Consider the following 72,089-nt stretch of genomic DNA (forward strand, 5'->3'; position numbering starts at 1 on the left):
TTGATAACATGTGTAGCACTGTTGTACCATGGTGCTTTAGTTTTCTCTCTAACCTTTTTTAATCTAATTGGTGCAACAATTTCTAATGTGCTAGATAAAATCGTGCTCATACTGCTAGCCATTTCCTCTAGTTCATCTGTTTATTTGGGTTCACTGAGCAGCTGAGCCAGATCAGGTAAGCTATTTGAGAATCTATCTATAGTGGTTGGAAGGATTGTTCTGCCTGGTCGATAACGTGGCGCAACATGACAGATTTCAGCAGTACGCAGTATGCAAGTTACCATGTAATGGTCAGTGACATCATCACTTTGCGGTATAATATCTATGTCGGTTGGGTTGGTTCCATGTGATATAATTAAATCTAGTGTGTGATTAAGACGATGAGTGGGACCAGTGACGTTTTGCTTAACCCCAAAGGAGTTTAATAGATCTGTAAATGCAGCCCCTAATGCATAATTTGTGTTATCTACGTGTATGTTAAAATCTCCAACAATTAATGCTTTATCGACGTTGACCAATAGATCTGAGAGAAAGTCTGCAAACTCTTTTAAGAAATCAGCATAGGGCCCTGGAGGTCTATACACAGTAGCCAAGGCTAGAGATAATACGGATTTCTTTCTTACATTTAAGAGCGTAACATTTAGCACTAGTACTTCAAACGAATTAAACCTGTGACCTGTTTTCTGGGTAACATTAAGAATATCTCTATAGATTGTTGCAACACCCCCACCACGACCAATCAGACGGGGCTCATGCTTATAACAGTATCCTGGCGGAGTAGACTCATTTAGACCGAAATAATCATTTGGCTTAAGCCAGGTTTCAGTAAGGCAAAGTACATCGAAACTATTATCTGTGACCATTTCATTTACAATAACCGCCTTAGGTGTGAGCGATCTAATGTTTAGAAGACCTAGTTTTAGAAATTGTTTTTGTTCACTAATATTGAGATTTTCTGGTTTAATCACAATTAGATTTTTCCTAGATCCTACAGTAGATTTAATGTTTGATCTCACTAAACGAGGAATAGACACAGTTTCTATATAATGTTCTACACAGTTATGTTCAGACACAGTTTCTATATAATGTTCTACACAGTTATGTTCAGACACAGTTTCTATATAATGTTCTACATTGGTACTTATGTCAATTAAGTTTGGACAGCATTGTTTTTGTTCACTAATATTGAGATTTTCTGGTTTAATCACAATTAGATTTTTCCTAGATCTTACAGTAGATTTAATGTTTGACCTCACTAAACGAGGAATAGACACAGTTTCTATATAATGTTCTACACAGTTATGTTCAGACACAGTTTCTATATAATGTTCTACACAGTTATGTTCAGACATAGTTTCTATATAATGATCTACACAGTTATGTTCAGACACAGTTTCTATATAATGTTCTACATTGGTACTTATGTCAGTTAAGTTAGGACAGCAAATACTGTTATTTGGACTTTGACTTACTAGTCATATGGTGGTGTGCAGCGCTCTGGAGATGTTGTCCGACAGAAGAGCCGCTCCGATTCTGCTGGGGTGAAGACCATCAGGACGGAAGAGCCTAGGTCGCTCCCAAAACAGATTCCAATTATTTACAAAGAGCAGCTTCTGTTCATTACACCATGACATTAACCATTCATTTAGAGCAAATAATCTACTGAACTTTTCATGTCCTAGTCGGTACGTGGGAAGAGGTCCAGACACGATGATCGTTGCTTCAGGCGATGTTCTGCGCACCGTCTCGATCAGGCTCCTGTAGTCCCTCTTCAGAACCTCCGTCTGCCGCAGCCTGGTGTCGTTCGTCCCCGCGTGCAGCACGACAGCTCCGATGCGCTCGTCACCGTTCAGGATCTCGGGAACCTGCGCAGCGACATCGAGAACACGAGCACCAGGAAAGCAGTGAGTGATTACCTTGCCTTTACCTGAGGTAGCGTGGACATGTCGGACGATGGAAGTACCGATGACCTACTCTGTTTGCCCGGACAAGTTGAATCTTCTTAAAAAATTGGAGCAAACTGGTTGCCCTAAAAAAAATTTTTAGTAATGTGAACTAAAACGAGTACATTTAACAGAAAAATGTTTTAGTTTAAAAAATTCAGAACCTAGATAAAACTCCCCCTGCTGCTACTCTGATTTGCATTTGTGTAGCTCACAGCATGTTCATTTACATGATAAAGCCTCCCCTAGAATTAAGGGGAGGGGGGGTCATGGGGGGACAACTGCCAAGCAAGGCCCACGTCAATTTACGACAATTTACGACAGTTTTCGGTGTTGCCTGCAAATTGCCGTGCACAGTCGTAAACCTGAAGTTTCACAGCAATCTACAGTGCCACATACTGACGAAAATCCCACTTTTCATGCAGTGCAACCCGCAGTTGTTTTTCACCGAACTCAGTGGCTCAGACTGCAGTGATGGTACAGCAACTGTGGCGACGGGACGTACGTCTCCGTTCCCTCCTTCAGGGAATGAGGGTTACCATATGTAACCGAGACGTTCCCTTTCAGTCGGTCACGTTCGACGTACGTCGGACAAGCGCACTCTCTTGGCACCCAGAGATATTGGAAACTGCTCTTTCATTGAAAATTTGGGGCCAGTGGCGGAACAGAAAAAACAGAAACAAAGATTCTCCCCCGGCCCTCTTCCGGGGGAAGGAGTGGTGCTGCAGCCATCTCCTGAAGAGCAGTTTCCTCCATCTCTGGGTGGCCCGTCTCAGGGTCGCTTACGACGGCGCTTGCCACCTGGCTTGGCAGCGGCCAGAGCGGGCTGGACGGCCTTCCCGCGGCCGGCTCCACGCCCACGACGAGGAATACTTCAGCTCTCCAGACTGCCATCACTTCCTGTCAGTGAGGTCAAATAGCAGCCGGGTCATAGATATGTATACGTAGATCCTCATTCGAGCGATCCACGCAGGCACTAATGAGGATCTATGTATATATCTATGACACAGCTGCTATTTGACCTCACTGACAGGAAGTGATGGCAGTCTGGAGAGCATTCGTCTGATATGAGGTGAAATTAATTGCATAAATACCGTTGGGTTTCTCTCAGAAACCGATCGCTTCGTGTCTTAAGACATCAATGTGTCGTCACGAGCCACAGGGTTTAATTTGAAGTTGTCTGTCCATGTTTTTTTTACTCTAATAGAATTCGACCCCATTGACAAGCATTATATGAGTGACACACAGCAACAGTTGGAGTTAAAAATCTTAATTTGTGTTCTACTGAAGAAACGAAGACACCTACATCTTGGATGCCTTAGGGGTAAGCAGAAAAACATAAAATTTTCGTTTTTGGGTGAACTATCCCTTTAACAGATATAAAATTCAGAGACAAAAGATGCTGAAAGACCTAAGGTAAAGAATTCACAACAATACTTGTATGTCTCTAATGCCTTAATGCTTTCACATTGACCAGTTTTAGGTCAGGAAAATATGACAATATACATTGATATAAATGATCCAACATTTGAGGTTAAGCAATCTTGTATTTATTCATTTGTCCAGTAGATAGATTTTATGTGAGCAGGACTGAATGAAATTACTCATATGTGACAGAGAGAAATTTCTATGGTATGGCAGAAAGCATGTTGAAAGTTATTAAAGCAACAAGCTGCATGATTACTATAAGCGTTATTATACTTACAAAACTTTGAGCGGTCCAATGTTCTTAAGATATTTAAATATTAGTCAGTTTTGTTCTAAGTGAATAAAAGCAGTTCTCAAACGTATTTATGTAAACGTGGTCCATTTTGAATTTAACCTGTTGTAGAAAGGTCTGATGTATTCAGTGTTGGGCATGTTACTTTAAAAAAGTAATTAGTTATAGTTACTAGTTACTTCTAACAAATAGTAACTGAGTTAGTAACTGAGTTCATCATTATAAAAGTAAATAATTACAAGGGAAAGTAACTAATGTGTTTTTTTTTTTTTCTTCAAATGTTCAAATATGTCAAATAACTTGGATGCCCCCAATATTAAATATGTTAAATGAATGAATTGGACACTAAATAGAATAAATTATTATTATAAAACATTGTACATTAATGTACACTATTGTAATGTTGCTGTGGGACAATGTGAGAGACACCTATCAAATTCAATATATTATTGTAAATATTATCAGTAGACCTACTATAGTGTACATATTGTGTAAATATTATCAGTAGACCTACTATAGTGTAAATATTGTGTAAATAGTATCAGTACTTCTTTACTATACCTCTGGTAGTGGAGCTCACGTTATCACATGGGTTTTTAGCCACTAATGTTGTGGCTGTGATGACGTGAGGCTTCATTAGATTAGAAATAGAATTACTTGCCACCGGCGTGGAGAGACTCTTTCTTCCTGGGCATAAGCTGCACGTTACATAAACATTCTTACCTTTCACCTCAACGAGGGAAAAGTAGCGCTTATATTTCCAGTTTGCGAAAGCTACATTTGAAGTCGTTGGACTGCCATCGCTGACTGTGCATATGCGTGTGCGTCATAGGTGTGTGTGTGTGAACTCAACCTATCAACCTCAACCTTGTCTCCCACCCACCAATCATCATCAGTTATGTGTACCACCCAACCCAACCCCCAACATGCATGGCTGGCGTGCACACGCGCGCGTTGCAGGTCCGACTGACAGAGAGCCTGTTCGGATGAAAACCGCTCCAGTGAGCTCAATTACAGTAACGGCGCATTTTTTTTCCTTAGTAACGCTAACGGTGTTGTAACGGAAGAAACAGTAATTTGTTTGATTACTCGTTACCAGTGTTGAGGGTAACGCATTACAAGTAACTTGAGTTACGTAATAATATTACTTTTTCAAGTAACTAGTAAAGTAACGCAAGTTACTTTTTCACATTTATTTGACTGACAGTTCTCCTGCCCCCATGTTGTGAAAAATAAGTGGAAAGGCGTTGTGTGTAAACATGATGGTTATTGTAGTTCTAGACTAACTCGCACAATAAAGATTCTGTACTCCTCAAAATGAATAAAATCAGTCAAATGCAAAATCAGAGTACTCAAACCTCAAATATATACATGTTAAATAGAACAAATATTTTTATGCATTTAATCTACCTTTATTGACCAATGTCGTGCTGCTGACCTTTGATGATTCAGTTAAGCCATGAGCAAAAATTACTAGATTTTTTGTTTTTATTGGTAAAACGTTTTTTCTCCTGCGTCCTATTCTTCCATTATCCAGAATGGCAGCACATTTATACCTCAGCCTGAGGCCTATTATTTCAATTTTGGTATGAAGAGGTCTTTACATTAGCACAAAAAATGACTTTTTTTGCTATTAAAAAACAAAACTAAAAAGCAAGCCCAGCCCAGGTGAGAAAAAGTAACGCAAAAGTAACGTAACGCATTACTTTTCTTAAAAAGTAACTAAGTAACTCAATTAGTTACTTTTTAAGGGAGTAACGCAATATTGTAATGCATTACTTTTCAAAGTAACTTTCCCCAACACTGCTCGTTACTGAAAAAAGTAATTCCGTTAGTAACGCCGTTTATCTATAACGTCGTTATTCCCATCACTGGATGTAATATGCTATTTTAAAGTTTCCTAATTTTCTTTTGGAGTCTCCAACAACAGGTTTACATGCATCCAAGGTAAAAAAAAAAAACTACTTTCATTTTTTTCTTAATATACATTGCACATCTTCAAATTTGTCAATGATTCTCAAACAACACTTGCCAATGTCACTCTCTTACTCTCAATGTATTCATGTGGTGCTAGGCCAATACTGAACCGCCGTTCTGACGTAGAACCCAGAAGCACTGCACTGTCAAGTCAAGTCAACTTTATTTATAGCTGCTTTTCAAAGCAGCTTCACAGTGTTAAACAGGAAAATAATGCAACAGGAAAATAATGCGACCGTACAGCAGCTCTGGAGAAAACAGTAATGTCATCAGCTCATTTCAATTATCATACAGTGACAATGTGGGCAGATCAGTAATTTAGTTTTTATGGTTAATTTAGTTTACTAATTAGTTTTATTTCGATATTTAGTAAAAAAATTTAGTGTCCCCAGCTGAGCAAGCCAAGCCAAAGGAAACCAAAACCTCATCAGGTGACCTAATGGAGAAAAATAAACCTTGGGAGAAACCAGGCTCACTGTGTATAGCGTGTTTACACTGTATACAACGTGAATGACGTAAGAGAGTGACACGGAAGAGAAGAAATTGTGTATTCTCGTCTCTTTATAACATTATGATCACATAGACAATTTTAATTATGTCTTTACTGCCTTTCTGGGCCTTGAAAGTGGTAATTAAATTGCTGTCTATGGAGGGGTCAGGAAGCTCTCAAATTTCATCAGAAATATCTTAATTTGTGTTCTGAAGATGAACGAAGGTCTTACGGGTTCGGAACGACATGAGGGTGAGTAAATAATTAAAGAAATTAAATTTTTGGGTGAACTAACCCTTTAGAAGATATTAAAATGTGAATGTCTGCCAACATTTCAAAACTAAATTAATATAACTGTTAGTGTTTGAATAATCTGCCGCCTTCTTACCTCTCTAATTCATTAGTCTTATACAATCCATCAAGAGCTCTCAGATCTGGTGCAAAAAAAAACTGTTCCTGGATACAGATTATAGCAAAGGGGACATTGTGCATTTGCTCTTGCTCTTGCATGACCCTAAACTTTGAAACAATTACTTAATCACCCCCTTTTTTATTAGGTTTTGTTTAATGATGTAGTGTGAAGTACGCAATACGCTGTATTAATGGTGCTATACAAACTTTGATAAGATTTATTGTTACATCTGGACAATCTGTAGCAGATGTCAAATTGATTAATGACTGCACCTTAAAACTCGTGTTTTATGGAGTTATAAAAGAAAACCCTGTTCTTCTTTTATGTCTTTATTTTAACATTTTGTATCTTAACTGGAAACATATAAAATTGAGTTATGTTGAACTTTGAGTCTTTACTTACTGTAACATACATGGCTGCAGACAGCAGTTGTGTAGCATTTTGTTGTCACAGATGATCAGTTACCTGCCATCAATGGTTTAAGTTTCAAATGATGAAATGGAGAGTGTACCTTTATCTTCCCAAAAACAAAACTGTATTCCTTAATGTCCTCTGTTGAAGTTGGCAACACTAATAGCTACAAATGATAGTTATTAATTATAAAAAATAATATAAAAAAAAAATTAACCAAACCATATGAAATTGTAAATTATTTTAATGATTTTTTTCATAGATAAAGTTGATAAATTAAGAGAAGAAATGTACTGTATATTTCATTAAATGAAAGTTTATTTGGAAAAAAAATGTAAGTGATAAGACATCCTTGTGTTTTGAATTGAACAAGGTAAATGTAAAACAAGTGGAACAAAAATTGTCAACTATATATATATATCCAGCGGGATGGATAACTTGGATGGTTGCCTTGTGATATTAGCAGCTGTTTGGTGGAACCAGTTTGCCACATCTTTAATATCAATATTGAAAAGGGGATTTTTTCTTTAGCTTGGAAAGAAGCAAAGGTTATTACTCTACAGAATGCAAGCACTGGGTTTTAGTGGTGCTAATAGTCAACCAATAAGTGTGCTACCAGCTTTTAGCAAAGTATTGGAAATTATATTTTCTGAGCAAATTCAATGCTTCTTTAAAGATAATTATTTACTCTCTAATTTTCAGTATGCATATCAACAGGAACAGCATTAACACAGATGACAGATGATTGCTTAGCACAGATTGATGACTATAACTTAGTGGGAGCAGTTTTGTTAGATTTTACCTCAGCTTTTGATGTACTGGTTCATAAATTATTGCAATCTAATATATTTAATCTAATCTAATTGGGGACAATGTGTGCCTCAAGGAAGTTGTTTAGGACCTTTATTTTATATTTTTATCAATGATCTTTCCTCTTTTTTAAAGTGTGCACGGACAGTCATGTATGCTGATGATACAACATTATATTTACCTGCAACATCAATTAAGCAGTTATCTACAGCTTTGGAAGAGGGATTGGTCATAAAGTGGATACGGAATAATCGTATCCTAAACTTTGGTTCTAAACTTGACAAAAAACAAAAGTATTGTGTTTGCATCAAATTTCGATTTAAATTCAAGCCACTGTTAAATCTTTCTGTACAGCGTGTGCCTATTGAACAGGTAGAGGAAATAAGACTAGAGGAAATAAGACTATAACTTGGAGTTATATTAGACAGTAGGCTGAAGTGGTCAAAACATAGAAAATAGGGTAACAGTTATGGGAAGAGGTTTGTCAGTTATTAAGAGATGTGTAAACATTTTAGATTTTACACAACACTGTTTTTCTAAAATTGTGCAAACAATGATTCTTACTTAGATTATTGCCCAGTGGTGTGGTTGAGTGCATCAAGTAAAGACTTAAACAAAAATTACAATCAGTCCAGAAAAGAGCCGCACGACGAGTCGGCGGTCGCACTGGCGCGATCAACTCGCTTTTTTTCTTATCAGTGCCTCGGGTAACTCCACTGCTTAAGAAACCCACATTAAACTCTTCACTCACAGATAACTACAGACCTGTCTCTCTCCTACCATTCATAGCGAAAACACTTGAACGAGTTGTTTTCAATCAGGTTTCATCTTTCCCTTTCACAGAATAATCAGCTGGACATCAACCAATCAGGTTTCAAAAGGGGCCAATCCACAGAGACTGCACTACTGTCGGTCACTGAAGCCCTGCGGAGCCTTGTTCTCCTTGATCTATCTGCTGCCTTTGACACGGTCAATCATCAGATTCTTCTGTCCACCCTCTCATCACTGGGCTTCACAGAGACTCCGCTCCATTGGTTTGAATCTTATCTCACAGGTAGGTCCTTCAAGGTTGCCTGGAGAGGAGAGGAATCCCAAGCGCATCAACTGACCACGGGGGTTCCTCAGGGCTCAGTGCTTGGACCTCTCCTCTTCTCCAGCTACACTACTTCATTGGGACCCATCATACAGGCACATGGCTTCTCATATCACTGCTATGCTGATGACACTCAGCTCTACCTTTTATTCCAACCAGACGACCCCACAGTAGCTGCACGAATCTCCAGCTGTCTGGCTGACATCTCGGCATGGATGAAAAAACATCACCTGCAGCTCAACCTGGCAAAGACTCAACTGCTCATCTTCCCCGCCAGTCCCACTTTACAACATGACTTCACCATCCAGCTAGGTTCTTCTCGGATCACCCCTTCAGGGGTATTTGACGACCAGCTGTCCTTCAAAGAACACATTTCAAAGACAGCTCGCTCATGCAGGTTTGCGCTCCACAACATCAGGAAGATCAGACCATTCCTAACAGAGCACACAACACAGCTTCTCGTCCAGGCCCTGGTTATTTCCAGACTTGACTATTGCAATACTCCAAATGATCAAGAATGCAGTGGCACATCTGGTCTTCAACGAGCCCAAAAGGGCCCACGTCACACCACTCTTCATCTCTCTGCACTGGCTACCACTCGCTGCTTGCATCAAGTTCAAGGCGCTGACGCTCGCTTACAGATCCACCACGAGCTCAACTCCTGCATACTTTGACTTGCTCCTACAAGTCTACACCCCCAACAGAAGCCTTCGTTCAGCGAAGGAGCAACGGCTTGTGGTACCATCACAGAGAGGCAAAAAATCCCTCTCCAGAACATTTTCATTCACCGTTCCCTGCTGGTGGAACGATCTTCCCACCTCCATCTGAATTGCAGAATCACTGACAACATTCAAACGACAGCTGAAAACTCACCTCTTCCGCGAGCACTTAACCTTATCTTAAAATAAATGTATAAAATAATTTTCCTTATTTTCCTTCTATTTTCCTCTACTCCTTCCCTGTCCTGGCGTATGATGCTCTGAGTAATGTCCAAAACTTAGTACTTCAGGCCCTTTTTGTGTTTTGTTGCCTCTTCATGACGGATCGCTTCTTGTACTGCTCAGTTGTAAGTCGCTTTGGATAAAAGCGTCTGCTAAATGCATAAATGTAAATGTAAATTTAATTAGTTGTACAGCTTGAAGTGTAAAGCTCGTTCTCATACGCAGATATGGCCTATTTATGAATGAAATTCATTTGTCATTTAAACTGATGCAAACAGGGAAAGTGAGTAGAAAAGACTTATTATCCTGACACCTAGTGGACAGTATTAAGCATTACGGCCTTCTTTGCTCAGATAATGCAAGTCAATGGATTTTTTGGGAAAGTAAGTCTGACCAGTTAGAAAAGATATAAGCGAGTCAGACCAGTCTGAAGGTCTGAGCTCAGTTTGGTGAAGCATTAAAGTTCTAGGCGGAGTCCATTTTTTCATAATAATAATAATAATAGTAAATAATAATAATAATGTTTAAATAGGCCTATATGCTGGCTTTCCCAAGCCAACATAATAAAGAAAACTCAGAGAAACATTGCCCAATTCAGTATGTAATAAAATGTTATTATTTTTATAATAAAACTAATAACATTTTAAAGGTATGCCGTGCTCTGCAAACAACATGATTTTAATTAATCCTAAACCCTGCTGTTAATTTAGTCAGTATTAATGTATGTTTACTCTAACATTGATTCTAGTTTCTCTCTTTCTGTCTCTTTCTTCTCAACCCAGTAGGCTACACATGCTTACATTCATAAATATAAGCTTTATTTCTATTCAATTTTTTTAAATTATTTATAAATGTGTCACACACGCCTACCTTCCTTTTGATGTAAATAAAAGACGAGTGGTAACTGTTACATACATATTATTATGGTACAGTTCAGCCTATTATTGATTTTTATTTCCACTTCCCTTTTATCCAACGAGACGGAACTATTTGCACTGTATTTATCAATGGTAAATAGGCTACATCATGTTAAAATAATCTGTTATACTGTGGCTCACATAAATGGGGTTGCTTGCAAGTCGCAACAGCACGAATTACATGACTAGCAACATATTTCTGCTTCAAATATTGTGCATAGTTAACAGTGTGTGGTTTCAGAATTTTTTTTTATTAAAGTTCATTTGTCAGTATGAAAAATACAGCCAAAATAAAAAAAATCTTTTTTTAAACTAAACAAAAAAAATATATATATATTTTTGAATATTTTTGGAATATAAATGAATAATTTTAATTTCTCGTTATTCCATTCCAAACAGGAAATGAAATGACCAAAAAGTACTTTTCGTTTTTCCTTTTTTAAACCAGGAATGAAATATGGAAAATATGAAAATATGATAAATAAATAAATATGAAATCTTCCTTATTTATTTTAATACTGATGAATATAATTAGCAGATACAAGATCATTTTTAAAATTATTTCATTGAAAATAATATAAATTATATACAACTTGTTTTTTAATATGTAAAAATGCTAAATTTAATTTCTAGTGTTTTGCGTCTTGCTGAAACACCCTCTAGTGCCTTTTTCCTCTGGCGTCAATAGAATGACTCGCATCAAGAGCCTAAAAGATGACAGATTAATTTTTATTCATTAAATTATTTTTATTATTATTATTATTACATTTATATTTTAACCTAAACATGACCATTTCTAAACCTTATAGCCTCTTGTTTAGGGCTCTAGCACATTATCGAGTTCCCGCTTGTGGTTATAAAAAAAGGCCCAAAGGACATATACATTTCTGTGACTATTTTGTCTGGCTGTTAGGTGTTTTATATTGTTTTATATCGAGCAATTGTTAAGGATTAGGAGTCACTTTATATGCTATAGCCTATGCTATGTCTTGCTGTTCAAATTGAAAATATACCAATAATGACAAAATTATACCCCATATGTAATTTTCATGAAGACAAAATTTCCCATACCCTTTGCCTCGGTGGAGGAGGCAATCACCAGCATATTGGTAAGACGACGGCAACGTAAACAAATTGTAAGGACAATATTTTTAAGTTAAGTGTGGAAAACGCTGAACGTTTAAGAGCTTTGTCTTCATATTCGGCCTGACCTGCTTGTCTGTATAGCTTTATTGGGCTTTTAATATCACTGTCTTAATGCATTAGCGTTTTCTTCATAACTGTAGTTTATTGTCTAGGAAAACGCTTACCGTGTTATTAATTGTGTTCATGGGCTCATCTGCTTATCTGTACATATGCTTTAGTGTACTAAATTTGCTCCTCCAATATCACTATAGTACATTAAGCCACATTAAGGGTCCAGCATCCTCTTGGACATGCGCCAGTATCGGACCCCTCGTGAGTGAGAATGGGTTGACTTTTTTTTTTACGGGAACAAAAGGGACCCGTTTCGGCTTTAAATTTCAAGTCATGTAGGCTATTATCATGGTTTCAGGTTATCGAAAGTGAGGGAGAAACAGTAGGCTTAATTTACAAAAGGAAACTCTTTTAAATTGACATTTTTTTCGACTTTAATCTGTCCTTTTTAAATTTGGGTAATAAACAAAAATCTGAAAATAAGTCAATATTTTATTTCATGCGCATGAAATTTGTGTATAACGTTTTAATCTAAATTTTGATATTCAACATAGCATTTAAAAATACAACCGTTCGTTTCTTCTTTTTCTCGCCGTGGTTAAAAAAGAAAAAAGGAATGGACACTGATAATTCAGTGAGAAATGAATAGAAATTGTTTTCTGTATGACGAAATATTTCGCAAACATTTGATAATAAATCAATATTTCTCCAAATATGTGTACTTTTGAACTAAGAGGTGAACTGAAATCTGTTATTTGTGAGCTGTGTGGACACAATGTAACCGCAGCAGACGAGAGAGAATTCATTTGTATGTGATATCCCATTCAAAATATTGTTCATTACAGATCGATTATGTTGCACTCCTGGCAAAAAGTAAGAAATGAATGTCACTACAACCCAGTTTTATCATAAACAGTGTTCAAATATGAAAGCTGGAGTCTTTAATCTGTCTAATGATACTGAGTTTGTCCAGATAAAGTAAGACTGTGATGTTTTAACCAGCAGTGAATGTTAAACAACAGTAATCTGGGGCCGTCGGCGATCCTTCACACTATGGGTTAACACAAAACAGCAACCTGATGTCATGAATGTATGTATACGTTTTTTATTATCAGAGACAGACAGCATGTGTCAAGTCAAGTCACCATTATTTCTATAACGCTTTATACGCCACAGATCGTTTCAAATCAGCTTCACGGTAATGAACAGGAAAATGATAATCAATGATGAAAATTCATATTCAGTACAACAGTATTGAGTACAATACATACAATAGTGTCATTATTCCGCTCAAATCAGCATTGATTCAGTTCAATCACAGTGTCAATGTTGCAAAATTCGTCAATTATGAAACAAAGTTGGTTCAGCGATTAGCATTTCTACAGAAGAAATTAGTGTCATTATTCAACTCAATTCAGTTTTTTTTTTTTTCTCAATAGTGTCAGTGAAGTCAAATCAATAAATGTGGTGTGAGGTCTTTAAACCTCAACTGATCAAGTCAAAGGCAAGAAAGCCAAACTCCATCAGGAGACAGAATGGAGGAAAAAAAACAGGCTCAGTCAGCTCAGTTCTCCTCTGGCCCAAAATATGTCTTAGCTCAACATTTCTCAGGTGGAAAAAAGCTGTTCTGCAAACATTGAAAATGTGATTGTCAAAGTACAGATTGGTATCAAACAAAACACCCAGTTTCTTAAACCCTAGAAGATGAAAGATGGCCTAACAGTAAATACATTAAAACAAAGTTATATTCACTGTCTAATGTTTTTGATCCAATAAATAATATCTCTGTTTTGCCAGAATTATGAAGGAAAATACTAACCATTCAGTCTTTGATATCACTAGTACATTCTGCTGTATTGGCCAATTGAGAAGTTTTATAATGTCTGGAGAAATTACAAAGCTGAATTCAGTTCGGTTTTATCTAAATATCAAACATGCGATAAAGAGTTGAGTCAACTTTATCTATTCCAGTGTAAATTACACTATTTCACATAAGAGACTGATTACAGTAAGATGGGTTTTAAGAAATTGTTTTATGAGCTAATAGCTAATGAAACAGGTAATGATTTCCAGCTACATGAAATGTTGTACTAGTCAATCATTACCTTTAACTAAATAAATATTGGGTAGACTCAGCCTCATTTAAGCATTTTCAGCAAGATTCAACGTGAGCGTCCAGGTAAGTCAATATTTCAATTGCTTTATTTTTTTTCTCATTCTCTGAGCCAAAATTGGAGAAAGAAAAAATAAAACAAAAGAAAAACTATTTAACAAAATAAAATTATAGGCAGCTTCAGCTTATCAGTATAAGTTATACATATTCTTAAAAATGTACAGTGAAATCTATATCTACTTTTAACATGTTTATTTACCTTAGCTATAATTCAAATTAGATTCCATATTTGATCAGATTTTCAGATTGTCTCTAAATTAGGGTATAAGATGTCCCTTATCTATTTTTTCCTGCTTAAATAAATGCATAAATGAAGAAGAAATCGAAAATATGAAATGCCATGAATGAATATTTATTGAACTGCCTCAATGTTTGTTTTTGCTGTCTATAGATTATAAACTCAAATGTATCTGGACACACAGCATATGAAACATGATGGATGAGGATGTAGAAATCGCTGTTGTTGGCATCGGATGCCATTTTCCTGGAGGTAATTATCAATTTACAGTGTTTTGTATGTCATGATTTTGGCCTTTACATTGTATGTTTTCTTCTGTTTCAGGTGAGGGACTTGAAAACTTCTGGCGAGTCCTCCTTCATGGAGAGAACTGTGCAGTTCAGATCCCAAACGACAGGTTTAATCTCTCTCAATGGTACGATCCGGATGAGAGTAAGGCAGGAAAAACACACACAGCAAAGGCATCTCTGATTGATGGGTAAGTCTTAAATTAATTTGGCCTCATAAAAAGATCTGGTAACACTTTACAATATGGGTTCACTAGTATGCATTAATTCATGCCTAACTAATGCACAGATAATCATGAGTTAATGTATTACTAATGGTGAACTAACCCATTTATTAATGATTACTACATCAGCAACTAATGAAGATTCTATATGATTAATAGATTAATTAATCATTAAATTGTTATTAGTTAAATGTGTCATAATGTATTAATTCCTTAATAACATATTATCTTAACTAATAATGTAAATGAATGCGTTAATTACCACAACGGGTCAAAGCCATGCATTTCAACTTCCAGTTGTCTGCTTTAATTAATCATTAGCTAATGATTTACAAATGTATCATTATGTTATGACTTTACTTGTTGTGACACATGACTATTAACTAACTGATTAAGTACTATGTAATTGTGGTTATGGGTTTTGAATTAATTTTGAATTAGTTAATATAGTATAGTCAATATTAGTTAATATATTGTAAATATCAGAACAGAAAAATGCACAACAAAAAATGACCAATATTACATATAAAAGAAAATAGGAGTCAGCAGATTGATGATATCTTCCTTAAATGGTGCGGCTCGGAGAGTGAACTACTTGAGTTTAAACAATTTCTTAATCGTAGTAGTGAACATCTTCAATTTACCATTGATTATGATGAGTGTCAAGTCAGTTTTCTTGACTTACTCATAATAAAAGATAGTATCCCAGCCACCGCACGCCATTATTTTAATGGAAAGAGACGTGTGTGTTATAGCACTGATGGCAAGGAAAGCACCTTATACTTGAGCGGCACATATGAGGTGTTAGATAAATTGTGGCATTTTATATTCTGTTGTTTTTTATGAGTTTAATAAAGAACTCGTCTTCTGTCCAAACATATCATCATCTGTAAAGAATGATCGACTTTTACGTACGCAGGTTATTGTGACGCATTGCCCACGGGCTTTGCTTGTGAGTGTACACAAATAAAAGTAGACAGTTTACTGTTTATAATTATGTCTTGCACGTAGCCTATCTGTATGGCTAAAAATGACGGAGTATTGTGAGTTTCCGCTGGAAATGGAATAAGGAAAAAATCCATCAAAAGGCACCGACGACTTCGTTGGACAGAGGGTTAAAGAAAACGTAGCCTATTTAGTTTCATATAGTTAGGCTTTGTCTAAATATTATAATCTTTTAATTTCATATGTTGATTATGAAAAGTGAGCAGCATGAGTAAGGCACATAATCAGATGTCTGGAGACATTTTGTGAATTGTGTTTTCTAGAAAGTTCTTTCTTTAAAATTAATTTCGTTTTGTATAAATTGTATTTTAATTTTGATCAATGTTTAATGAAATATTTGGCTGTATATTTAATAAATAAGAAGCAAACCAAGATCGTCGGGAATGATTGACGTGCGTAACTGGCCTCTTTCCTCAGTCTTTGAGCAAGGCTGAAACTATATTTCTGTTTTAATACATTTCTTGAATATATGTCTTAATTACAGTAGACCTATAGATAGTTATGATATTTGTGGTTGCACCGGGGTCCGTCATTATAAAGTTACGGCACTTTCCTTATTAGGAGAAAATATAACGACATAAAATCTCGTTATTAGACATACTTGAGTGGAAATAAATGATATGTAGGCCCTATGTGAGAGCAATGCGTGACCATACCAGGTGACCTGTAAATGCGAAAAAACTGTTTCCATTGCAGTTTTGCGACAATTTCCTTTTTCGTATTGCCTGAAAAACCACCTCATGCGAGCGTAAAAACTTTTTTGCGATATATGGGAGTTTTTGCGAAATTGACGCGGCTAATGATAAATTAGTGACAGATCTATATAGAAAGCCTACTGATAGAATCACTACATTACATGGTCATTAGTCAGTTCAAAAGAATTCGCCGGATTTGGACATATAAAGAAATGTATGAAATACAACGTAAAGAGTTATGTCAGAGGTTTCACGAAAGGGGTTATGCTGATCCTCGGATTCGAGAGGCTGCAGCAGGGGCGGACTGGCCACCGGGAGCATAAGGCATTTTCCCGGTGGGCCGCTGGACAAAGTGGGCCGGCCCGTTGCTATGTAAATATATATGAAGAATGAATAATAGTAAGTACATTTATGTAGCCTAGTCTATATCCTTCTGTCAGCCCAGACGACACAACAAGTGCAGCCCACTTGAGGGGAAAAACTCGACTCTATTGTGCCTGATCGGTCTCAGTGGTGTAAAAGCGCTCATCAATGTCAAAATGTTTGAGATATCTAATCAAACCGAAGGAGGCGGGATTTCTTGTCCACAGAAACCGAGCAGCTTGAATGTGAGCCGAGGTAAAATAAACAGCTAAACTTGAGGAGTCAATACAGCAATGTTTCCCGACTGTTTACTGTTTAAAAAATGTTAAACAATACACATTCATTTCCAGGGATGCAAACTACTGCTGACTTTTTAGAATTTCTCAAATTGTAAGAAAGAAACATTAACGTAGCAGTTTTCAGCATATCAGAGTGCATGTTTGTGTGTCTGTTTCCAGACTTCAGTAATATAACAGTCATTTGAAAATGATTCATAAAACTCAAAATATTATTTCCACTAAAACATGGTAAAATTGTCAACTTTCATAGTCATACGTGTCATAGCCTACTAAAATAAATATAGGCTATAATTTGCTAGTTAGTTCACATGCATTATTTTACACACTAGCAATAACAGTTTGAAATAATTAAGACTTTTAATAAATAAGACTAATGTTTGTGAAAGGAGAGGGCTGAATTTATTTGATTAAAAATACAGTAAAAACACAATATTAAGAAATATTAATACAATTTCTAATAGCTGTTGTGAATATATAGTAAAATGTTTTTTTATTCCTGTGATCAAATCTGAATGTATCATCATTACTCCAGTCACATGACTCTGCAGAAATCATTCTAATATGCTGTATTTTTCATTAAAAAAACCTTCAGGACCAATATGATTTTTAAACAATTGGAGCTCTATTCCATAAAATGACAGATGTCAAGCTCCTGAAAGGACAAATACTATAACCACTAGAAAGGCACCATAAAATAGTCCACATTCTGCACTACATACTAATGGTCTTAGACCATAGCATTGCTTTATATGGACTGATGTTATGGTAGGTATTGAACTTTAGTGATATTAAACTTCACTGTATGGAAAAGATTTCAAAATGATTAAATTATTTATTCTAAATGATTTATTAATTGCCATGTGCACCAGGAAAGACCAAGTATAACCTAAAGAAGTATGCCTGTCATTCATTAATGCATTAAGCATTTCAATAAAAAACTGCATTTATATTTCTGTATAAATAGCATTATGTACTATATTTTTATGTTAGTAAGTGGTGTTTAAAATTGCTTTAATGAGCATAATGAGCTGGTAAGTTCATGGTGAGATGAAAAAATTTATTTCTTATTATCACTGTAAAGCTGCTTTGAAGCAATCTGTGTTGTAAAAGTGATATGTAAATGAAGGTGACTTGACTTGACATGTGTTGCAGACCGGTTGTTATGGGCCGCTTTGTGCCAGAAAGTCAATTTTTTTGCCCCAGTCCACCCCTGGGCTGCAGCACGATTTGTAAATATTGATCAGAAAGAATTTCTAGAACACACTCGAAGTCTACCGATAACAAGTTGTCTTGTATTATTCAGTATTCTGCGTTAAAGGTCCTGTTCTTCGTGATCCCATTTTTCAAACTTTAGTTAGTGTGTAATGTTGCTGTTAGAGCATAAATAATACCTGTAAAATTATAAAGCTCAAAGTTCAATGCCAAGCGAGATATTTTATTTGACAGAAGTTCCCTTTCAAAGCCTACAGCGAACGGCCGGTTTGGACTACATCCTGGTATTTCCTGCTTTAATTACGTCAGTAGAGCAGTTTGTCGACTAACCTCCGCCCAGAAGAATACGCGAAATAGGGGGCGTGGTCTTGTTGCTCCCTCGTGGAGAAGAGGAAGCGTTGCGTTCGGTTCGGTTGCGTTTGTCGCCATGTCGTTCAGACGCTGTTATTTTCATCCCGGAGTCAAATCACCTTAGTTTGGCCTTCAGGGGCTGTAGTTTGAGCGCGTTCATCTCCCCGTTATGGTAAGAGGCGTGACCTTTCCGGGCAACGTGAGCTAAGCTGCTGTCGAATCACAACACGGAACCGCTGGCACAATCAGAACTCGTTACGTATTTCTGAAGGAGGGACTTCATAGAACGAGGAAATTCTCAGGCCGTTTTGAGGACAGTGAAAACAGCGGTATACAGATAAGTAAATTGTGTGAAAAATACTGTTTTTTTACACATGAAACATGAACACATGTTATATTGCACACTGTAAACACAATCAAAGCTTCAAAAAAACACGAAAAACGGGACCTTTAAGTAAGGAATTTGCACATATAGTTCGAAAACGTTGGCCATTTTAAGTTCAGATCCTGCAATGAGTCATTTTTGTAAAGAGCCTGATGGACAATGTGCACAATGTAACTTCACAAATAAATGTCACACATTTAGCCATCCTCATTCTGGGAAGCAGTTAAAAATTAAGGGAATAATTTTGTATAACACCAAAAATACAATTTATATGATTAAATGCCCATGTGGTTTAGCATATATAGGTAAAACTTGAAAACAGGCATTGCAGAACATAGAAGTAATATACGTTTGAATGACCAAAAGAACGTTTTTAAATAAGTCTTTGGGAGCAGCAGTGGCAGTGTGCAGATTTTTGCGTACTCGAGCACGGTACGCATGCAGTGTGATCACTAACCGTGCCGGAACGCGGAACAACCACTACTTGTGCGCTACTGTTATACTACTTGGATAGTACACTTTTCAATTAATCCATTTAATTCAAGTATATTTAGGGTTATAATGGGTCTGGTTCTCACCTTATTTGATGAAGAGGGACAATTGTGCCAGGGCACGGTAAAAGCAAACCGTGCCTAGTGTGAGTAAACCCTTACAGAGCAGGCAAAGGCAAAGTTTGTTTCAGGATAAATGTCTCAATGTGTCCAAATGTATAAATAATGTTATGTAGCTATTTAAAGGTTTTACATAAAAATGTTTAATCCATTGTTCAATCCAAGTGTTTGAATGGGTTTTGTAGGGTTTAGAATGTTTGAGCAGTGTGTTATGATTACCTTAACATGAACTTTTAAGGAACGCGTCCCTGTCAACTTTATAGAAACAAATGCAAGTGGAGCAGGAGATACAGAGCTCTTTTATTCACAATCAACTTAGTTTTTATTGTAAGGTGAATTCAAGGCATTCAGTTCCTTTTAAGGAACAAATGCTTAATAATTAGCTACAGTTGGTTTTTGTAATTGGTGTCACATGCAGTGCCATATACAGTATTATTATTTAGTAGGGATGCAGGGGCGCAACTACCCAGTGCCAGAGGGGTATGCAGCAACAATTTTGGCGCCCCCCAAATAAATAAATAAGTGAGCCGGACATCATTATGTATGGGCTGTAAATAATAAAGGTTTATTTTAAAGCATATCAGCCACTGTAGGCCTACCATAATTATACATGTAGTATATTATACAGGAATGTACATATATATATATATATATATATATATATATATATATATATATATATATATATATATATATATATATATATATATATATATATATATTAACAATGTAAATAAATAAAAAAACAGTCACAAATTGACAAACATTAAAATTATGATCGGATTCCAATAATGAAACGAAAAGAAAGAAAAGAACCTGAATTTTTTTAACGATTCCAAGTAGGCTAGGAACCGGTTCTCGATGCCCAATAATGTTGCTACCAAACATTCTAGAGCGCTCTTTAGTTCCTACTAAATTGTGTCATGGCGTGCCTTTTCACTTGCCCATTTATCTAGCATTGATTAAATACTAATTGCAAAAACTGTCATGCAGTCTGGCGGCTGAGGATGGGAACCGATGATGGTGAATTTAAATTTTCCTGTAACTGTAATCATAGGCGCAAGCTAGATAATTGACAGGACGATAGCAGAGGCACAAGCGCAAGATCACTTTTGTTAATAAAAAAAAAACACAAACCACAAGATGAGGGTTCCTTGTTTTAAATGGGAATTTCCAAATATCTTTTATTTATTTGTTATAATTCGGGTATAGCAATTTTATGTAATCTGTCTTATTAGTTTTTTTTAACAAAAGTTTAATATAGGCCTACGCAAGTTTTTTTTAAATGTTTTATTGTACTATATTATTGTTGTTGTATTTTCATTAAAAATAGGCTAATAACGAACAAAAAACATTCGTTTGAAAGTAATTAAAGAGGAAATTATGAGTTAAGCAATATCATACAAGCAAGAGTGCTATTTTCCAGAGTAGCCTATATCAGCACGATTGCAAAATGCGATATTCATTTTATACAACAGTTCAATAAACAACAAGTTGTCATTTTTTTACAGTTTTGCTCTATTTTTCCAACAAAAATAGATTCAAACAAAGTAGGTTTCGTTCTCGAATAATTCACCGTTTTTGAACAGTTGGTTAGAACGATTCCAGATTCCACTCACACTGCCAACTATAGGCGCCTTTTTTATAGTTTCATAGGCCTGGAATAATTGAAATTTTCCCAACATTTCATATTTCTATCATTAAAATATTATGTTTAGAACATAAATCTAAAAATCTCATAACATTATTTAGGCATTTGTAATTACAGTGTAAGTGGATTTTTATAAATGGTAAGATGGATTTTGTTGATACTGATTTCATTTAATTCTATAACTGCCATAGTGTATCGTGGTAAATAGTGTAATTACTTAAAAAGATGGTCAACAATATATAACGTTACCTTATAAGAGGTGTAAAAAGTGAGCATGCAATTTTGATAGCACCAAGAAAAGAGCACGTTCTTTCATCTGTTTGGATACTTCAAACACAAGTTTACACTGCCTGTTTGGTTTACCTGTTTAGCCTACACGTTAATAACGTGTGTTTTGTCCTAATCATAGCGCACGTCCTCGACGAGTGATTTACCATACGCGCGTGCGCTCTGGGGTCACGGTAAACGGAAACGCACCTTTTTTAAATAGCAAATTGTTGGCAAGTACTTTTGGCACTAAACGCTCATATTTCAATATCTTCAGTGGTGCAGTCAGTAAAGCATGAGGCTTAAGGATCTTGGTTTTGATACGATCGACCCGGGTTCGAATCCGCCTTTTGCAGAGCTTGCTCTTCTCCCTTTTCTCATCACACATCACACCAGAAATGCATTTACTTTCAATAAAAATTAAGAAAATGTTCTAAATGTGTTCCTGTGCGACGCTGATGATAAAATGTGCGTCCCATTTGAAGTCTATTGAAAATGTAGTAAAACACTATGGAGAAGGTCCAACATGATCAAAAACAGCCACTAAAAAGACGGATGAAAAGGGGGTAGCATCATCCTGCAAGCTTTTTAAACTCATGATGACCACATTTACTAGAATTTATCACGTTCTATTGTATTTATTGTGGTAAATTTAGACTAGTTGTAGAATTCATAATAGATAATCAGTTAAGGGAATAGATTTTTCACTAAAGATGTATATTACACCTGTGTCATGTTGTAGCTATAGTTTCTAACTGTGTTGCTACTTTTCATAACAAATGCTATAGATTAAAAAAAAGAAAGAAAAAAGTTAACATTGGCCTGCATGATAATGAGGATCCGTCAGTGGTCTTGTAAAAATGTGTACCTTGAATGCAATGTAAGTCGCTTTGGATAAAAGCGTCTGCCAAATGCATAAATGTAAATGTAAAATGTAAATGTCTTGCTTTGTAAATAAACCCTTATTATAACAAATGCTATAGTTAAACAATTACAAGAACTATATGTTATTTAAGGATGAGTACAAGTTAGAAAGAGCTTTAAAATATGGACCTTCTTAATGTATTGACTAAACATTCCCCCCATAACCACACTCCCCCAACAACCCTCCCCTTTGGTGAGTACCAGCACTTTATTTTTTCCACTTCAAGCACTGGATATACCGTTAATCAATACATCACGATATAAAAATGCAACAATATGATTCGTGATTTATCCAAGGCTCAACTTTCTGTATTTATTAGGGATAATTCACCCAAAAATTGTAATTCTGTCATCATCTACTCACCCTCATGTTGTTTTGTTTAACTTCTAAACACTAATTAAGATATTCTTTATAAAACCTTAGAGATTTCTGATCCTCCATTTAAAATCCATTCCTCTCAAACTTAAAAGATCCAATAAATGTCATAAAGGCATCGTAAAATTACTAATTGAGTGTCTAATCCAAATCCAAGTCTTCTGAAGAGACATGGTGGATTTATATAATGAACAGATTTACCACAACGGGCATACTGTAGTAAACACGGATGTTCAAATGCTTGCGTGACGCACGAAAACAACATGAGAGTGAGTAAATGCAGAATAAATGTTTTTGGATGAGCTAAACATTTACAGTTTGGGAATAGTCATTTTGACACGCTTTCTTGTGATGATAACTGCATTGAAAGTGCGAGTAATGACAGAGTTTCAGTGACATTACTACATTAAACGACTATATATAATGTTGAATATAATGTATAATAATGCAATGGGGGAATATTTGTGGGTCCTGATAATAATAATAATAATAATAATAATATTTAATAATATAAAAAGTAAAAAAACTCTTTATTTTGGCTTCAAATTAGAGGTCTTCACGGGTCCAAAAATTCATACCCGAACCCGAAGAGACCCGTAATGTGCTTAACGGAACCGACCCGGACCCGTCTATTATTTCAAAAGCTGGACCCGGACCCGTGAAGATCCGAGAAATGCCAAAAACGTAGTACCCGGAACCGACCTGGACCCGTCTATTATTTAAAAGCTGGAACCGAACCCGGCGTGAAGACACAGACCCGACTGGACCCGTTTGTCACATATTCCACAATAACTGATATTAACAAGTCAATAAACAAGTTATGAAAAATATAACTTTTTGTCTTACCTAGCCGTCGTCTCCCTTCCTTGTAACGTTACTTGTGATTCATTACATCCTTGCCAAAAAGTTAAATCCATGTTATTCCTCTCTTGTTATTCCAAGCGTGCTTAATTCACTCATCATTTCAGCTTTAAAAGTCCACTTTATGTCACGGTGACGGATGACAAATGCGTCTTTGCAGATTTGCATTTCGACTCGAGTTAACTCGCATAATAACTTTGACTGTTTGCCTTTTTGAACTATAATAACGATTGCTCGTTCGGTGGCCGCTGACGTCCGCATTATTTATTTGCTATAATCTCTGTGAGCGAGCCTGACCACCAAAACTTTAAGAAATAAGACGGTTCATTCATATTATTATTAAAGTCAATCACAGCGGAAGCTCGGGTTGCCATAGAAATGACACGCGCTTGATACTGCACATGCGCGGTGGCTGGAGCAACCTGAAATATGAGCTTTTTTACGCAATTTGAGCATCATAGAAAACATTTGTGACAGTTCAACTGAGATTTTGTTGCTGATTTTAAATATATTATTTAAATATAATTTCAAATCAAACTTCAACAGTGCGTCACACGTAGACAGCACTTACTTTTTTCTCATGTTTGTCCACAATATGCATGAAGGATGCCCGGACAGAAGAGGTGCCCGTGGGTTTAACTTCTTTATATTCGTTGTTTTTTAGCTTTTTTCACACATCACTCATGAAGGTAACCATTATTATTACCGTGCGCTTGCAGAGAGAGCGAGCGAGCGAGAGAGAGAGAGAGAGAGAGAGAGAGAGAGAGAGAGAGAGAGAGAGAGAGAGAGAGAGAGAGAGAGAGAGAGAGAGAGAGAGAGCGAGCGAGCGTGTGAGGCGAGCGAGCAAGAGAGAGAGAGATCGCTCGTGTTTTTCTTCTTTCTTTTTTTTAAACCTTATTTCCCGGCTCACACTTTTCTTATCCTAATTTTACAGTTGCAAGTTACAAAAAACACACAAGCAGTGCTGACTGACTCTGATCACGGGCAGGTGTTCTCCGAGTCCGGATCGACTCGGGTATTGCACACAATGTTAAACAGACCCGGGACCCGTAGTAATAGATTGGGACCCGACCCGGACCCGGCTGATCATTTAAAATATAGACCCGAACCCGTACGGGTCCCGGGTCGGGTCCCGGGTCCACGGGTCTCGGGGGCTCCGTGAAGACCTCTACTTCAAATATCGCAAAATGTATCATATCGTGAGTTCAGTATCGCAATTTATATTGAATCGTGACATGAGTGTATCATTACACCCCTATTATATAGCCTACAATATAAAAGCGTTTCTTCCCCGAAAATTTTTATTTCGTGAGAGACCTGGTGCGCGTCAGTGAGGGAGACCTAAGAAACTTCCTGAAAGAGATTCTTAATTTATATTGCTTGTATGTTAATTTTGCACTGTTTTAATTGTACATAGCATCGCTGCAATTTATTTGGCAATACAAAATTTTTCATTTCTCAAGAATAAGAATACGATTCTGTATTCCTCATTTTTCATAAAATCGCACAGGGAATAAACACTAAACTATATGTACAAAATAAATAAATAAAACTGTCCGGAGTTTTTAACAGAATTTTTTTAATGTAGTGTTTTATAATTTTATTAGGCTAGTTTTTTATATTTAAAACAATGCTATTTAGTTAGTAGCCAATTTTTTTGTCTTGCCTTTGAATAGAACGCATAAGCAGATAAGGCAGCTCATGAACGACAGACAACTCTCTCTGTTTTCGAACAGATTACATAAACAGAGAATATTTGTTTTCGATTTGATTTACATTATTTAAAACCTGACATTTCAACGTTTCTTTAGACATATGTCTCATGTTTGTGTGACAAGCATTCACAAAGTTACAGTTAATTTTCTCAATTTTCTTTTCATTGAGAGAGAGGCGGTAGATCGCATTTTTTTCTTTATTTTGCAAAAAGCACAACATGTTGTTTTTATTGTGTATACACAAATAAAAGTAGAAACAGATTCGAATGATGTATAACACTGAAATATATGACAAAAATCAACAGTTATTTGAGTCTCTTTCACACTGATAAGAAAAAAAGCAAGGTGAAGTCGCTGGCTACTTTGCTGACCCCTGGGAGTTAATGTACGGATCTGACGGATCAAACATTTTTATTTGTGACAAATATATAGTAAATATAGCCTATGCACGATAAACCCCTGTGCCAGGTTGAGATGGTGTATATTAAGAGATAGCCTATGGTCAAACACATCAGCTATCGATATCAGGAGGATTTTAGCATTTCCAATTTATGTATTAAATTATTAGTATATTTATTATTATTAGGGTAGGCCTATAACATAACTCTCATGCACATTGCGTGATATTCACTGACTCGGTTTCTTGATTTCAAATAAAAATAAAAATAAATAAAAATTGTGGTTCACATTTCCCCTGATAATAAAATGAAGTAAATATTAAATAATAGTAAATAAAAGTTAATAAATAGTAAATAAAAGTGAAACAAGTAAATTATTATCAAGTACCTAAATGAATAAAAGATGCCGTGGATAGGCTACGGTGGTTTGGAAGACTTGGGTTATCCATTTTACAACACGAACTGGAGGCACACAACAGTTTGCTACATTGCTTCTATTTGATAGCTGCCTACAGAACTTAAAGATCTTCCTCTTTTTATTTTCTTTCTTGCTGCATTAAAGATGAAATGGTTGAACTTCTGCTTTCGCGCAGGCGCAGTGATGAGAAATAGGGCGATCAGTTCGTAGCTCTGCTTCAGCTGTGCGATAACCTCACGAGGGGGACCAGAATATCTGACATGCCAGAAATTCGTCCGACCATCCGATTGCAGATCAGGAGAGGTTTAGCTTTAGTGGTCAAGAGTAGAAATGCATTTCCCGCAGCAGCAAAATTCAGGTTGAGGATCATCTGTAGTTTATCTTTAGTACAAATAATATATTATTTCTATTTACACTTTATATTAACAGCATCAATCAATATTTGCACTCAGGAGAAACAAGATGCTATTTGTTGCTATTTATACTTGAAAACAGTATCTACCACTATTTACACTCCGTATGAACAGAATGACCCTTTCTTTACAAATAACGTAAATAGTCGCTTGCTTATTGAAATTAGCTGGCATATGCTTGTGAAGCATTATAACTGTGATGCCTGAGTTGTGTTTAACCCTCTGGTGGGGGTTTTGGGACATTAGAGAAGTTTTGACCAATGATATTCGCCCTGATATTTTTTTAGGTTTTTTTAGTTGCTTATAAACATATTAATGGCTAACATCTCATTACACTGTTTTCAGCACTGGGCTACAATAATGTGTGAGCAACATTTATGTACAAAAAGATGGCGTCAGCAGCAGCGACGGTAGCTGTCGCAGAGGGCTATGACCTGCTACAGCAAACAAACATGAAATACGCGACAGCTCGGGCGTCTGCAGGTCTGAAATTTGTCAAGAATGCTGCAATATGTATATCTTACTGGCTCCAGTTATGTCTTGTGGCTGTCCGCCATAGCCGTTTTATATGGACAACAAATAAACAAAGGATTAGTCCAAGATCCTCATGATCTTCACACACGTCAATGCAAACTCGCAAACGCAACTACCAAACTCAACCAAAGTCTGGATCATATCCTTCCATCTCGGTTGGTTTCTTCTGTGCGTTTCTTGCTTTCATGATGGGCCTGCATGCTGTCGAAATCCCTGCTGGGTCCTTCGGAGCGGCTGCTCTGCACAAGTACATTCGACTTCCACCTTTGAAAACATTTTCACCCAAGAAAAAGCCCAATTCATTTAAGTCAACTTGGTAGCACCCGAGGCTTTAAAATCTGCCACTTATCATCAAAATCTTTGAAAGCCATTGCAATGAAATTCGGACTTTATCAATTAATCAAGGAACAAAAAAGAATTGGCAAAACACGTAGCTCGATTGTAGATCTCATCTTTACAAATCAGTCTTCAAAATATGCAATGTCTGGTGTTATAGATTCGGCTATTTCAGATCATTTGCTCATTTATGAGGTTAGGGCAGTCTTAAAAAACGCATGCTCCTCACTCTGTACCAAAAACACCAACTTCAAAATTACCACAATTTAATGTGGAATTTAATGTTACTGATTGGAGCGATGAGATGTCAATGGAAAATCCGGATCAAATTCTAACGCAATTTCACACTAAACTTCAGAAAATACAGAATAAATATACCACTGCCAGCAAGGTTCGACCTAGGCAGAGTAAACTACCATGGATAAATTCTGACATATTGCAACTCCTTAAACAGAAAGCCTCTATCCTTAAAATATACAGGTTAAGTCGAACACCGGAGAGTAAAAATAATTTAATACAAATTAGAAATAAATGTACTGCTAAACTGCGTAAGGCTAAGGCGATCTATTTCCAACAACAGATTAGTATATCTGCAACTAACCCAAAGACGTTATGGCAGACCCTTAAGGTCATCACCGGCGAGAATGAGAAGAAAAAGAATGTGAATATTCAAATTTCCCAACAGAGTACACTTATCTCAGATTCAGAAAAAAAATCAAGTGTTTTTAATGATTATTTTGTATCATCTTTTAAAGAATTGGCAACCAATTTTGCAACTTCTTCCTTCTCACCTGTTCTCTCTCTAACACCTGATCAGTTCTCATTTTCTGAGATCTCACAGAACGAGGTGATAAGAATATTGCGCTCATTAAAATATCTCATGCCTATGATATTTATGGTTTAAATACTTTCTTTTTGAAGACTCACGCTGATAGCCTTATACCTCTTTTTCAGCATTTAATCAATCTTTGCATCAGGCTTTCGAACTTTCCTACTGACTGGAAAAGAGCACAAATCACTCCAATTTTTAAATCTGATGACCCTACCCTTGTTTTAAATTATAAACCTATAGCAATACTCACAGCAATGTTGAAGTTGCTTGAAAAAACCTTGCATAACCAGTTAATTTCTTATCTTGAAATTAATAACTGTCTCAGCGATTGTCAACACGGTTTCCGCGCTAAGCGATCTACCATGTCGGCATTACTACTCTTCAATGAACAAAAACGTAACGCTCTTAACAAAGGTCACATCACTGGAGCTGTTTTTATTGATTTTCGTAAAGCTTTCGACACAGTGAACGATCAGAACTTTATTCATTTAATCTGTCTTCATCTGTGATAGAAATGCTTTCTTTTTTTTTGACAAACAGGTCACAAGCTGTTAAAATTAATCATGTAACATCTCAATCTTAAGTCTGTGATATAGGGGCGTTCCTCAAGGCAGTATTCTTGGACCTTTACTTTTTCTTTTATACATTAATGATCTCCATCAAGTGTGTAAATACTCAGAATGCTGATGATACTGTGATTCCCCCCCCCCCCCCCCCCGACTCAAATCCTGACGTCATAAATTCAAAATTAACATTTGATCTTCAGTGCTTACATGACTGGTTGAAAAAGAACCACTTGACCATCAATGTAAAAAAAAAGAATGTATGTACTTTCATCCACCTAGAAAAAGTATTTCTTATGTTGATTCTATTATGTTTGCAAATCAAGATCTTGCCACTACAAAGACTTATAAATATCTTGGTGTATTACTTGATACACACCTTACCTACCGGGATCACATTTCTAATTTAACAAAAAAACTGAATCAGAATAGCATGATTACCGTATTTTTCGGACTATAAGTCACTCCCGAGTATAAGTCGCATCAGTCAAAAAATGCGTCATGAAGAGGAAAAAAACATAAGTCGCACTGGACTATAAGTCGCATAAAGAGGTGGTTGTGTTGCATGAAGCGGTAACACCAAGAAGGCCGCTTGCAATCTCCTTGGCAACTACCAGGAGCAGCATTTAGAGCGCCCTCTCGTGGCTGTAGACGTAAATGTTTTCTCTTGTCAGTCAGCATGAATTAATTTTGATATATAAGTTGCACCTGACTATAAGACGCTGGACCAGCCAAACTATGAAAAAAAAAGTGACTTATAGTCCGGAAAATACGGTATACAATCGAGCTCTCAAGATCCACAGTAATCTTCCGTAATGGTTGAATAATAACAATAATATAATAAGATAACATTGTTTGAAATGGGTTTGGCTAAAAGAAGATTTTGGTTTTGTCTATAATACGTACTTATACTATATTGACTGGGTTAAAAAGAATTGCATTACTAAAAAGAGACTAAAATACAATTTTCATTGACTAAAACTTGACTAAAATGTCATCAGTTATCATCGACTAAAACTAGACGAAAATAGTCATAGATAATTCTGACTAAAATAAGACTAAAATGCTCAGACTTTTAGTCAACTAAAACTTGACTAGACTAAAAAGAGTATGACTATGACTAAAACTAATAAAAACTAAAATGACAGCTTGACACAAAGACTAGACTAAAACTAAAATTAAAACAGGCCGCCAAAAACAACACTACTTTCCTGTATAATAAATGAAATGAACATGTTTGTATTTTTGAGAAAATAACATTCAACTTAAAAAAATTAAGTCACTGAAATAAGGCCATATAACACATACTAAACATTAGTTCACAAGACTTTTGAGAACTGGATCTTGTTGCCTAGATATTTGTTCTTCAAAACCATCCTGCCCACTCATTCATATAAAACAGTATATTGATTTAAATTTTGTAAGACACTTTTTGTTGACATGAATAATGCTGTGATTCACACCTGAGGAGAGTAAGGCTGTCCCCTAATGAGCATTTCAGTGAGGAATGTGACTGAGAAGGAGCTACAAGAAAGAATGTCTGGACAAAATACATTTTATATATATATATAGTAGTTTTTTTTTTTTTGTGAAAATATATTTAACAATATAATCCAAATATGTCAATGAGGTTTTATGTTGATTGGAGCCCACTGACTAGTATCATCTTTCATGTTCCGCTGAAGAAAATAAATCATACAGATTTGGAATTACATTACATGAGGATGAGTGGTGATGGAATTGTCCTTTTTGGGTGAACTATCCCTGTAGTGTCTGAACTAACAATAACCCCATCATTTGCCTTTTATTCTGTCTAGCTTCAATGAGTTTGACCACAAGTTCTTCGGCATCACTAAGACTGAAATAATCAACATGGACCCTCAGCACAAACTTTTGTTGCAGTGCACCTACAGGGCCCTAGAGGATGCTGGGATGCCAATGGAAAAGGCCAGTGGAACGCGAACAGGAGTATATTTGGGTAACATACAAGCTAAATATATATATATATATATATATATATATATATATATATATATATATATATATATATATATATATATATATATATATATATATATATATATATATATTGTTTTTTTTTTTGTTTTTTTTAAAGTAACGTTTGGAGTCTTTAAATCCAATTAAAAAATATATGGGTTAACTGCATGGGAAGTGCCTTCGGAGCAACTTATGGTTAAGTTTCACATCAATTTTCTCAGTAATTCCCCAGTTCACAAGAGGGATCTAACTTCTCCTGACCTAAATATGTGCACTTATGCTTTAATTAATTTAAAGGTCCCGTTTTTCGTGTTTTTTTGAAGCTTTGATTGTGTTTACAGTGTGCAATATAACATGTGTTCATGTTTCGCGTGTAAAAAAACACAGTATTTTTCACACAATTTACTTATCTGTATACCGCTGTTTTCACTGTCCTCAAAACGGCCTGAGAATTTCCTCGTTCTATGAAGTCCCTCCTTCAGAAATACGTAACAAGTTCTGATTGTGCCAGCGGTTCCCGTGTTGTGATTCGACAGCAGCTTAGCGCACGTTGCCCGGAAAGGTCACGCCTCTTACCATAACGCTCAATGATCTCTAAGTACAGCGTACCTGGGAAAGCCAAACAAATGTGATTTGACTCCGGGATGAAAATAACAGCGTCTCGACGACATGGCGACAAACACACTATACAAACGCAACACTTCCTCTTCTCCACGCGGGAGCAACAAGACCACGCCCCCTTTTTCACGTATTCTTGTGGGAGGAGGTTATTCAACAAACTGTTCTACTGACGTCATTAAAGCAGGAAGTACAGGGATGTAGTCCCAACCAGCCGTTCACTGTAGGCTTTGAAAGGGAACGTCTCGGTTACGTATGTAACCCTCAGGGAACGGAGACGTACGTCAGTGACTGACGAATGGGGGTTTCGCCTAGAAGCCAATTACCTTCGAGGTGTTTAACAGCGCCCAATGGCGTGCCAATGCCAAGGGCATGCGGAATTTGCATGTGTAACTCCGCCCCACCTCATGGGTATATAAGGAAGTACGCTAGCAACATCGCATTATGTATCTGCTGCGGAGCCAAGATCTGAACTCCGCGTTCCAGCAGCACAGCTGACGTGGCAAAGGAACGTACGTCTCCGTTCCCTCCTCAGGGAACGAGGCTTACGGTGGAAATACTCGTGTGGGGGTCGCCGGAGGGAACCATGCACACGGGGCACCTGGCCGGACATGAGGGTCTGGGCTCGAAAGGGCAGACTGAACTGATGTCGGCGTCGACAGTGCTGGAGGAGCTCAGGGCTCTCGGGGAGCTCACCTGAGGAGAATATCGCACGTATCCAGTCCGTGGAGTGGAGTGGCGAGCAAGCGAAGACACCAGAGCCTGGTCCATTACCGGCCCCTCTGGGGGGCGAGTACATAGTCGGACACTGGCTCCACTCGGAGATTGTAGAATCTGGCGAATGTGTTGGGTGTCGCCCAGCCTATAGCTCTGCAGATGTCTGTTAGCGAGGCACCATGCGCTAGAGCCCAAGAGGAGGCCACACTCCGGGTGGAGTGTGCCCTCACACCAAGGGGACATGGTCGACCTTGCTGCTGGTAAGCCAAAACAATGGTGTCCACTATCCAGTGAGACAACCTCTGCTTTGAGAGAGCTCTTCCCTTCCGCTCTCCACCATAACAGACAAAGAGCTGGTCTGCGGTCCTGAAACACTGCGTCATGTCTACGTAAGTGCGGAGAGCGCGTACTGGACAGAGCAATGCCAAGGCTGGGTCTGCCTCCTCCAAAGGCAGTGCTTGCAGTTTCACTACCTGATCTCTGAAGGGAGTGGTAGGAACCTTGGGCACATATCCAGGCCGGGGTCTCAGGATCACGTGAGAGTTAGCCGGCCCGAATTCTAGGCACGCTTCGTCAACCAAAAATGCCTGCAGGTCCCCGACCCTCTTAAGAGAGGCCAATGCGGTCAGCAGAGCCGTCTTCATCGACAGAAACTTAATATCGACCGACCGCAGAGGCTCAAAGGGAGGCCTCTGCAGAGCACTTAAGACTACTGAGAGGTCCCAAGAGGGAACGAGAGGAGAGCGAGGAGGATTCAGTCTCCTCGCCCCCCTCAGGAACCTGATGATCAGGTCGTGCTGACTTACCTTTTTGTCTCCCAAGAGGTCGTGATGGGCAGATATTGCAGCCACATACACTTTCAGGGTGGAGGGAGACAGCCTTCGCTTCAACCCCTCTTGGAGAAACTCAAGCACGGACCCGATTGGGCATTTCCAGGGGTCTTCTTGGCGGGAAGAGCACCAGGTGACGAAGAGGTTCCACTTCAACGCATAGAGGTGTCGTGTAGACTCTGCCCTAGCGGAAGTGATGGTGGCGGCCACCGTAGGTGGCAGGCCACTCAAACCTGCCGCGTCCCATCCAGAAGCCACACGTGGAGCTTCCAGAGCGCTGGACGCGGGTGCCATAGGGTGCCCCGTCTCTGAGAGAGGAGGTCCGGTCTCAGAGGGATAGGCCAGGGAGGGGCTGTCGCAAGGAGTAGCAGTTCTGAGAACCAGGTCTGGCCGTGCCAATACGGGGCGACCAACATGACCTGCTCCTTGTCCTCCCTGATCTTGCACAGTACTCGTGCGAGAAGGCTCACTGGGGGAAACGCATATAAGCGTAGGCCCTGGGGCCAGCTGTGCGCCAGTGCATCCGTGCCGAGCGTGCCCTCGGTCAGGGAATAGGACAGGCTGCAGTGGGAAGAGTCGTGGGAGGCAAACAGATCTACCTGTGCGTCGCCGAACTGTTCCCAAATCAGCTGGACCGTCTGGGGATGGAGTCTCCATTCTCCAGGAAGTGGCTGAATCCGTGAGAGCTCGTCGGCTGCACGGTTCAGTTCTCCCGGGATGTGGATAGCACGAAGGGACCTCAGGTGCTTCTGACTCCATAAAACGAGATGGCGGGCGAGTTGAGACATACGGCGGGAGCGTAGACCGCCCTGGTGGTTGATGTACATTTACATTTACATTTACATTTAGTCATTTAGCAGATGCTTTTATCCAAAGCGACTTACAAATGAGAGCAATAGAAGCAACTACAATAGTCAGAGGCTACAGTATGCAAGTGCTGTAACAAGTCGCAGTTAATCTAACACAGAACACACAGGATTTTTTTTTTTTTTTTTTTTTTTTTTTTTAAATAAATTAGACAGACAGAAAAATGAATAGAATGTTAAGTGCTATTCTTGATTGGTCAGGTGCTGCTGGAAGAGATGCGTCTTTAGATGTTTTTTGAAAATGGCTACAGACTCGGCTGCTCGAATTGAGATAGGCAGGTCATTCCACCAGGTGGGGGCAGTCCAGGAAAAGGTCTGTGACAGTGATTTCATGCCTCTCTGGTATGGCACCACAAGGCGTCGTTCACTGGTAGAACGCAAACTCCTGGAGGGTGTGTATGTCTGAACAAGCGAGTTAAGGTAAATTGGTGCAGAGCCAGTGGTTGCTTTGAAGGCGAGTACCAGTGCCTTGAATTTGATGCGAGCGGCTATTGGTAGCCAGTGGAGTCTGATGAAGAGAGGCCTGACGTGCGCTCTCTTCGGCTCGTTAAAGATCACCCTCGCCGCTGCATTCTGGATCAGTTGCAAGGGTTTGATAGTGCATGCCGGAAGGCCTGCTAGAAGAGCATTACAGTAGTCCAGTCTGGAGAGAACAAGAGCTTGGACCAAGAGTTGTGTGGTCTGCTCTGATAGGAAGGCTCTAATCTTCCTAATGTTGTATAACGCAAATCTGCAGGACCGGGTTGTTGCAGTGATGTGGTCAGTGAATTTTAGCTGATCATCGATCACAACTCCAAGATTCCTGGCTGTCCTGGACGGAGTTATGGTTGATGATCCTAGCTGAATGGAGAGATTGTGATGAAGTGCTGGGTTGGCTGAGACCACAAGCAGTTCAGTCTTTGCAAGGTTGAGTTGCAGGTGATGCTCCTTCATCCAGGCAGAAATGTCTGTTAGGCAGGCAGCAATACGAACACCAACCGTGGGATCATCTGGTTGAAATGAGAAGTAGAGTTGAGTGTCGTCTGCATAGCAGTGATAGGAAAATGTACGCTACAGTGGCCGTGTTGTCTGTCCGGACAAGTACGTGTTGACCCCTCAGCAACGCTCGGAAGCGGTGCAGGGCGAACCGTACTGCCAGCAACTCGAGGCAATTGACATGCAGAAGGCGCTGGGGTCCTGTCCAGGAGCCCGCGGCTGCTTGTCCATTGCACATGGCACCCCAGCCCGCGGTGGAGGCATCCGTTGATACAACAACATGCCTGAAAACTCGTTCTAAGGACACGCCGGTCCGTAGAAAACTGAGGTTTGACCACGGAGTGAGTGTCTGTAAGCAGGCCCGGGTTACTTGGACCCGGAGCGTGCCAGACCGCCATGCCCATCTCGGGACTCGATCGCGAAGCCAGTGCTGAAGCGGTCTCATATGTAGCAATCCGAGCGGCGTCACCGCGGCTGCAGATGCCATATGCCCCAGGAGCCTCTGAAAGTGTTTCAGTGGAACCGCACTCTTGCTCTCGATTTGACGGAGGCAAGTCAGCAGCTCATCTCATAAGCGCATATGCGCTTCTCATATGCACTCATAAGCGCACATGGCGACCGAGTCGATCTCCATACCGAGAAAAGAGATCCTCTGCACGGGGCAGAGTTTGCTCTTCTCCCAGTTGACCCAAAGGCCCAGACAGGCTAAGTGGTGGAGAACCAGATCTCTGTGTTCGCAAACCTGCTCTCGAGAGTGACTCAGTATGAGCCAGTCGTCGAGGTAGTTCAGGATGCGAACCCCGTGCTGCCATAGGGGCGCAAGGGCTGCCTCGGCAATCTTCGTAAAGACGCGAGGGGACAGAGATAGCCCGAATGGGAGGACCGCGTACTGGTATGCCCGCCCCTCGAAAGCAAACCGTAGGAACGGTCTGTGTCGAGGTAGGATGGAGACATGAAAGTAGGCGTCCTTCAGGTCGATCGCTGCAAACCAATCGCCGGGACGAACGCATTCGAAAAGGCGTTTCGCTGTCAACATCTTGAACGGAAGCCTGGGTAGGTAACGGTTCAAGATGCGCAGGTCCAGGATTGGTCTTAACCCACCGGTCTTTTTGGGTACAATGAAGTAGGGGCTGTAAAACCCGGACTTCATCTCGGCTGGAGGGACAGGTTCGATCGCACCCTTCGCCAGTAGGGTGGCAACCTCCGCTCGCATGACAGGAGCATTGGCCCCGACCATAGTAAAGCGGACTCCCCGAAAGCAGGGAGGAACCTGCGCGAACTGAATCGCGTAGCCGCGCCTGACTGTCTTCGCGACCCAGCGGGACAGCCCTGGAATCTGAAGCCAGGCTCCCAGGAACTGCACCAGCGGGGTCATTCGGACTACAGACGTATCCGGTGTGGGGCAGCGATGCAGCGTTACCGACCCGGACAAGGGAGGCTGTTGGGCGTCCCGGTGTGGGGGTGCGGTTAACGGCTGCGTCCTGACAGAGGAGACAAGGGAAGGACGCACGTTCCACTGGGGTCTGCTCTGCCAGGAGGCTGGCAACAGAGAGGGATGCAAGTGGCGGGACCCGTGGGTGGCGCGCACTGGCATCACCGATCTCTGGGGGCTCAGGGATGGGAGTGTTAATTCTTTTATTGACCAAATTAGGGTGCTGCTGACCCGGGGGCCAGCAGCTGAACAAAGGATTCTCCCCCGGCCCTCCACCGGGGGAAGGAGTGGTCCTGCCACCATCTCCTGGAAAGAATTTCCCATCCCTGAGCCGTCCGTCTCAGGAGCGCCGCTTGGCCTGGCGTTTAGCGGGGTGCGGGGCGGCCTGAGGGGACTGGGACGCCTTCCTACGGCTTCCTCCGTGACCCGGCCCGGGTGAAGGCTGCTGCTTGGACCGGGTGGGAGTGGTGGGAGCCTTAGGAGGGCGTCCTCGGCAGCGAGCAGGCTGAGGCGACTGTGCCGGCGGCTGGGTGGTAGCAGCAGCTGGCCGCCGGGGCAGTATATGCTTGATTGCCTCAGTCTGCTTCTGGGCGGTTGAAAACTGTTGGGCGAAGTTTTCAACCGCTCCGCCGAAGAGGCCAGCCTGGGATATGGGGGCATCGAGGAAACGTGTCCGCTCGGTGTCCCGCATATCGGCCAGGTTTAGCCACAGATGTCGCTCCTGGACCACATTTGTGGACATCACTTGACCCAGGGAGCGTGCGGTCACCTTCGTCGCCCGGAGAGCGAGGTCGGTGGCAGCACGCAGCTCATCTAAGAGCCCCGGATCAACTCCACCCTCGTGCATGTCCTTGAGGATCCTGGCCTGGTAGACCTGGAGGATCGCCATGGCATGCAAAGAGGCGGCAGCCTGCCCCGCAGCTCTGTGCGATTTCGCCACCAAGGTTGATGTGAATCGACAGGCTTTGGAGGGGTGCTTAGGGTCGCCTCACCAGGTCGAAGCGCTCTGAGGACACAGTTGCATCGCAACAGAACGTTCAACCTGGGGGACCCCAGTGTACCCTTTGGCCGCGGCCCCATCAAGGGTGGAGAAGGCGGAGGAGACTGCAGACCGATCACGGGAAGACAACGGGGACTTCCAGGACCGGGCAATCTCCTCATGCAGCTCGGGAAAGAAAGGTATTGGGGGCGGGGACTGACGTGAGTCAGCGCGGGTCCCCAAAAACCAATCATCGAGCCGCGAGCGTTCGGTACAGGGTGGAGGGTTCCACTCTAACCCTAGACTCGCGGCTGCCCGAGACAACATGGCTGTCAGCTCTGGGTCCGACTCGGGCAATGCTGGCGCGCCCGAAGGCGGCAGCACAGCCGAGTCATCATCCTCAGAGGACTCGAGCCCACCTTGTGATGCGGTGACCGACATCGCATCATCCTCCGGAGCGGCAAACGAAATGCGCGAGGGAGCCGGAGCTGGGGCCGCGATTTCAGTCTGAACGCTCGCGGGTTGCGGAGCGCTAGAGGGGGGTGTGGCCCGAGGCATGAGCGTCGGGGCTTTGTTCCACACCGTAACCCTCAGGTCACCCTGACCACCAGCCGAAGTACCGGCCACGGGGGGCACGGTAGATCGGGGTGTGGTTGAGGGGACTCTCACTTCATTACGAAGATCCTTGAGCCTTGACCGCAGCACCGCGATGGTCATGTTCCCGCAGTGGGAACATGACTCATCCACAAACGCTGCTTGAGCATGCTGAACGCCCAAGCATACCAAGCAGAGATTGTGCCCATCGGAAGAAGTCAGTGACCGGCCACACCTAGAAGTACACGGGCGAGACATCCTGAAAAGGACGTGCCACGTGTAAGCTCTTTTAGAGAGGAAGCTTCGCAGAGACGCCGAAGCGCCCAGGGACCACACACCAGCTGTCAGACGGACCACTGCGCAGATCAGCAGGCAGGCAGTATGCGATCGCTGGTACGCGCCGTAGATCCAACGCCTCTGGAAAGCTGTTCGTCTCGAAGGCTGACAAAGACTCAGTTAGCAGGCTTGAAGGAGTGAAGAGATACTCTTGGCTCCAAAGCAGAAACATAATGCGATGTTGCTAGCGTACTTCCTTATATACCCACGAGGTGGGGCGGAGTTACGCATGCAAATTCCGCATGCCCTTGGCATTGGCACGCCATTGCGCGCTGTTAAACACCACGAAGGTAATTGGCTTCTAGACGAAACCCCCATTCGTCAGTCACTGACATACATCGGAGTGACTGAACGAAAGGGAACATCTGTTAAATAAAATTTCTCGCTTGGCATTGAAATTTGAGCTTTATTATTTTACAGGTATTATTTATGCTCTAACAGCAACATTACACACTAACTAAAGTTTGAAAAATGGGATCACGAAGAACAGGACCTTTAAGTCACAGCACAAATAGCACACAAGGGGGCTACAACTAAGGACTGGTAACTGAAATATTCTCTTAGCCCAAATTATTGTTGCCTTGAGCAAGGCACTTAATCTCAGGATGCACTGTAATAGGTATACAGTAAGTGTCTATGGATAAAAAACATATTGCTAGCTAACATGTTTTTTGGTTGATTGATTGTTTTTCAGGCCTAATGAACAAAGACTTTGAGCTGGCAAATGTGAGGATTAATCCAAAACACATAGACCACACCAACGGCACTGGTTCCGCTATGAGCATAGCTGCCAACCGCATCTCATACATATTCAACTTAACTGGTCCCTCACTGTCCATTGACTGTGCCTGCTCCTCATCTCTCGTTGCCCTTCACTTAGCTTGTCAAGCCATAAAACAAGGTAGTACTCAAAAATATGTATGTAAACCCTGTGGATCAACTTTTTAAGAAGATTGTCCATATACTGTATATTGTATGCATACTATATACTAATATACAGTACTGTGCAAACTACATTAGATGCTTTATGTTTCATGCATGTTTTGCTTTAGTGTGCCATTACAAATATCAATTGTTGATTTTCAAGCATTCATTTTGCAATTACTGTAATATTAAAAAGTAGTCCTACAGCAGATGGTACTGTATGAACAACACAGAGACCGAACCTCTGAACATCTGAAAACTATCTTAAAATTGAGTGCTGGTGTATCAGGGAAATATATCATCAAACATATTTCAGTACACTTATTTATCTATATTTTAGTCTTTATCTTGGTAAAAATGGTGATGAAGCAAGACAAGCTATAGCTCCTTGTTCCTAAAATGTATTGAATTAATCAAACGAATTATTAGCCAATAGGCTGACCCCACCCCCCTAAGTTGTGGTTATCTGTTTTCCACTCAACAGGAGATTGTGATATGGCCTTGTGTGCCGGTGTGAGCTGTATATTGGAGCCGACCCTTTTTGTGACTCTCTCCAAGGCAAAAATGATCTCCTCTGATGGAACAAGTAAACCTTTCAGCAGCAAAGCTAACGGATATGGCAGAGGTGAAGGATGCGGTGTTGTTCTATTAAAGCCTCTGAAAAAAGTAAATAAAAAGATTGAAACACAGCACTATGACGGCAATATATCTAATAGTAAACTGCTGCAAGAAATACCCATATGTTGTCTGTATTTTGACAGGCTTTTGAAGACCATGATCATATTTGGGGTATCATCAGCAAAACTGCAGTAAATCAAGATGGCCACACCGTTAGTCCAATCACCAAACCATCCATGGTACAGCAGGAGGAGCTGCTAAGAAAAATCTACTCAACAGAGACTGACCTGACTAGTGTCCAGTACATTGAGGCTCATGGGACTGGGACTCGAATTGGAGATCCAATAGAGGCAGGTAGCATCTCAAAAGTCATTGCCAAAGCAAGACCTCAAAAGTCAGGGCCACTCATCATTGGTTCTGTTAAGAGCAATATTGGACACACAGAATCTGCCGCAGGTATTGCAGGGCTCATAAAGGTACTCTTGATGATGCGGCACGAAACCATTGTGCCATCCTTGTTCTACTCAGTGGAAAACTCCAGCATAGATGTTAAATCTCTTAATATGAAAATCCCCACCACTGCAGAAAAGTGGAGCAGTGACTGCAGAGCAGGGAGGTCAGCAGGAATCAATAACTTTGGGTTTGGTGGAACAAATGCACATGCAATTGTCAGACAATATGTGCAGTCAAAAAAGCCAAAACCTCAGCTGATAAGCAAATCCCATCAGTATTTTGTTACGTCTGCAGCCTCTGAAAAATCCATGAAAAATATTATTGCACATACGGCAGAACAGATCAGTGCAGGGAAAATATCAGATCTTCAGTCTTTACTGTACACATCCGCATGTAGAAGAAGTCACTTGAAACACAAATACAGGAAAGTATTTCAAACATCATCATTGGCAGATCTGAAAGAGAAACTTACGGCTGCTGTGGAGAAAAAGCTTGTGCCGTCAAAGACAGACTCCAAGCTAGTTTTTGTGTTTTGTGGCAATGGTCTTACATATCAGGGTATGTGCAAGCAGCTCCTAAAACAAGAGCCAGTTTTCAGAGAGGAAATCGTAAAGATTGAAACTCTGTTGCAAAGATATGGACGTTTGAATCTGATAGAGATGCTGGAAAGTGAATCTGAGAAAAGTACCGAGCCGTCTGAACCAAAGATTGTCCAGCCTCTTCTGTTTGCTATTCAGGTTGCTGTTGTCAAACTTCTGAAACACTGGGGTATCAGTCCTGATGCTGTTTTGGGACACTCTATTGGAGAAGTTGCTGCAGCTCATTGTTCTGGTTTGCTGTCACTTGAAGATGCAGTGAAAGTCATCCACTTTCGCAGTTCTTTGCAAAGCACTGTGACAGGAGGGAAAATGCTGGTAGTCAGTAATATGGCTGTACCTGAAGTCTTGAAAATTCTTCCATCTTATTCGGGAAGGGTTTGCCTGGCTGCTTATAACAGCCCTCAGTCATGCACTCTCTCAGGAGATGCAGAAGACATTGACAGGTTGCAACAGAATTTGAACAACACAGCCAGAGGAAAAGATTTGTTCCTTCGCATTTTAGAAGTACCAGCAGCATACCACAGTCACAAGATGGATCCCATCTTATCCCAAGTGGAACAGAGTATAGGCTCATTGCAGGCACAGTATTTGGAGACAGAATTGTTCTCAACAGTGACAGGTGTTAGTTTGTGTTCCTCAGATTTTATTACTGGTGAATATTGGGCAAAGAATATCAGACAACCAGTTGAATTTGAACAAGCTGTAAAGTCAGCAGCTAAAAACAAAAGAAGTGTGATATTTGTTGAAATTGGTCCAAGAAGATCTTTGCAGAGGTACATCACTGAAACTCTGGGAAATGACTTCACTGTGATTCCCTCAGTGCAGCCTGATAAAGATCACGAGACAATGCTTGCAGCTGTTTCCAAACTGTTTGAGCTTGGGGTCAAAGTGGACTGGGAAATGTTCTACAAAGGTTTTGAAACTCAACCATTTCCCTACCCACGATACCAGTTTGATAATGTGAAGAGAGATGTCTTCGCTTCTCACTTGCAGTTGATCAGTCCCACTGGAAACCATCCAGTAGTTACACAAATGGGTACAGACAGTTCAATGTTCAGCTGTGATCTATCCTCTGAATCAGTGGCCTTCCTGCAGCACCACAAGCAGAGTGGGGTTGCCATCATTCCTGGGGCATTTTACGCAGAGTTGGGTTTAGCAACTTACATGGCATACGCAAAACCAAAGGTTCCACTAAGTTCTCTGAAGCTCAGCATAACATTCCAGAGTCCATACGTTTTCACCCAGAATGCCCCAGATTTAAATGTACAGCTGGATCATTCAGACAATTTGGCCGATAACACATGTAACTTCAAAATACAGTCTACTTCTGCAGTCTATGCATTTGGCACAGTAGAAGCAAAACCAGGTAGAACTCCTGAAGAACAGTTCATTTCATTAGACTGTATTTCCAAAAGATGCACATCCCACATGACTACTGAAGAACTCTACAAACTTTTAAGTCAAGCAGGATTTGAGTATGGATCTGTCTTCAGAAATAATGCAGCTGTTTATTTTGGGGAAGAATTGAGAGAGGCTATATGTGCTGTGAAGGTCCCACAGGAATTACTGCCTCAATTACACAACTATCACCTTCACCCTGTGGTCTTGGATTACGTCATGCAACTTGTTCCTGCAACTATAGGGCATGACCTATCAACAAGACCAAAATATCCTGCACAAATTGGAAGCCTGAATGTATTTGAACCATTGCAAGAGGAGATGGTTGTATATCTGAGAGCAGTACATGTGGGAGAAGATGATTTTAACCTGTGTGGCTGCTTAGCCAACAAACAGGGTAGGTTGTTGGTTGAACTCAGGGATGTGAAGATCAGAATGCTTGGAAATCGCTTCCAAGTAGTCAAGGAGTACTTCTTCCACAACAATTTCAGTAGCATCTCTGAAGTTGCCACGTTTGATACACCGATTAAGGCACTGGTCTTTTCTGACCAGGTAGGAATTTCTGAAGCTTTGCAACAGTACTTGGACCCAACATCTAGATATGTGTCTCCTTCACACCATAACAAACTGTTGGAAGATGGAGTTGAACTTCTTTTGTCAAAACTGAAAATTTCAAGTGCAAAGAAAAACTTCCAGGAAATTTTGTTCATGTGGGGTGATGCAGACCTAACCTCTCTCAAATCAGAGAAGGTATTGGACAGCATGGCAGGGTGTTGTGAGATTTTCCGAAAGCTTGTTGAATATCTCAAAGCACTTAATTTCCCAGGTGATATCAGAGTAATAACCTATAGGTCATCTGAGAGCATAGTGGACCACATAAACCCTGGGTTTGTTCTGTCAGGCATGATAAGAGCATGTGCAGCTGAGTTGCCAGAACTTTCCTTCCAGCTGATTGACGTGGGCTCTGCCACTTTCGAAGACATCAAAGCTTTGGTTCAGGTTCTCAGATCATACCCCTGTAACAAGTATCCAGAGGTAGTAGTGAATGAGGGCACAATTCTCATACCTGAAATCACCCGCACACCTTTGCCAACCATGGCAATCCCTTCAAGAAACGTCCACATGCTGGATGAAGAAGTCTTCAGCTTGCAGACATCAGACCCATATATAATGACAAATGTGTCAGCAACTCCAATGGATAATTCCATTGAACTGATTCAAGGAAAAAATATTGAGCTTCAGCTCAGTAAAATCTGTGTTCATTCATCTGATTACTTCCCGGTCAGCATTTCTGACCTGAATTATGGTCAGACATTGTATTGGAACAAGCACACAGATGAAAACCATAAGCTCTTAGCCCTTGACTTCAGTGGCACTGTCACAGCTGTGGGTAAAGATGTCAGCAAATTTAAAGTTGGTGATCAGGTTGTGTCTTGTTACCCTGTGGCTGCCACTACTAAAGTAGTCGTCCCAGCAACTGTTTGCTGCAAAGCAAAAAGGATTTCATTCCTGAATGATATGCCTTGTGTCTCTTATATGGTACTGGCTTGGGAAATCTTGCACAAGGCTTTACCCAAGGCTAAACAGCAAAGGAAATTGGGCATTTTCTCCACTGTTCCTGACTCAACTTTGATGAATATGTTAATTGCTATTGCAAACAGATCAGGTTGGAATGTCAGAGTGAGCATGCAGGCCAATCAGCTGTCATCTGATTTTAGTGAAGTTGTGGGAGCTGTTCTTCTACCTCCTTATAATGTAGAAACCGCTAAAATAGCTAGCAGTGTTAGAGGCATCAAAGACATTGTTCTTGTCTATGACAACCAGACAGAATTTCCATTCAATACTACAACAATCCAAGGTACAAATGAGGTCCACTTCCATGTCCTCCTCATGTCCCAGATCATGCAAAAAGGGTCTCTGCAAATGCAAATGCCACACATCTACCATTGGGTGAAATCCATGCATTTGGACAGGAAGTCCTTGTCTTTGGACACAACATCTGTTCAAAGAGTCAAATCTCAAGACACTGAACTTCTGTCTGTAAAAGGATCTGAATCATACTTCAGATGCCAGATCCTACCCATTATAGCCCTGGACAGTGAAGCCAAGAACCAGCTGTCTGACATTCCAGTGATGCCCAAACACAGTCTATTCAAGAATAATTCAGTCTATATTGTCACAGGTGGTCTAACAGGGTTGGGCTTTGAGACAGTAAAGTTCATTGCTCAGAAAGGAGGAGGAAACATAGTCATTCTGTCTAGGAGTAATCCAAACCCTCAGATGCAAGAAGAGATAAGTCAGATCAGTAGCCATTGGGGTTCTGTCATTAAGTCTCTGCCATGTGATGTTTCTGTATCTGAGCAAGTGAACCAGACAATTGTTAATATTGGAAAACTTTTTCCATCCAGTCCCATCAAAGGGGTATTTCACAGCGCAGTTGTCCTGCATGATGGGCTGATTGAACGTCTTGACAAAACTCTTTATGAGAAAGTCATGAGGCCAAAAGTAAACGGAGTGATTAACCTTCACCGGTCTACCATCCAGTGCAATCTGGATTACTTTGTGTGCTATTCCTCCATCTCTGCCTTCATTGGCAATGCCTCACAAACTAATTATGCTGCGGCTAATACGTTCTTGGACACTTTCTGTCAGTACCGCAGAAACATTGGGCTTTCTGGACAGTCCATTAATTGGGGTGCTTTGAATCTTGGTCTTCTTCTGAACAAAGGCCATTTCCAAAGATTTCTGGAGGCAAAGGGAATCATGCTTTTGGAGATTCCAGAAATCCATGAAAGTCTTGAGCAGTGCCTCTTGATCAACAAACCTCAACAGGTTGTGTGTAAATTCAATTTTAAAAACAGCTGGAATAACATTCTCAGTCAGAACAAATCACTACAAGTACGTTTGTTCAAAATAGTACAGGAAGCTTTTAGTAAAGCTGGATTGGATTTATCTAGACCTGAACAACCCAAGAAATCATCCTCACCACGTGATTATCTGAGGTCTATGATTAGTGAAACGACAGGGGTTGAGATGGATGAGCTGAATGACGATGTTCATCTTTTCAATATAGGCATTGACTCAATGTTAGCCATGACTCTGCAGAATCTTATCTTTAATGATAGAGGTGTGAATGTCCCTCTAGTGACTCTGCTGGATCCAAATAGCACACTGGCAACTCTCAATAAAATCCTGGAGGAGAACTGTGTAGACGGATATCAGAGTGAAGATGAGAGCAATTCCACATACTTTTGATTTGTAATTTGTATTTCTCTTAAGCAGTCTTGTTGTAGCCTCAAAACAAGGACTTAATTGGAAATTTGTGTCATTTTGATGTGAAAAGGGGATTTAGTTGGTAATATAGTACTTAATTAAACAATGCAATTAACTTTAGCTTTAATTTAGCTTAAAAAGGTTAATATTGGCAGATATTCCAATATGACTAAATTTTCCTCCAGTCTGTTGAAATATTGACTAGAGGCAACTCTAGCTACTCCTTGTTAACATCACATATCACTAAAATAGCAAATTGGGGTTCTGCAGACTGTGGACTTAACATTGTTTATCATTGTTTTAATTTAGGTTTTGTTCTTGAGATCACACTAGGTTTAAACACATTCAGCACTTCACTTCAAAATTGCTTTCTGTATCTATTTTAATGTATTAAAGCTGAATGAGTGGCACATACTGACATACTGCTGATGATTAAGATGATGATGATTATTTTGTTTTATTATTTTATCTAGCTAAAGAGATCATGACAAACCAAAAACTGCTGTCTACAATGACAATTATTAAGATATTTTAATGGATTATTCAGTGCTTGTACTTTATGAATACATTGAGACTTTATGTTGTAAGTTCTGTAGTTTACCAAGTATATTACAAATGGTTAATCAATAGCACAAAATGAGATGTCAATATGATATGATCATTTATCAGTAAAACTATAATGAAAGGAGTAACTGTGTAATAAACAGTAAAGTACTGTTTTGATTGGAAATTGGATGTGACTGTAATAGTATATGATGTGTTGGTATAAATGCAGCAGCCTTGTTACCCAAGGCAATTATCTGAGAAATAAAGAAACATAATGTAGAAAGTCATCTCTATTTATTTACATTTTTATTATATTCATGTATAAATATATTATATTTATTTATTACACAGCTCTCTGTATACCTAGATCTGATGAGCTGTTGCATTATTTTTTCATATATTTTTATAAAATGATGCTAAACTGTATTGGTGCGTTCCAATTCACATAATATCCACCCTAAATAGTCTTCAAAATTATAATTAGTACGTCCCAAATAAAAAAAAACCCCGGATTGTCTACTATTTCCGAAGTGGAGATCGATGCTTACTCTAACAGCTAATATTGCCCATAACCCATTGCGGTTTGAAGAAGAATTTAGTTCAGTACAAAACATGGCGGATGTGGGTGGCCGAGGGTTAAGTACAAGTTTAGATAAAGGGGTTTGTGTGACTAATAATCAACAAGCTAATAAAAAATAATTATTTAATGTTATTTGTGTTGCATCATATATCTGCAACAAAAATGTGAGCATTCGTCAGTACTGCACTCAAGAATCAACTCACTCTTCAGTCTTCGTTTAGCCGATGATTTGGAAACATACCTTTTACCTGCTAAACTTACCTGTATGGATAGCTAGTAAAGCTTCTTCTACTCCAGCAATCCCCTCAAAGTCTTCAGCGATCTCCCTGTTTGCCACCAACCTCTTCACATATTCTAGTGACTCGCATTCATACTTGGCTGGACTCCAACAGTAATTATATATTGTGGCCAGTGATGCCAGTAACGCGTTACTCTAATCTGACTACTATTTCCAAACCAGTAATCAGATTAAAGTAATTTATCCAAGTCACTGTTAGTTACTATTTTTGTCATTTTCCTTAGTAAAAATATATATTTTTGCTTTCTTCTTGCGTCTCAGCAGGGTTTTTCCTGCATAGAGAATTACGAGGCGGACGCCTCCGTCAAATTTCGTGCCAAAACTCAAGACAGACAGTCACTTAATCAGATTAGGCATGTCGTGATAATTAAATAGTCATCAGAAATATATGTTGTCACATGATCCTTCAGCAATCATTATTAGTATATTATGATTTGCTAGTACAAAGTCATCTAAAGCCATTCCTTACCTTGAATGTCTTTCCTCCGCTGTAGCTGTCAATCTTTCTCCGTTCAGCATTCAAACTGCGCATCGCATTCGGTTACAGTCAGTCAGTCAGCGGTAAAGCTCACTCCAAGATGATATATTCCCATTTTATAATAATTGATATGTAGATAAAATAATTTATCTTCCTGGAGTTTATCTAGCGGTTTCTGAACGATGTTGTACTCGCTACCCAGTTGACAACACAAGGACTATAAATTAGCATCACACGCACAATAACCGGAATTTAAAACTGTGAAGAAACAAATAATCAGTGAACTTTTGGACAGACATACATAGTAGAATGCGCTCAACGCTCATCTTCTCTTTATGCCGTGAAGTCGCATAAGCGCTTTGTTGCCGCTCTGTTTTGAAGCGTTTCATATATTTTCATAGTTTTGTGCACAAGATTATTAAAAAAATATCTTGTTCTCACGTATCTATCATATATTTGTTGTCCCTTTACAGAGCTGCACATTACGTTTACAATAAAATATAAATCTTGTAATTTTATATTATTTGTGTAGGCCCATCATATATAAATATAAATTAAAAATTAAATATAATTTGTTTTTCATAAATGTATTTAATAAGAACACAAAGTAATTTGTACCTTTTCATTAACATGTTTAGATTTTATAAAATTAGTTTTTTCAAAACTCAAAGATTTTTTTCAAGAATTACTTTTTGTAATTGCATTTTTTTTAACTATCCACTCACCTAATTTAATATATATTTTTGTCATAGCTTATGATTATATATTTTTATTCATTTATTGTTTTTTCTATAATGAGTGTGTACTTAGTGGATTCTGGATTGTTTTGAACAAATTAGAGTGACCATTAGTTACTCTATACAGTATAGATATTCTATACTGATGTAGAAATATATGAATCATACATTTATAACCCTTTTATTTTGTCAGTTTGTTGTGCTTGTTTCAGTTATTTACTGAATTGAATATATATTTAAATATTTAAAGGTGTTAGCTGTAATCTTACACTGCAAAGTGATAATTTAAAAGGGATTAAATTCATAATTATTTAATGATCGAAGCACAAAAAAAAATGTATAACAAAGCCCTAAAACTGACAATTAATTGGCAAAATCGCAAGCCGCGGGTCGGCTGGGCCAAGCAGGATTTGACCACCTCCGCCTCATTTTCAGCCAGGAAAAATCCTGCTCAGGGAGAGTATTTATGTTAAGTCAAGAAAGACTTTATTAAAGTCTTTATTACATTTTGTATTAAAACATTGTAATTAAAACGTATTAAAACAAGTATTTTTTAATTTCAACTTAAAATGTCAGGAGATACATTGTTGACGTTACTGTTAAAAATGCACTTCCAATAAAGTGAGTGTTGGCCAAAATGGTTGTCATTTTTATTTTGAGGCAGCAGGGGTGTTGTCTGCAACTGCTCAATGTAACTAATAAAGTAACTTGTAATCTAACTTAGTTACTTTTAAAATCAAGTAATCTGTAAAGTGACTAAGTTACTTTTTAAAGGAGTAATCAGTAATCAGATTACTTTTTCAAAGTAACTGTGGCAACACTGATGGCCACCACAAACAGGGACAGTTTGTCTGCAGTGTGTGTGACTGTTGTGTGTGTGTGTGTTTGTTAAGGTAGTTCTCTTCAGCTTAAGGCTATTGCTATTAATAATTTATTAATTTATCAATTTACATGTGTTTGAAATACTATGCACTACTACTGATATTAATGAACTGAATATGTATATTTTGTTTGTAGGTTGGGGGTTTCATAGAAATGTATGCAATTATGCAATATAAAACTTTAAAGGCCATTTTCTCAAAATTAGTTCCCTTTCGAAAGGGAACTTGCGCTGCGTCAGCTTCGACGCTACGGGGGAACGCCTCCAGCGTGACTGGTGCCTGAAATCACATTGAATCACGTCAATCCTATTGACCGGCGACAGCCTATGATGTCATCAAGGTGCGACCAGGAAGTATATAAGGGCGCCTTGCCAACATGACAGTATCTTTTCGTCTTCAGGGACTGTTTTGCCTGTCTTCACGTGAAACGTCTACAAGAAGGATAACAATGAAGTGTGCTGAGAACGCCACTTCTGCAGGTGTGTTTTGAATGTGTATCTTGCGCTTTGGATACACACACACTTTGCGTTTACTGTCTGGGAGAAGAGCATACATGAGAGGTTTGCGAACCTCTTGTGAAAGTACTTGTGAAAGTATTTGTGAGCGTTGTCCTCTGGAAACGCTCCGCTCTCGGTGGGACCTCTTCTCGAGAGGAGAGGTTTCAGCATCTGGGAACGGCCACGCTCGAGCTGAGGCTGAGCGGCGTCCAAATACCAAAAGCGCTTCCCAGATGGATCGGGCTCGTCGCTTGGAGACAGTTATGGCTCTTGAGGACGATCCAGATCGCGAGAGGCGGACCTCGGAGGAAGGAGCTGGATTTATGTTCCTCCTCCTCGTCTGCTGCTCTTCCACTCGAGCAGAGGATGGGTGAGTCAGTTAAAAATGCTGAAGCTTTTCTTACCATCCTGTCCCATGTACGGGAGTTGCTGGAAGTCATGGAACGCGCTGCGGGTAGACTGCAGCTGCCTTTGCGGTGCGTGAGGAGAAAGGCTGAGCGTCCAAACAGTTCGGACGATCGGTTTCTCTCCGCCCATGACCTCCCAACTCCTGGGAGTCTTCCATTCCTTCCAGATCTCCATCAGCAGACCTCGAGGGAATGGAAGAAACCTTACTCAGCCCTGCATCTGTCGACATCGGCGAGCTAGATGTCGCTGATGTCTAGGGACTGCCTGGCTGGGTATGTGTCGATGCCGCCCGTGGACGAGATGTTATGTTAATCTCGCCTTTGGGCGGCCGGCGACACTGTGGCTCCCACCCTGCCGGTCTAAACGCTGAATGGCAGGGCGTACATGTCAGTGGGTCGCGCTGCAGCAGCTTTGCACACCACAGCTGTGTTGCAGGCAGACCTGCTGAGGGACCTCGATCAGGGGGGAGGGACCCCCTGAGGCGGTAGTCGAGTCGCGCCGGACCGCGGTTTTTGCTCTCCGGGCCACCGTTCAGATAGCGCCGATGGCGGCGAGGGTGGCCACGGAGAGACATCTGTGGTTAAACCGTTTGGACATCGGGGAGAAGGAAAAAATCCTTTCTCCCTGATGCCCCGGTTTCGCCATCTGAACTTTTCGGCACCTCCGTAGAGGCGGTGGTGGGGAGGTTCGGAGAGGCGAAGGCGCGCTCGGCTGCATTCAGATGCATTCCGCTGAGGTCCGGGACCGCGCCCAGGCAGTCGGGTGTCCCCGGCCCGTCCCAGTCTGAGGGCTGGAGACGGGAATAGCGAGCCAACGTCGCCTCTCGAGCGCCCCGCCGTGGAGGACTGGGGCGCAGGGGAGGCGGGACACCTGCGACAGGAAGAGGAAGGAAGCCGGGGCTGGTAACCGGAACCAGCGCAGGCAGCAGACTCCACCCCCCGAGGAGCGCGGAGATGAACGCTGCCTTTTTTCCCTTCCTCTGGTTTTTCCCCCGGGCGCTTTTACATCAGGCCGGTGGCCTATGATGAGCAGAAAATGTAAGATTCTGCCGGCTCGCCTGGCTTGTTTGGTGAAAGCGCCCCCCTCAGGATGGCGGGCGGATACTAGCCTTATGGCTGGCTGGAAGCACCGCTGGGAGCGATCGGTGAGTCCCCCTCTCTGAGGGTGAAACATTTTCAAAACTATGTTTTTCAGAACTCCTATACCTTCGCTCGCCTGAGAGGTTTTCTGGGGAAATTTGGATCGCCGCTGGATCTTCGCAGGGCCTGCAGCTCCCCGTGAGTAAGCTAAGAACGATCTTCTTTGCAACATTATGATGGTTGTGTGTGAATACTTCACTTTCTGCTAGAGAGTTTGCTGCCTCTCCGTGCTATATTTTTTCCCCATTGTTTGGGTAACTGAATCGCGCTCTCGCCTGAGGGCTTGTAGTGTAAGGGGTGAGCTGTGTTTTTTCCTAGCGTAAAGTGAAAAGTAGCTGAAGACCGGGTACGCGCTAATGCACGAGCTGTAGTGAGATCTGCGCCCAGCTCTGCGGAGCTTTGAAAAAGGGGTTTTTTAGAGGTGATAATATTTCTTTCCCGGGCCCTGAGTAGATCTAGTGCGGACTTATGTCGCACCACTTGGCCTAGGCTTTGTCAAGGATGGGGGCGTTTCCCTTTTAATAAAGGTGTTCGCCCCTGGCCTGTCTTTTCATTTAAAAACATGGCGTTGTTTATGCATCCTTGTTTCAGCCTCCTCTGTTACAGAGTCGTCAGGCCAAGGCCCGCCCCCTTCTCTGCGTTCTGGGGTCACGTGCAATGCAGACGAGGATGTTGCAGGAGACAGCGACTTTGTCAGTAGTCGTGGGGTGGAATTAAGCGTCTTTCGCCGGTTTGCGGTTAGACTTTATCTGCTGTTTCCGCCTTTCGGAGCTTGGTGGCCGCCATCTGCTGGCGGCCCCCGGCCTCTTCCTGGAGGATGGTACGGCCGGTGGTTTTTCACATTTCTGTGATATTGTTCCTTTGCTTTATGTCTCTGCTTCACCTCCTTTAGGGCCCGGGTTGAGCAGAACATCGGATAATCCTTCTGTCGGTATGGTTCTGGTCGGATGCTCCCCTGAGGCCCGAGCATTGCCAATGACTGACGCCCTCGCAATCAAGGTTGGCCGCTGCATGGAAAGAAAGACAGCCGCCCCGATGCAGGTGACGTAAGTTGTACTCCCCTCGCTTTAGAGGGTCTTTGCTGAGCACTTCTGCTGAGTACACTGCTGTTGGCAATGTGATTAGGTCCATGTTTGTAGGCCCTGCCCAAGAGACTGCGCCGTCCTGGGGGCCCTAGGACACGACGAAGCAGGTTGTCCCTAGCTGCCTCTGGGATGGAGCCAGCCCCAGGTGCGGGTATAGGAGCCAGCTGGCTCTGAGGGGCCAGCTTGGACGGTCTGGGCAGTTGGACTTCAGGACAGGTAGTAGGCGCTAACCGGCCTCCTTGCAGGAAAGTCCCGACACTATGGCCCACGAGTGGGCCTCGGAGGCTCTTCTCCACTGGTGTCGACGTCAGCAGTGACCCGTCATTGGCCCTGGGGATGAGTCCCCAGGTGTTAACTGGTTTTCCAGGCCTTCGTCAGCAGTAGACAGCTGCCGTCAGCCCAGGTAGCAGCAGCCAGCATTCTTAGAGTAAGGCTCCCAGTCTGGGTTTCCTTCGCTCAGGAGTTAGGCCCTGTTTGGCCTCCCTGAGAGCCTGCTGTGGTCAGCAGGCACTGTTTGGTCTCCCCTGAGGGGGCACCATAGGCATTAAGTCCCTCGACGGCTGGTACGAGCTGCTGAATAGGTGGTAGGCGCTACTGGGCCTCCCTATGGGCCTGCTGTGGGGTAAGCAGGCCCACTTGACCTCCTCTGCGGATGGCGTTCCTGGGCCCCAGTCACTGGATGGCTAGCACGAGTGTTAGCAGGTAGTAGGCCTCATCCGGCCTCCCTGAGTGACCTCCCTGGAGGCAAACTCCCGGAAATGAAGTACTATGAGTAGCAGCTTCTGCTATCAGGTGGTAGGCATGGTGGCCTCCCTGACGATGAGCTCACGGTTCCGGTTCCCAGTCACTGTGGTAATGAGCGTGATGTGCGAAGCACGACGGACGGCATGCTCTGCTACCAGGTGGAGGCATTGCGCCTCCCTGGAATCGTTCCCCGTCCCCAGTTTTGGTAACGGATCGTAGCATGGGTTGCTATCAGGCAAAGCTGCACGGGCTTCCCTGAGGGGATTCGCTTTGGAGTAGTAGGCCCACGTGGCCTCCTCTGAGGGCACGCTCTGGTCTCGTGGTTCCTGGATAATCCAGTCAATGAGCAGAGGCCGGCTCCCCGGCCGCTGTGGTGTGCATAAAGTGCTATAAGTGGCACTTTTTTGCTATCAGGTGGTAGGCATGGTACCTCCCTGAAAGCGAGCTCCCGGTCCCCAGCCGCTGTGGTGAGCTTGAGGCGCTATGAGTAGCACACTCAGTTTGGCTATGAGTGCCCGATGTCTTGCAGTTGGTAGGTCCGCTTGGCCTTCCTGATTAAGCGAGTCCCTGGTCTTCCCAGCTACCTCGAGGGCTAGCACGACTGCGATCAGGTATCAGGCCCGTTGGCCTTCCTGAGGACGAGCGCTGCTTTGGATGCGCGAGCGGTCTATCAGGTTACCAGGTGGAGGCCTCTCTCGGCCTCCCTGGGGGACGAGTTCCCTAGGCGGGAACACACAACTGGCTTTTTTGCTGACAGCTAGTGGCTACCCGCTATCAGGCACCGGCCTCTGGCCGTTTGCGAGACCTGAAGGCGGTGTTCTTACCCTAGCACGACGAAGTGTCACTGCGGCTATGTGGTCCCGACAGGACGGGACCTTCATAGTAGGCCTACGGCATGGTTGCCTACCGGGCAGGCTTATGAGCTCCTCTCAAACGAGGGTCTATTGTGAGCTTACAGCCTCCTGGGGCTGTTCTATTGGTGGTAGGTCCCGAGGGGCCCCTCCCGATATATTCAGCCTATAAGGCCTTTGGCCTCCTAAGCACGTTTTAAAATAAGTGCTTGGTAGATCCGAGGATCGAGCGGCCCCTCGCTAGCAAAGGTTTGAAAAGCACTTCGCTGAGCGCTGCTCTCCGGGATAACCCGTCCCTGAGGTTCGGCTAGTCGGTGATGCTGCCCTTTCTTGCAGCACCCTAGCGGGATGTCTCTTCGGAGGCGAGTACCAGAGGCTCTGTACTGTACAGACAGGGTTGACCGTATTACGTGTCCCATACTAGACTGGGTCACCTGGTCAGGTCTCCCTGGTGGCATTCGGTGATAATCTCCCGAATAGTGACTGGCATAGGGTTCCCTCGTAGTTCCCTTGCCACGTTCCCTTAAAGGAACCCCTTCTGAGTCGAATGGGTTGGTTCCAGGCCTTTGAGCAAGGCCTGGGAAGGAACTCATACGTGTGAAGTTTTCCTTCTCAGGCGATAAGCTTGGGCTTTGACCGTAGGGAGCGCTGTCACTGACAGCCTAACGTGACCAGAAGGGGAGTGGTTCAGGCTTTTCAGCAAGATTTGCTTGTCTTGACAGTTGTCACTGCCAGTGGGCATGCACTCCCGTCGGCATGGCGGCGTTGGTATATCGTTCCCCGTAGCGTCGAAGCTGACGCAGCGCGAGTTCCCTTTCGAAAGGGAACGTCTCAGGTTACGAATGTAACCATTGTTCCCTGAGAACAGGGAACGAGACGCTGCGTCGCTGTGCCATGCCGCAGGGCCTGCCTGCCGAAACAGTCCCTTCAGACGATAGATACTGTCATGTTGGCAAGGCGCCCTTATATACTTCCTGGTCGCACCTTGATGACATCATAGGCTGTCGCCGGTCAATAGGATTGACGTGATTCAATGTGATTTCAGGCACCAGTCACGCTGGAGGCGTTCCCCCGTAGCGTCGAAGCTGACGCAGCGTCTCGTTCCCTGTTCTCAGGGAACAATGGTTACATTCGTAACCTGAGACGTTTTTTCTCACACTCAGATTATCCACTTCAGTAGCACCTAGTCTAATACTGAACTATATTCTGAAGGCTTTAACAGAGTCGGATATATCCACTTCAGTAGCACCTACAATCACCAACTTTTGCAGTCTTATACTGAACTATATTCTGAAGGCTTCTACAGAGGATTTGTTGATATATCATTCCTATCCTGAGATATAGGTCCTTTTACTCCAAAAAACGTCTCGGTTACGTATGTAACCCTCATTCCCTGAGGAGGGAACGGAGACGTAAAGTCAGTGACTGACGAATGGGGGTTTTGCTTAGAAGCCAATCATCTTCGAGAACTTAGAAAACGCCCAGTGGCAGTACCAATGCCATGGGCATGCGGAATTTGCATGCGTAACCTCGCCCCACCGCGTGGGTATATAAGGAAGTACGCTGGCAACATCGCATTATGTTTACCTGCTGCGGAGCCAAGACTGAACACCCGGCCGTTCCAGCGGTACAGCGAATGTGGCAGAGGGACGTTACATCTCCATTCCCTCCTCAGGGAACGAGGGTTACATATGTAATGAGACGTTCCCTTTCGTTCAGTCACTCCGAGTAACGTCAGTGACTGACGAATGGGGTGCCAATGTAGAAATGCCACTCGGCTGACTTCCAGTGCCCTGCGTAAGTGCGAGTGCCCTGTCGTAAGACTAGTACGGACAAAGGACTCCCACTTAACACAGGATTACCAAGGTACACTGGGAAGCATATTCCAGGTGGGGAGTATGCACCAAGATGCCTACCCGTAGGGAGGACTTAGAGAGTACACATATGACCCCCTGAGGACTGCATATGGAGAAATCTGGATTTTTAACCTCAGGGTGGCAAGGGCTTGCCAAGGGAAAGACACCGGCTCAAGGAGGCTTATTCCGGGTGGAGTGAGTCCTAACCCCAAGGGGGCATGGACGCCCCAGCGTCTGGTAAGCCAAAACAATGGCGTCCACTATCCAGTGAGACAGCCTTTGCTTTGAGAGAGCCTTTCCCTTCAGCTTCCCACCATAACAGACAAAGAGCTGGTCTGCGGTCCTGAAACACTGCGTCCGGTCTACGTAATCGCGGAGAACGCGTACTGGACAGAGCAGTGCCAAGGCTGGGTCTGCCTCCTCCAAAGGCAGCGCTTGCAGGTTCACCACCTTATCTCTGAACGTAGTGGTGGGAACCTTGGGCACATATCCAGGCCGGGGGATGGAAGTGTTAGTTCTTTCTTTGACCACATTAGAGTGCTGCTGACCCGGGGGCCAGAAGCTGAACAAAAGATTCTCCCCCGGCCCTCCACCGGGGGAAGGAGTGGCCCTGCTGCCATCTCCTGGAAAGAACTTCCCATCCCTGAGCCGTCCGCATCAGGACCGCTGCTTGGCCTGGCGTTTAGCGGGGCTGCCTGGGCGGACTGGGGCACCTTCCTTCGGCGTCCTCCACGACCTGGCCCGGGTGAAGGCTGCTGCTGGGGCCGGGTGGGAGGGGCAGGAGCCTTAGGAGGGCGATCAGGCTGAGGCGACTGTGCCGGCTACTGGGTGGGAGCAGCAGCTGGCCGCCGGGGCAGTATAAGCTTGATAGCCTCAGTCTGCTTCTGGTCGGTTGAAAACTGTTGAGCGAAGTTTTCAACCGCGCCGCCGAAGAGGCCAGCCTGGGATATGGGGGCGTTGAGGAACCGGGTCCGCTCGCCATTTAGCCACAGATGTCACTCCTCAGCTGTGGACATCACCTGACCCAGGGAGCGTGCGGTCACCTTCATCACCCAGAGAGCGAGGTCGGTGGCGGCACGCAGCTCATCCATGAGCCCTGGTCAGCTCCACCCTCGTGCATGTCCTTGAGCAACTGGGCCTGGTAGACCTGCAGAATTGCCATGGCATGCAATTAGGCTGCAGCCTGCCCCGCAGCTTTGCAGGATTTCGCCACCAATGTTGATGTGAATCTACAGGCTTTGGAGGGGTGCTTAGGGTCGCCACGCCAAGTCGAAGCGCTCTGAGGACACAGTTGCATCGCAACGAACGTTCGACAGGGGGGACCCCAGTGTACCCTTTGGCCGCGGCCCCATCGAGAGTGGAGAAGGCGGAGGAGGCCACCGAACGGTCGTGGGAAGACAACGGGGACTTCCAGGACTGCGCAACCTCCTCATGCAGCTCGGGGAAGAAAGGTATTGGGAGCGGGGACTGAGGGGTATCAGCGTGCTGTGCTCCCAAAAACCAATCTTCCAGGTTCCCAAGGCTCGCGGCTGCCCGAGACAACATGGCTGTCAGCTCCGGGTCCGACTCGGGCAATGCTGGCACACCCGAGGGCGGCAGCACAGTCGAGTCATCATCCTCGGAGGACTCGAGCCCACCTTGTGACGCGGCGACCGACATTGCGTCGTTTTCCGGAGCCCAAAACGAAATACGCAGGGGGGCCGGAGCCGGGCCCGCGACTTCAGCCTGAACGCTTACGGGTTGCGGTGCGCAAGAAAGGGGTGTGGCCCGAGGTGTTGGGGCTTTGTATCATAAAATGATTTCAGTTTTCTCTTCATTAAACTTTAAGAAGTTAGAGGCCATCCAGGCTTTAATATCGTCAAGACATCTCAACAAAGGTGCCACAGAGTTTGCGTTGCTTCGTTTCAAAGGCAGATAGAGTTGCGGGTCATCTGCATAACAGTGAAACGAGATGCCATGTTTCCTAAAAATGGACCCAAAAGGTAATATATATAAAGAAAATAAAATCGTCCAAGAATGGAACCCTGAGAGACTCAACATACAAGAGATGCAGTAGAAGACACAAATTCCCCAAAACGTACAAAGAAAGTTCTTTCCCCCAGATAAGATTTAAACCATTGTAACACGTCACCCTTTATACCGACACAATGCTCAAGGCGAGAGATCAGTATATTGTGATCTATGGTGTTGTAAAACCCCGCCCACTGGTCCAATTCTCGGCGTCCAATGGCAGGGAGAAGGTGTTTCTGCGTATCGCTGTCTTTCCTTTTACACAATAAAACAGTTTAATTTAAACACATTCTTTTATATGTATTTACCTTGTTGTTTCATCTGACTCCATTAAATGAAAAGGCGTTAAATGATTTTGTTAACCATTAACTTTAGATTTATATTTTGTCTTTCAATTTAAATCGTTTATCTTATGTTATACTCAGCATTCAAGATTCCAGTAACGGTTTAGAGTTTCGCACCGGCCGGGTTTACGATCTCTGTTACGGACTAGTCAGTCTTGGTCATCAAGGCAGAGGCGACACACTGTTATTCTGGACGCCCGTGCAATACGTTGATCATTCCAGAATATTTTTATTCAGTTCCCTTAGATCTGAATTCACTTAATTAATGCAAAACTGCTTCTAATCATAGGCCATGACCATTATCACAGAATCAAGCGACCAACTTGCTAACTCTAATGATAACTTTCTATAATCATGCCGTGGTTTCCCACGTATACGTTAATTAGAACAATATTACAATAATCAGGAATTGAGGTTGCCCTATTTAGATTGGTCTAACAATTTATTATTGTTCTAAACGGAAAGACTTGTTTAGCCTATCAACCTCTGCAGTCCAAGTATACGTACCTAGTGCCAATGTGTTAGTCGGAGCTCTAAGACATCAATCCGGTGTGCTCTTTAAGCTTCACCAAAACCGTGTCTTAGTCCGTGTTAAACTAACCTGAGCATATATCCGTACTGTTATGGTTATAACATGAAATACTGAGTTAATAACACAAAATGCGTTGCAGTAAGTTTAAAACATAACGATTTATTAACCAGGTAAGAAACATCAATCAAAAGTCAACTCAAAGAGTGAAAAGCATCAATCAATCATATACAAAAACAATAATTCAAGAATCAAGGATTCTAGAAATCTTTACCTGGTCATGAAAAACTACACACAAGCAGTGTGGGAAATCTCAATACAGACTCCCCGATTCTTGTATCACCTTCCCCTAAATACCCAGATAATTCAATAAGTCCACAAATGGTGGTGTTTGAGGTTATAATTCGATTTTGGTCCCTTATCCAGGGAAATGGGCAATCAGGATCTGTGTTTGAATGGGTTCTAGACATCTGCAAAGGAGGGCACTTATTTACATACAGGAGGCACATTTGAGTAGATGATCTGTGGGGGGTCACCTTTTGGTGAGACAGTATTTTTATCAACTTACATAACTTCTTGGAGGTTTGCATTATGATTAGGAGAATGAGACCATTTTACCAGACGCACCGATACGTTTCAAATGATACTAAACATGCATAGTTGCACATTGTATACATTTAACATTGCATAGATTTTGAATGAGTTTTCAGTGTGGGTGAGAGTGAGTTATACAGAGGGTGCTGTGCAGGGTGTGGATGTGTGGTGTGTGTGTCTCAGTGTGATGTGTCTCGGGTGGGGCTGTTGTGTATTTGGGGAAGTGTTCAAATGGTAATCTTTGGGAAAGTCCTTCGTTTCCGGGAAATCACAGTTTCTCTGTTCAGACTGAACGGCATTTCTCGGCCCAGACCGATCGGCACCACCTTACAGTGTCAAACGCAGCAGTAAGATCTAACAGCATAAGAACAGCATAGTTACCTGCGTCAGTGGCCAATAATAAATCATTATAAACTCCGTGCTATGAAGTGATTTAAAACCTGATTGATACAGTTCTTGCAAGCCATGCAAGTCAAGATAGGCTAATAATTTATTAAAAACAACTTTTTCCAATATTTTGTGTTTAAAATGTAGTAAGTGAGACTACTATTTACAATCATCAGTATGTTAGAGCCAACGGTTTCAAAAACCTTCTTTAGGAAATCTGGGAAAATAATGTCTGTGGGACAACCTGATGGATTCATTTTATCAATGATGTCTTTTAAACAAGCAAGAGACACTGGTTCAAACTGATTAAAAACAGAGGAGCACACAGAGAAAGAAGACATATCAGCAGAAGGGTGAATATTGGCTCTAACAGTCACAATCTTGTTATTAAAAAACTGCAAACATTTTTTGCATGTTTCTTTGGAAAATTCCAAACTTTTTTGTTGAGATGTATTTAAAACAGAATTAATAGTGTTGAACAGAACATGAGGTTTATGAGAATTATTTGCGATGACATTAGAAAAATACCTTGACTTTTCCATTTTTACAGATTTTTGATATTTAAACAGGCTATCAAAATATCAGACGAAACCTGCAGCCTATCTTTTTTCCATTGGCGTTCAGCTCTGCTGCACTCTTGCCTTGCAGCACGGGTAGTGTCGTTCAGCCATGGTTCCGATTTTGGCTTAGCACGCATAGTCCTGAAAAGGAGCAACAATGTCCAGTGCATTCTCACAAGAAGAATAAAATAATGATGTTAACTCATCAGTATTATAATGCTGAGTAGACACTGAGAAGGCCATGTTTGGCCTTTTAAAAACATCAGTAAACCGTTCTGCAGTTAAAGAGTTAAATGAGCGACAGCGACATGCAGGGGCACATGGTTTAGGACTACAGAAACAAGAAATCTCAAATAACACAGGCAAGTGGTCAGAAAAAGTAGCATCACAAACATTAATATTATTAACAGGTAGACCACACGATAAGACCAGATCTAATGGGTGTCCATGCTCATGTGTAGCGCTGGCCACAAACTGCATCAGGTTAAACGACTCAGTGATATTTAAGTCTTTAACCAATGGTTTGGAGGGACAACAAATATGAATGTTACAATCTCCAACGATTAAAACTTTATCATACTTCGGCATGATTTCAGCCAGAAAATCGGAAAGGTCGTTTATAAAGTTTTTATGGTATTTTGGAGGACGATAAATCACAGCGCATTGCACTAGGTCAGGTTTATTCAGTTCAAACACAATCAACTCAAAGCTGGAGTAGGTGTTGCACATCACACGTCGACAGTTTAATTTTTTTTTTTAAATAATCGCAACTCCTCCACCCCGTCCAGTAAGTCATGGGGAATTGAAGAAGCTAAGAAGGTAAAACCTCTGAGAAGGGGCTCACCCTCATTCATCCTGGTTTCAGTCACACACAGTAGTTCCAAGTTATTTGATGTATAAAAGTCGTTTAAGATAAAAGTTTTGTTTACCAGATCTGACAAATTCTTGTGATTTCTTCTAGTAACTACAAGTGCCGCTGAGTCTTCAGTGAAAGACTTTGTTTCTTCAGATATAGGCATCAATGCACAGTGTGCTATAACGGAGTTGGTGGTCCAGTGAGTTAAACCATGGAACTGATATGCAGAAGGTTGCTGGTTCGATCCCAGCGGTCACCACCAGTGTGTCCTTGAGCAAGGCACTTTACTCCATGTTGCTCCAGGGGTATTGTCCTGTAATAAGGCCACTGGAAGTTTCTTTGGATAAAAGTGTCTGCCAAATGCATAAATGTAAATGTGTGCTATTGGGAATTTGGGTCGCCAGGCTGTTGTTGAAATAAAGAACTTGTTCTTAAGTAACTTGCCTGGTTAAATAAAGGTTAATAAAGTTACAAAAGACCTCTATCTTGAAAAACGTATTTATGAATACACAAGTCTAAACGTGTAAGGTATACGAAAGTTATGTTCTTTTTTTGCGTGTTTGTTACCCATCCAAGAACCTCAAAGTATTTGTAATTGTGTACAAAACACGTCCGATTAGTAGTGATCGACTGATATATCGATTTACCGATATTTTCGCTGATATTTAAGCATTTTACCATAATCGGATATCGGTTTTGTTTTGAGAATTGAGCGCAGGATCGCCATTACAGCGCATCTGAGGCGAGACGTGGGGAGACGAGACAACGGTGTGCACAGGTAAAGTACACTTGCCTGCTTGGCTGTAATTAGTCAACTTTATTTAACATAAGTCATTAATACACAAATTAGATGTTACATAAATGCCTGAAATCTAGCTAGTTTATTCAGGATTTGACTGAATATTTTACATGCCTCCGTGAGCTTGTCTCTCTTAGAGACACATAAAATAATCTGTCAAGTCCTGTCCAAATACAGATGCAACTTTGCATGAAGTAAATAATACAGCCATGAATGAACACATTTTGGAAATAAAAGCGCTGCAAGGCCATCACATATATAACTTTAACAAGATTCACTTGTTTAAAACACCGTAATTAATAATATAAACATTTACTTAACCAATAATTTGCTAATAAAGATCGAAGTAAACTCTATGGATATTAATTATTTATTATCTCTGCGAACGATCGCAGTTTGAGTAGTTCTGTGTAAATGCATATATAAACATCAGTTTAGCAGCAGATATTTCATAATCTAGAACGACAAAAACATTAATAATTCTGATATAACTTAACATACCGTTTGAGAAATGCAATAAAATACGATGTTTTGTTTGTTATATTCCAATATTCCAGAGAATATTATTCGGTTATTTAACATTATTCTTCACTCTTTAACCTATTAAACAGTTTATAAATCTACTAAAACTGTAGTTTAAAATTAAGTATTACATTTCGTAGCCATTTATGAAATCAAAAATGAAACCGGCTAATGGGACAGATGCTGAAAGACTTTGTTTTCTACACTACAGCCTAGTTCTGCTCAACTGGGAGTATTACGCTACATTAAACAGAAATGGTATTTCTTTCCAGGTGGTTTAGATTGTTTGTTTTTGTTTTTTAATTGGTTAGAATTACTTTTATGTGCTTTATTTATTTTACCTTTTTTTCCACCTAATCGAAGATTAAATTCTTTAACAAAAACAGATTAGCAACTTTTTTGATTTTTTTGCTCTTTCAGACCCCTCTATTTATTGTTGTATAAATAAGATTTGTTTTGTTTTCAATGCAAGGAGAGAGTGATTGTTATAAATAAATGGTTTGTTCAGTTCAGTGGTGTTGTAATCGCGTCAAAAACAGAGGAATAACAGTAAATAAATATCGGTTCTGTATATCGGTTATCGGGCACATAAAAACAAAAATTATCGGTATCGGTTCTAAAAAATCAATATTGGTCAATCACTACCGATTAGTACATCTCATCAACATAAATGGTATGTACTCCATAAAACTTTGGTCGCTATGACTTCTCATTGCCTGTTTGGAGCTGCATTACATGCCCCAAATCATGGACACCTGAGCTGCAGGACCTTTTCCAAAGTGGTTACTGGCCAGGCTCTGTTGCTTTTCAAACTGTATATCAGGTTAATCTCTTTACATCGTTTCCGCAGTTCAAAGTCACTGCACCAGGCCTGTCAAGACAAGCATTTGTAAAGATGTTAGAGCATAGATCACAAACATTTGGAAGGGTATTTTTTTTTTTTTAAATGACATTGCATTTTATTAATGAACTTTTCTTACCCTCAGTTAATTCAATTGTTTTCTGTTTTCCACTGCTGGAGCGGAACTATTTGTGGCAAAACATTCCAGCAATAAATTGGATGAGGAGGGGTTAGAGGTGGCAGTTTGCAGACACAACATCTTGCTTAAAGGACTGAACATGCAAAATATTTGCTTATCCATGACCTCAAAAACAAACTGCAGATTCTTCTGCACCGACATCATGTGAACGGTCATGGGAACGAAAGCTCTTTTGATTTTTTTTTTCCTCCTACGCACATATCTAGCACATGTAGTTGTGTGAGGGTAATTGTTGATTGATTGTTTTAAACAGCATGAAATTGGTTTTATATCTTGTTTTGTCTGTTAAATTGTGCTGGTTTGTTTTATAGTGGTAAAAATCAAACGGGAGCAGGCTCTACTATAGGGGAAGAAGTTGAGCAAGTTAATAGTTTTTTATCACGTGTTGCTCTTACAACCAGATATATGACTCAGACTGGTAAGTGTCAAATGTACACAGCCTTGTATGTTTTGTAGTCCATAGATTTAGACAATAAAGTGTAAAATTCCATAGTTCATATTTAGGTATTACACATCTATATCTGCTAAATGAATAAAGGCAAAATCAATAGATGTAAATGTATTTTTGACTAATTAAGTTGTAATTAATCTAGTATAATTCAGATAAATGTAACTAAGATTGAAATAAAGCATTGATTTGAGATCAGCTTCACTCCTTGGAAGAACTTGACTTAGCACTGCGTTTTGGCATCACTAGTTTTCTTTCCTAGAGTCTTCTGGAAGACTTTTCCGTCCGGTTGTCTCTTCCATGTCAGTGTGACGTCCTGATCCATCAGCGTCTGCTGTAACTAAAGCACAAACACAGGCTCTGATCCTCATCAGACTCTCACTACTGTAATACTTAATGAAAATCTTCCAGCCAGCACAGAATGATTCTGAATTGGGTCAGCATTGAATTTGAGCACATTTGTAGTCAGTTGAGTATTATAAACCCCACCTTGTGTAAGACAAGCGCACTCAATGTAGCGTCGTCCGCATTCTCACTGGCTTTCACCTGCACTCGGATCACCTGCTGCTTCTGCTGCTTGACTGCAGGACACAATACCTTACTTTACTTTATCTAGATAAAAAGACTCCGATCTTTCAAATATTCCTATTTAATAATTGTTTAATCGAAACAGCATCCTCAATAAACCCGTCGCCGGCATGTTGCCTGCGATCCTCTGAATCTAATATGACCTCTGACCTGTAAAGTTTCCAGAATAATAACCATACGCTGTTTGTTAGTTGGCCAGAGGAGAACTGGCACCCCGACTGAGCCTGGTTTCTCCCAAGGTTTATTTTTCTCCATTATGCTCCTGATGGGGTTTTGGTTTCCTTGCCACTGTCGCCTCTGGCTTGGCTTGCTCAGTTGGGGACACTACATTTCAACTAAATATTCAAACAAATTAAATTTCTAAACTAAATTAAATACATCAACTAAATTACTGATCTGCCCACGTTGTCACTGTATGATAAATGAACTGATGTCACCGTTTTCTCCAGAGCTGTACGGCCGAATCAAATTCTGTTGCATTATTTTCCTGTTTAACACTGTGAAGCTGCTTTGAAACAATCTGCATTGTAAAAAGCGCTATATAAATAAAATTGACTTGACTTGACTAGATCTTACTGTATGAATATGTAGATTTATTTATCTGTGACAATTTAACCAACATCAGAGAATTGTGAACATGTGAATGTGTTATTTTATTATTATAAATTATAGAATATTTATACATTTCTAAGAAATATAACAACAATATACAATATTATATTATTTATAATAATAAAACAACATATATATCTGTATTTTCTGCAAGCTTCAAGGACCATTGGCAACTCTTGTATTGCTAACGCTGTCATAAACACCTTGTTTTGAGTTTACATAATCTCTCTATATTTGTGACAATATTCACATAAAACAATACACTGATTTAAAATTTGTAAGACCGTTTTTCTTCACAAGGACCGTATGCGAGGAGGCGTGATATCTAATGAATAATGCTGGAATCACACATGAGAGACAAAAGAACATAACAGCATGCATAATGAGCTGCATAATGACTGAGCTTTAGGTGTGTGACTGAGAGAGCAAAAGGACATATTTTATAATTTGTACTTATCTAGTAAATGCATCTTGATTTAAGAATGTTTAAATATTTAGACTAGAAACAAGACAAAAATTACTAAGAGCATTTTTCTACTTTTTTTGTACTATTGTTTGTTTTTGAAAGTAGTCTCATGCTAAAAAATGAAATAATAAATAATTAAAATTAAGATATATAAAATGTATACAAAACGAAATTCACTTTAAAGAAAGCAATTCACTTTCTACAAAACAAAACTCGATATTTACTCGATAAAACAAACTTTGATATTACATTTAAAAAATAACATTAGAACATAATATTTAAACATCAATATGAAGAAAAATAAGTTTGACTTGTACTATATTTATAGCATCTGAGCAGACATTTGTGAATAAAAGCTTTATTGATGTGACACTAGGCTCTTTTACAATAAACACGTCATAATCTGTCCAAAACAGGCCAAATAAATCTTGTCTAAACAGTGTTGCATGTATGACATGGATTCATATTTAAATGGTCTTTTTGCGTTTAATATTCACAGATGCTAACAGAATAAACTTACCAGAATAAAGCCTACCTTACAATCAGCCCTGAATCCGTTGCTTTAAGAAATGCACAGCTTTTCATGAGGAGAATTAAAGCTCAATGCATGTCAAAACGATGTAGCTGAAGTAACGTTACAGCGCTTTGATGTAGCGCTGTATGAGTTGATGTGTGGCCGTTGACACGTGTATCGTCAGTATAGGGTATGTGACTTATTAAAGGGCAAAAATTGTCCAGATACGGTTTTACAGGTCCATTTACAACCCTAGAAATTGTCCCTAGAATGAAATGGTCTGTTTTTGCCTTATTTGGAAGGGTCATGAATATTAATGTTGAGTTCTGCTCTGATTGGCTGTTTCACTGCACGGCTCATTTCAGTAGCTTTAGTGACAGAAATACATCTATACTGTCCGTCATGACAATGGAGAGATTATGCATCCAACCTTATATGCTTGATCCTGTTTCTGACGAAGACGCAGATTTTGAGGAACAACCAATTGTTTTGAGATTGGAAATGGACGCTTCTGAGTGGTAAGTTTAGCCTTTATTTTCAGTACACATCTCAGTTAACATTAACTTTACACGTTAACTCATAACTTAGTTTTTAGCATTATAATAATATTTTAATCATTGTAATGTGTCACCGTATGATTTTACAGTGATAGCTTCACTTTGAATCACAAACTCTAAACAGCTAACAGGGTAGCGTTAGCACGTAAATATGTTGTTTGTACGGTACAGTAAAGTTTTTTAACAAATTGACTAGATGCCTTGTCAAATGACTATTGTTTCAACTTAAGTGGTGGAGAAGGTGACGTTAGCTAGAAGGATCGAATGAGCTGTAAGCATCTAAACTAACGTAGTTAGCTCCTGAGTTATGTGTTGTTGATGAAATAAAGTCTAAATTTTAATTCTATCCGACAAAAGGGATTGCCTTATGTATCTACGGTTGTATTTTGTAGATTTATATGACAACACTGGCAGGAAAAAATATTAACCTTTGTCATTTGTCAAACTGTTACTTGGAGTTTCCTACTGTACTAGCAATAATAACTTAAGTCTGTTTCTTTATTAATTTAATGTATATCAGGTCATGATAACACCAAGACACCATATTAAGTAGTTTTAAATGTTAAAACTAAAATGTTTAAATGTTTTGTAGGCCTATATATAATATTAGCTATGTATATGAATATATAGCCTACCATCACTTCATGTAGCCTATCAATCCTGTTATTTCCAAACACGTTAATGATTCTATTAAATTAAATATATTTATAATAATTGTTCACGTTTGTTCTAATGTAGTAAACATTTTATGTTCTAAAAAAACTTTTTTTTTTCAACGTTGCGGTTGTTGTCGCTTTAAGAAAATGTCCCGCTTTGCTTGAGTCGTCAGTCTTCGGTGTGGTCCTGTTCTGACCAGTTCTGACAGAACTTCGGAATCAGAGCGTTTTTTGGACACATTTTTCAGGTAAATGCGAGATAATGTTATATATTCTAATTTTGTTCGCGTATTATTGTATGTTCTGTTGATTTTGTCTAATTCAATATTCCCCTGCTTAAAGCCCGCGAAAAGTACTCGAGTCAGACGTCAGACAGGCTGTTGTACGACGGATTTGGGAAAGCGCCTTCAAAAGTTCAGAATTAAAAGAGTTGGAAAAAATGAATACCACACAATTAATAAAGGAGCTTATGCAGTTTGGCATCGAAATCACTGAAGAGGAGAGGGAAATAAATTGAGGGTGAGTATGATTATTATCACGTTGAGATGTGAAAATCTAGGCTTTTCTCAAGGATTCTTCTCGAGGACAACAGTCTTTATCAATAGACTATAAACTTTCATACCTTTGCCTCGCATACCATATTTATTTGATACAAACTGTGGCCGAGACTATATATTGGCAGGGCTAGCCATTGTAATTAGTGGCACGGCCGTTACCAGCTATGAGGTCTGTATTTTTTTTCTTATTAAAAAATAAAATTAATCGTTCTAAATGACTAATAAACAGTGTGAACCACCTCCTAGGCTAATGCGATTCATGTCGCTGCGAGAAGAGTGAATGGGACTCGAGAGCTTGTTGTTGTAGGGCGTGGGTGCCGCCTCAGTGTTGCCAGATCATTATTATTATCTGTAATAAAGGTATCAACACAATCAAACCCAGTAGCATAATAATTATGCTATTTAAAATTATTTCAAAACAATTTTTAAAAGTATGTCTATTTTGATGTTTCTGCGAACAGTAGCCGTGTTTCCATTACAGATTTGCACAAAACTTTTGCAATATTTTCTAAATGTCGATAAAAAACTATTGCGAAATGACAGAGTTTCCATTAAACGGTGTTATATGCGACTAAAACTCTTTTTTTACTCTCGCAATAAGTCATTCCAAAAATTATGCCACGGATGTTGGTAGGTTTATGTATAGGCTATCCATAATACATAATTATTATTATCCATTGAAACATTAATGGCAAGGAAAGCGCCTTATCCTACTTGAGCATTTGTGCCGTATGAGGTGTTTTTGGGTGTTTCTCCCTCAGATCTGCTTCAAGGTCTTGATAAATTGTGTCATGTCTTTGTTTAGAATCCAGTTTTCCTGTAATTCTGCTGTCTTTTATGAGTTTAATAAAGAACTCGTCTTCTTCTGTCCGCGTCAGAAAGATCAATGCTACGGTGACGCATATCTGCCACATATTTTTTTTCCCACTCAATTTTGTCATAATAACGACATATGTCGTTAAAATAGACTGTGAAGTTTGGATTGTTTCCTTAATTAGGCCTATAGTGTAAACACTTAAAATAGCCTACTCCGTCATTTATGGTATTGTAGTTTGTCTATGTGCAACGTGTTGTAGAATATTTAACTTTATTGATTATTAAGTTGTGTATTTGTTTATTATTATTATTACTAGGCTATGTGCATATTTATTTAGAACATTTAGTTAATTACCGTTCCCTAGTCGGGTTGTAGTCACCGCGAGAGAAGAGCAAAATGTTTAATTTGATGGTAATAACTCAAAGTTGTTGTTTTTTGACCACTTCGTTATTTTGGCTCGGAATTTCGTTTGTTGGAAATATGAACTGAATTTAGAAATGCTTTTGAAATTAAAATCTTTGCGTTTAATAAACAAAAAATGTTTTTTTTAAATGAAGAGTGGAGTGCAAAATAATCTGTTCCCTGAGTCCACAGCCTTTGTTGTTATGAGTGTACACAAATAAAAGTAGACAGTTGATAGTGTATAATTATGTCCTGATCTTATCTGTATGGCTAAAAATGCCGGAGTAATGTGAGTTGTTTCCGCTGGAATAAATGAAAAAATGCGCCGCCGCTTTCGTCGGACATAGGGTTAAAGAAAACGTAGCCTATTTAGTTTCATAGTTAGGCTATGTTTAAATATTAGCCTATGACATAATTTTTTTATTAACTAATTGTCTGTATATTGAATAAATAAGAAGCAAACCGAAATCGTCGGGAATGGATTGACGTGTGTAACGTTTTCCTGTTTCCTTAAAACAATTAAACAGGTTTGTCAAATATTCGGGCTCATGTTATACAAGCAGAACTACACTTTGTTTGGGGAAATATTAGATTCCTGACCACTATTACAGTCTATAGGCCTTATAGTGAGATGCGCTATAGAGCACAGGTGCGTAATGGAGATTCCAAAGCTCTTCTTTGGTCAGAACCACGGAGAGCGATCGCAGACAGGTCCGTCCTATGCACCAAATTTCTTTACAATGCAACAAAATATTTAAAGAGCATCAAGCTATTAATTTCTCTAATATGTAAGCACAGACAATATAACAGTATATTAGTCAGTCATTTTAATTAGGTTAAACAGTGATTTGATAATGTTTTTAATTTAAGGCCCACCCACAATTGGTCTGGCCCAACCAAAACTGGAATCCTGGGGCCGTGCCTGGAATGAGGAGGACCTTTGCCTGGAGGCGGAAGGAGATTACTGGTGGGATGACTGTTGAAGATGCTGTCAACAAATATCCGTTCTTGAAGAGTTCATCAGGGGTAAGTGTGGAAGTACACAAACCCATTTACATTAATGACACTGCAACTGTATACATTTCTTATATTCTTATATATATTTCTCATGTTTGTCTCTTTTTAACAAATTTCAGCTTTATCACGAAATTGGTGCCAGTGTGCTACAGCTTGCTTGTGGGAAATCTCTTTTAGCACAGCCACACAAAGAAGCTAGAGAAGAATCTCTCATTGAAGACCATCTTGGTAATTTACTTTTTTAATCTTATCCTATTTAAAGGGTTAGTTCACCCTAAACTGAGAATTCTGTCATTAATTACTCACTCTCACGTCGTTCCAAATCTGCAAGACTTTTGTTCATCTTTGTAACACAAATGAAGATATTTTTAATGAAGTCTGACAGCTTTCTGCCCCATTCATTGGATCAGGAATGGATTTCAAAGCCGCACTTCTCATGTTGCCAGCCTTATTCAAGCTTGAACACTTCATTGTGCTTGGGGAGGTACGCACACGTTTCTCTGTCTATGACTTGAATGTCTATCATAAATACATTTTTATAATTCTTCAAACATATTTACTGAATAATAATCCTCTTAATCCTTATGCATGTAGATTATTTCTCTTCATCAGTTAACCCGTATGATCATAAAATTTGACTGAGATAAAATCTAATTTGTGCTTTTGTCTTTTAGAGTGAACCATCTTCACCATATCCAACTGTTCAAGTACAGGAAGCCACTGACTGGAAAAATTTGCTTACAAGAAGAGTCACTGCTGTCGTCAGAGTGGGCTGGTGGACTCGGGTCGAAGGTAACTTTCTGGACTATGCACTGGCCATACAACTCAAGATCCCCATTGTTTCACTCGTTCACCCCATCACCGTTCACGCCCTTAACAGTCAGAGTCTGCCAGCCATCACACACTCCACTGACACTCTCACACTCATCACCTCTGGCAACCACTCAGAGAGGATTGATTTTTTTCTGACGGACTCTCCCATTGCTCCCATCGTCCTCGGTCACCCCTGGCTGGTAAAGCATAATCCCAGGGTCGACTGGGGACTTAATTCAATTTCTGCCTGGAGTAGTCAGTGTTATGCCTCTTGTCTTGTGTCTGCTTGTACGTCTGTGTCTAGTTCTGTGTTGCAGGATGAGTCGGTGAACCTGTCAAACGTGCCGGAGGAGTATCTCGATCTGAAGGAAGTGTTCATTAAGTCTCGGGCTGCTTCTCTGCCTCCTCATCGTCCCTATGACTGTGCGATAGATTTACTGCCAGGTATGTCTCCGCCTAAAGGCAAGCTTTACTCACTTTCTGTCCCAGAAAGGGAGCCCATGGAGAAATATATTTCTGATTCACTGGCTTCCGAGTTCATCTGTCCTTCCTCTTCTCCAGCGGGGGCAGAGTTCTTTTTTGTGGGTAAGAAGGATGGATCTTTGCGACCTTGCATTGATTACAGAGGGCTGAACAACATCACGGTTAAGAATACCTATCCTTTGCCGCTGATGTCTTCAGCCTTCGAGAGGTTGCAGGGAGCATCCATATTCACGAAATTGGACTTACGTAATGCATATAATTTGGTCCGCATAAGGGAGGGGGATGAATGGAAGACGGCGTTTAATACCCCCAGGGGCAATTTTGAATACTTAGTCATGCCCTTCGGGCTGTCTAACTCCCCTGCGGTCTTCCAAGCACTCGTCAATGACGAGATATGGTCGACCAGTTCATTTATGTCTACCTGGATGACATATTGATTTTTTCCTCTTCTCTCCAGGAGCTTGTTCAGCATGTCAGACAAGTGCTCCAGAGGTTTCTGGTGAATGGTCTTTTTGTCAAGGTGGAGAAATTTGCGTTTCATGCACATTCAGTTCCGTTCCTGGGGTATATCATCTCATCCGAGGGAATGCGCATGGATCCCGACAAGGTTAAGGCTGTGGTGGATTGGCCAAGCCCAGATTCCCGTAAGGCCCTACAGAGGTTTCTGGGATTCGCCAATTTTTACCGATGTTTTATTCGTAATTTCAGCCAACTAGCCGCGCCTCTGATGGAGTTGACCTCTCCCCGAACTGCATTCAGGTGGTCT

General features: G+C 40.9%; 1 protein-coding gene across 1 annotated transcript; it reads left to right on the forward strand.

The window, feature by feature from the left end:
- Nucleotides 1-14,516: 14,516 nt before the first annotated feature.
- On the forward strand, nucleotides 14,517-45,634 carry LOC307136916 (mycocerosic acid synthase-like polyketide synthase; the record flags this gene model as incomplete). The annotated part of the gene is made up of 6 exons (XM_079834293.1): nucleotides 14,517-14,574; nucleotides 14,647-14,800; nucleotides 30,860-31,020; nucleotides 39,082-39,288; nucleotides 39,796-39,977; nucleotides 40,073-45,634. 6 exons carry the CDS (start codon nucleotides 14,517-14,519, stop codon nucleotides 45,632-45,634), a joined length of 6,324 nt encoding a protein of 2,107 aa, XP_079690419.1.
- Between the last annotated feature and the right edge of the window lie 26,455 nt (nucleotides 45,635-72,089).

The sequence above is a fragment of the Gobio gobio genome (assembly GCF_949357685.1).
Source record: "Gobio gobio genome assembly, chromosome: 1".
NCBI classification, from domain to species: domain Eukaryota; kingdom Metazoa; phylum Chordata; class Actinopteri; order Cypriniformes; family Gobionidae; genus Gobio; species Gobio gobio.